Consider the following 72,089-nt stretch of genomic DNA (forward strand, 5'->3'; position numbering starts at 1 on the left):
GCTGGGCTGCAACATCGCCCGGCGCGGTGTGCTCCGCTGCGTAGTTCAGGAGTATTTCGCACCGTGTGCTTAGTTTTTGCGGAACTTTCAACGGTTTTAGCCAATGCTGCGATGCCGTTCAAGGCGCAAACGTCGCTTGGTCAGCACTGCGCTGTGGTGGGTTATTGAACGACCAGAGAAAGCGAGAAACAGTCGCTGACAGCACGCATGTGCACGACACTGCCTGGAGAAAATGCAGTGTGGTTGCGGCGTGTTTTTGCTGCATCGCTTCCCAACGCACACCGAGTTGCGATATCGGTGGATGCCGTTGATAAATCGCAACGACTTTGTACCAATGACCAACTCCAGGGTTTATTGGGTGCGCTTGGCAAGCAGACGGAGCAAAATCCATTTATGACACGCAAAGCTGCGACAGCGAACGGAACCCCCTGAAATGTTAGAAGCAACTTTATCCTTTACAATACAGCATTGATTGATTCGTTGATTTATTATGTGATTCATTATGGTGTTTAACGCTCCGACGCTTCATGGGTGATGAGGCGCGCCGTAGTGGAGGGCTCCGGGTTAATTTTGACCACCTGGGGATCTTTCACGAGCGCTGATACAATACCACGTTACAATAACTTCTGGTTCCTTGTATTCAATTTAAAATACCATATATTGTTTGGTCATTACAGGCGATTGCAATTAAACAATCCCCTTTTCATCTAATCTAACCTTTAAAATCACGGCGTTTTGTTTACTTTTTTTCAGGCCAACGCATTACACTTCCAAACGATATGAAATATTAACTTTCTCCATCGCACACTGCTGGTCGATAGCAGGATAAGCGGGCAGCCCAATGTGGAAACGCAGCTCGAGATACGCGTGAACGCTGCATTTGGAAAATAGCTCAACCTGTTCACAACGCGGTCAAAGGAAAAGCTTCTAATCCTTCTAATCCACGGAATCTAAAGTATTACAATTACAAAACAGTTACTGCTGGTCGCGTAAACCATTTGTGGTGCAAGAAGCGGTTTCACAAAGGTGGGCTCCGAGCGACAGGCCACATGCGCTGCGCAGAGTTAGGTCAATCATGATCACGATCAGATCAACCAATATTAACTCGCCCGAACGTCGACCCTTCTGCTCAACCTTTTTTTTTCTGACTGCTTGTGCGGTTGTGTTATTTTTCCGCCCAGGTAATTTCGTTTCGTCAGTAACCGTCATAAGTATAGTTAAGAAAGATTATATTGCATTGCAATGTCAACAGCGTAGCAATCGCCTCGTCGAAGGTCCATCGTGAGCACAGATCACCGTGACCCACATATGCTGTGCGTGCTCCGCATTCGACGTCCGCGCTTCCGTAAACATGACTAATCGGTGAACATAACAAGCGCGGTGGCATTGAAAACACGTATTTACTCCCCGATATCGATTTCTATGTCAGTCGGTGCCATACCGGTAGCGTTTGCATCGCCGAACTACGGAGCACCACCGGCACCACCACCACACTGCTACTGCTGCTCGCAACAGCCGGGGTCGGCATTTTCCGCTCTGGCAGCAAATTAGGACCTAAAACCCGTACGCAGATGATGAAAACAAAACAGAACACACGCACACAAGCACTGCAACCGCTAACTTAACGCCAAACCACTATGGTTCACTCGGTAATGCACGCGTACTGAGCAGACGCACGGAAAGAACGGAGCAGTTAACAGCCCAGCGCGGAGGTTTCGGCGGTCGCTTCATAGACGGCGCTAGCGTCCGGTCAGAAAAAGCATATGGCGGCGCCCACCTCTAGCAAGGCGCCACTACAGGCGCCACCGCCGCATGAAGGTCATCCAGCCGCCGCGCGTGCGGCGTATTGGCCAGCTCTTGGCGTGCAAACGCTTGCTGTTTTTGGTGTCTGCGCGCTGATTAGGTGTGTTTTTTTTTTCGTAGTAGTTAGCGATGTATAGTCAGTCATTGTGTATATCACCTGCCTTCAACGGGTTTTATTTGTCGAAGTAAATTACCGTAGACTTCGGCCGCGAACGGCAACGGCTTCTGTGTGCTCTGGCACAAGCGCTGCGCCGTTGTGTTTACGGATTTTTAAATCTATATTGCTTCTTTTCTTAAAGCAAAGTTGTGATTACCACGTATACGGTAGCTGTGTAGTCACGGACTGCTGCGGGCCTATCGATAATACAATAAAAAAACTGAAAGAAACCAAGTACGCGTCGTTCAGACTACGCTTAATGAATCCGTTGATTGCTCTAGAATGCCAGAACGCTAAAAGAGATGGATGGGTTTCGATGAGTGGGTACATACTTGAGAACATCTAAAAACGCTGCAGAAACGCGAAGGATCAAAACACGAAGAGATATATGTTGCACCATGCGTCTTTCTGCATCCACGCTTTGCAATACTTCGAAAAAAAAGAAAGCGAAAAAAGGACAATAAAACTGATTTTATCACACGCAACAAAAAATTTCAATGGTGCGAAGGGAGACAAAAGAGCGTGGTCCAGCGTACAAAAATTTATTTTTTCGCGCTGCGATGTGCAGCACACGGAGAAAACAATTCTTCCACGTAGCCAAGAAATAACGAAGCAAAGCTTTTCTGAACGCAGCGAGCTAGCGATCTCCTGCACTACAAAAGACTAGAATGAAACACAAACGTCGAAGAAGCAGTCCGCAGTGTGACGTGCACAGATGAATGTCGATAAAGTGAGTACGGCGTTTGCTATGCATGCATTACTCTCGGAACGTTATTAATTTCACATCCATGGAAATGGGATCGAGGACATTTTCGAAGAAACAAAAAATCAAGTTAGCGACAAGGTGGCACCCTTTCCATATCAAACAGAGCAAATGGGCGCTCCGGTTGAAACGCCAGATAAGAAACCGGAATCGGCCACGCGCGGTTGTAAAACAAACAAAACGAACCCTAAGGGATAATTCGCGTAAATATGAAAAGTAAAAGCACAAGGACGTCCCAAAGCTTTTTTACACGCGAGTCTGAGCGCGCAAGGTAATACAAGTTTGCAAACAGGTAATGAAGCACCGCTACAACCTGACTGATATGGCAAAAATCCGGCTTTAAGTTAGCCTTGTACAATTCTAGGTCCACGATGCTCTCAAAATGGTACATTGCTTTTTCCATTCTCACACACGGTGCATTTCCACATACTGTCGCACACTTATAATCGAACCTGAAATCTCCCGTTGCTTGCCTTGGAATGGCGCGCCTCCAATGTTCACGCAGCTGCCCGTCGCTCGGTCAACAGAAAAGGAAACATTTTCTGTGGTATCGTTGTACAAGGAACGACATCCCGGGACGCAACATATGTTCGGCATCGTCGTTGCACTACTTAAGTCGCATCACAAGAGCGCGATATGCACGTTACATTCTTTTGCCGCACAAAACAAACACAACTCGCCGCGGCTCCGCCGTTCGAGCCAGCGCAACGCCGCCCGAGGAGTGACCTCAGTGAGAGGGTGGCGCCACCGCGCGACGGCCAAACGCAGCATATGAAGCTCTCCCATTGAGTTACGGAGCAGTTTCGTGACCAGTAAAGCATTGAAGGACTCTGCTATAGCCTAGAAAGTTTCGAGAAAGAGTGTACATATATTTCGCCATAAATTTAGCCAAGGTTTTGTTTGCCCTAAACAATACGAACATAAGTGACTGGATCAGCGCAGGACAGAAAAGATTAGAAATCAATGGTAAAAGCCTTCATCTTGCAGAGGACTGAACATGCTGCTGCTGATGATGATGATGACACTTTACACCAGTTGTAGTAGTTGGGTAAGCACTTCTTGTCCATACACACTGCCAGGGTATCAAGGTGTCTTGCAGCGATGCAGTTTGGCTGTGAGTTGAAATTGGCTTAAAGAGGACCCCATAAAATTTACAGGGGTTCATTAAGATACGCTTCGCATAGTAAAACAACGCAACACAGATAGCTCTTAATGGCTGAAAGGAGGTGTGTATCAACCAAAGCAATCGGCAGAGGTGCAGTTGTTAGCGCTGCTGTCTCATCTCCCTAACTAAGGCAGTGTTTCTCAACTTTACGTACTATCAGGCTTACTATAACTCCATAGCAGTATATATGAATGGTATGCCTCACACCGGCAACGCATGGGCATTGAAGTGCCACTCGAGCTGAAGTAACCTTGCGCTGCGTAAAGATAACGCAGTACGTTCGCATCTGCGGCAAAATGACGTGGTGAAGTAGTGTGGCGAAAGCTATCTCATTTGCCCGCCAGTGTTTCCAAAGTGAGAAGATGCTAGCATGAAGCGTTTTCCCTGAAAATAAATGTCACTCTCGACGCTCTCAATACTATTCGACCCTCTTGCTCTCTTTCTCTTACTCTTACTGTGTACTCCTTTGCCTGTTGTACTCCTTTGTCCCGATTTAATGGAGATACTTTCCTGATAACGCAAGTTGCATTTCCAAGCGAAGGCAATCAAGGTTTGGGGTACTGTACTATGTGAACTTCTGGGTTGCTAGTGCTAGCTGTTGACTTAAATGTTCATAAATTAGAAATGTCAACTCTGCACCTCACGTACGCGTTTCCCCAATAAAGAAAGCAATTGATATAGAACGACACGTGTAGGTGTGTCACGATTACGATTTGCGCCCTGTTCTTTCTAGTTTCCGTTCGCTTAGTTTAGTAACGAGAGTCAAATCTTCTATTAATGCGCGTCTGGCTCGTTGTCGATGCTTTGTTGCATTTGTTGGGCGCCGTAGAAGTGGAAGATGGCGGATGAAGCTGCCCGGAGAGTGGCCGATGTGTAACGACTCGAGAGTGAAAGTGTTCGTCTCGAGAAAGGTGCGCCCTGCTGCCTCACAAAGAGAAACACTGCCGGGGGAAAAAGCGTCGGAAATAGTTATTGTTGGCCGGAACGGCCGACATGTCTCCGCAAATTGTCCGCGCGCTTCCGATCTTGCGGCAACACTTAGCGTCAACTCTCTTCGTCGATTGCGCTGATAGCGGGGCGTCGTGGCCAAAACGTTGATCCTTTGTCGAACCAGCTCACCACCGCCGATGGAAACTGAAGGAAATAACCTGAGACACCTTTCAAGTGTAAGAAAGGGAGAAAAAATATCAAAGATACCTTGCTCCATTTCTTCTTTTCAAAGAATCTTCGAAGTGCAGGAAGCCGTAACAGGCCGACACACACAGAGCGAGAGAGAGAAAGAGAGAGAGAGAGAGTGTGTGAGAGAGAGAGGACATGAGAGAGAGGAGAGAGAGAGAGAGGAGATGAGAGAGAGAGGAGAGAGATAAAGAGTAAGTATAAGGCGCAGAGAAAGGATTCACCCCGAGTTGAACAAAAGGAAAGAAAGCTGGGAGCCCCCTCAAGTCAACGCCAGGGTTTTCTTCTAAGCGACTGGCGGGAAGGAGCCCAAGCGAAAGGGGGATGTGATTTGGAAGCGGAGATGAAAGAAGAGAAAAGATGAGTGGAAAGCGAAATGAAATCATTGTCTGGACATTTTCGCTTGGCTTGATGATAAATCGTGTAGCGCGGGCGCGCGGCTTTCCCTTGAAAGCGTGGATTTCGCTGTTTTGTTGGGGCCTCGGATCTATTGCGTTTCTCTCAGGGCGTCATTTAAAGTTATGTCCGTCGTTCCGACGTTTCCTCCTCCGCTTCCTTTTCCTCCCACGCTCTCCTTTTTATCTGCTGGGCCATTTGGAGACGTTTGATGCAGGGGAAGCGAGAACAATGCGGGAGAGACTGGGAGGGAGTAAGAAGAGCAGAGGGAGATCGTCTCAAAGCTGCAGTCTTTGTAGAGTGTACAACTAAATCCCAAAGTTTCTTTGTTCGTCAAGCTGTTGTTCAATCCATTAAGTCAAAAGGTGCCTACAATGTAAATTTCTTTAGCATTCTAGTTTGCGGTGGTTTTCTTACAGGTACTTTTTGTCTATTTACTAGGAGAAATGGAGCTTGACGGTTTGATAATGAATTTCGTCTCGCGGAAGCACTCTGTTTCGTCTTTCAATTCTGCTCCTGCTGTCGACAGCATCCAAAACGAGCTTTGGAGGCACTATTTACTACGTATAGACAAGGGAGAATACATCCCTAAACACGTGCCGTTCGCTTTTAGACCCGACGGTTGAAAACGTTAGAACATTGGCGAGAAGTTGGGACTCTAAAATAGATTACTTTAAGCCGAATATTTTAGTAGGGCGCTGTGAAATCCTGTTCTCGAAATTGATTTTTTTGTTCTGAGCATTGACTATTGTTTAAGACTTATAAATCGACTGTTTCGTTCTTGCTTGTCGGAAGCTGCACTCTGCTGTTCGGCGCGCCGGGACACTTACCTTAATCCACTGCCGTGACCACTCGAAGCGAATTCGCGGGTCTTTTTTGTTCCTAAATTTTAACTTTTGTCACTCTAGGGCAACTCGACGAGCTCATGTGGCCGGCGCAGCAGTAAAGGGGAAAGGAAGGCAAAATTTGTTTGAACGCATAGAACGCATTACGGCGCTCTATTAATACGCGTTTTTAGGATGAAATAGAGAATTTCTTTGTTGTGGATGATATTAATACTGAAACAATCTGTTGGCGCTGTTCTATACGTCTTAATACAAACAAAAAAGAGAAAATTAAAAGCGGCAAATATTTCTTTTCCACCTAGAACATAAAAAAACCTAATCTTGTCATCTGCTCATCCTATCTATTAATTGTCTGTCTTGTGCCTATTTTTTGCGCTCTTTTAAAGAATTATGAACCAACTTGCTAAAAAAGATGTACTATTAAATTTGTCACGAGCGAGGGACCAGCTCTTCACCAAATGCGCCCGCCTGTGTTTGCTGTAAAAGCTGTAACTCCTGATGGAGAACATACAAGTACATCGCGTGGCCCGATAAGAATATTTTAGACATATATATTCTATTGGGCTAGGTAAGTAAAAACAATTTGCCGAGAACAGCTTGAAAACTTTCTTTGTTTCCCACTGCTTCATTGTGTATGATGCGGGGCGTGTGCTAATTAAAATGAGCTGCAAAGCTCGTTCTAACACGCCTACATCGGAACTTGTAGCGTGGGACAGTAATAGCATAGTACCTTTGGCAGCAGTTTATAGCCATGCAGAATTTAAATCAACTCGCTGTTTCTGAAGTTCCTTTAATAGAGGTTTAAAAACAGCTTTGTTTTCGCTATGTTATGAAACCGGAAATGCGTTTTGCCATTGCACAGCTTAATGAGGAAGTTCGTGGCACCCCTCAAAAAAAAAAAAAAAGAGAGAGAGAGAGAGAGAGAGAGAGAGAGAGAGAGAGAGAGAGAGAGAGAGAGAGAGAGAGAGAGAGAGAGAGAGAGAGAGAGAGAGAGAGAGAGAGAGAGAGAGCGTTCTACGACAATTGTTCTTACGCTGAAGCACATTGTGTTTTGTTCGCCGCTCAGAAGTCCCCCAAAACCGTGAAAAAGTGATAACGGCGACAGACTTATTCGCCCCACTCTGAAAAAAAAAAAAACGGCCATTCTTCCAGTAGTACTACTAGTTTTATTGTAGTTGTCCACTCAAGAAAATAGCTGCCGCTCTCAGGAGTAAATAACCATGAACAAAAAATACCAGTCTAATTAAGCTACGTTAATATAACAATCTTGCTAACTCTAACAAAATCTACAAACAATTACACTAGCTAACCAGAAAAAGGGTTTAGAAAAGTGGCGACTTACCAACCAGCCAATTTTCGCGCTTTCCGTCCATGACGTCACAGGGGCCAGTCAGTGCGATTCGCAGCCGCCGAGAAAAAGTGGTGCCAGTAAATATGACTGTGCGTAAGAAAACATGACGGTGCCTTTGGTTCTATTCAGTAACACCGCCTTAAAGTCAGTCTGAAATTAACGTACCGATAGACCTGCTTTTGATATTTCCGGAATGACGCCGCTTGCGATATTGTGTCGCGGGAAAAAAATTTTTGAATAGTAGTCACCTTTTCTTTTGACCGGGAAAACGTCCTTCGAGGTCAAAATGGCGTTGATCGAGTTTTCCAAGGCTAGATGATGATGAACAATTATTTATTATAGAGCTAAGGGGTAAGGGAAGGGGTGTGGTCAGCTTCCTATGTCCAAATGCTACGGGAGGACGCCGCCGTCACCACCATGTCGACTATCATAGCTTGATCTTCACGGTCGGAGCTGGTCAGCAATCTCTCTCAGTGCCCACGGGAAGGGGTTGGGGAAGGAGTCGGAAGGGTCAGTCTCTGAGGCAGGGGAGAAGAATGGGGGCATTCAATGACAAGGTGAAAAGCGTCCAGTGGGGTATTACGTGCTATACAGATTTTCGGGTAGAGCGTAGGAGCAATTAAGCATTTCATTTTCATGATTTATTAAAAACATTTTGCTACCGGTTCAGTTTGTGGGTTTGTGTATCATTGCGTGGTATATTTTTAGTGACGACTACATGTTTGAAGCATGGTGGGTTGTTCAAAACAATAACATAACAGGCGCATCAAAAACTATGAATCTAAGAATTGGTGCTTCATCAAACCTGGTTGGCCAGGTCATTACGTGACGCAATTGCTCAGCTTTGTTACGTCAGTTGTGCCATCAGTTTGGAGCTGGAATTAGTCCGTAGAAAACAATCTCTCTCTAGCTTAGCGCGCGTTAGACAGGTGCATTGCTGGTGAAACGCTTCGTTTTAACCCGAAAGTGTTTTATTTCCGGATATACAAAGATTTCGCTGACGTCATATCGGTCACAGAATTGACGCTATTGCAACGACGGAAGCGGCCTGTAAAGGGTGCACCCTTGCACAAAGCCTCTTCTGCGGGGAAGTAACCTTTAGTATTAAAGAGTACGTTGTACTTCGGGTTGTTCGTTTGCCGGTTTTATATTTGAACACAATAGTGTTTTATTCTGGGATACACCAGCATTTCACTGACTTCATATCCGTTACGGAAATGACGCCAGTACGCCTTTGCCGAAGCGACTCGTCTGCCGGACGTCGCTCGCCAAGCACACCCACAAAACAGCCGCCGACCCGCAAATCATGCTCATTTCGCTGCACATTTCACTTTCATGTTTTACCTATTCCCATGACAGAGGAATCAAGCACAGTTTTTTTATATAAAAATGGTGTGGTGTTGAATGCAAATTTCTTATACTGCACAGTACAATCGATAGCGCATATCAGATGAAATATTTATATGAAAACATGATTGTTTATGACGTTATACCGACAGGGATTGCAAAAAATGGCAGTGAATGTTATGAAAGGCGTGACAATTTCGGGAACATACACGGAAGACCTGGACCAGCTAATAGGTTAGTCAACTATGGCAGCCTTGGGATCAGAGAAATAAGCCCAGCAGCTTATGCAGCAGCCTCTCTAGCCCCTAGGAACGTACTACTTAACGCCCTTTTCCTTGAACGTGTGCTTAATCCAGCGGGAAGGTTTCAAAAAGTCCAAACTCAGCCTATGAACGCCTCCCGTGTCGGTGAAAACATAAACGTGGAAGCGGCAAGGAAGTCATTTTGCCTATCAGGGCAGAAAAAATTCTTTCGTAGAAGCACGTAAGAAGGGCGGGACTAATCCCTCTTTTCGTGCTTATCCCCCGCTCACCTGTCCGCCGGCGCGAAGGCTCTCGGGCGACGAAGGGAGTAAGCTCCCATTTACCGAAAACCTCGACTGCCTCGTCGGGCAACGCTTATCCGGCGAGTATAGCCTAACGAAGGGGACAGAGCGCGCCCAAGTTCGTTCCGGGAATCAGAATGACGACGCCGCTATTGATCAGCGCTTGGGTATATACGCACACAGGGCGGTATGGCGGGGGGAGGGGGGGGGGGGGGGAGGCCTGTCCGCGCTATTCGGTCCATCGCTTTGATCCCGTCTCGATCGCGTCGCCTTGTTTCATCGGCGTGGCGCGCGGCCCCTTTGTGCGCGCATTGGGCGCTCCCGTCCGCTATTGGGTCGCGCGCGGAGCTGCTTATTTCGTGAGGCCGCCGATGAAGACTCGCCGATCTCTTGGAGACTCGTTGCTTCCCCCCGCGCACGCAGCCGTCGCCGCCTTCTGTGCGTGACAGGGCGCATTGTTGGCCGTTGAGCGCGCGAACGCGCCGATCCGGACCCGCATGGACTCGATGAGGAATGATTGCGTTCTGCGGCTCGGCCCGACCCTTTTCTGTGATTTCTCTCTCGGTCGGCAACTGAAGCAGCCGAGGCGCATGAAAAACGAAGAAGTAACGAGTTTTGTTGTTGTGGCGGACATTGCAAGCGCCCTTGCGCGGCGCGGCGTACGTGCCCACCGACCACGTCATTAGAGGGGAGCGCGGGCGTTGAACAAACACCACCGAGGTAAACAAGCCCTTCATCGCGAACAACGTCGACGCCAGCTCCTTAGAAATCAATTATATGTCGCGCCGACATATCTTACTCCGTTTCTTGTTTCGAATGTTAGGAGAAATGAACTGGGCGACGCTAGTTGGAGTGAGAACATAGTGACGAGGCCTTGTTATCAAAGTAGTGTAGGCAACAAAAAAATGGAGAGAGGAGGAACAAGGCGTTCAAGTTGTCGCCGCGGGAACAAAAGGTTCGTAGTGTGGTTATTGATAACTGGCGGGGACCCCGTTGTCACATAGCGACATGAGTTATGCTAATGTGCGCGGTGCGCAATGAGGGCCGGAGTCTGTACTACGAAAACGATCGGCGAGTGTCTCCGTTTCAGTGGTGCTCTACGAGAGACAGGATCTTTTACCTCGTCGAACACAACGGCTTGTAGTTTTCGATAAGAGTAGGAGCCTGGAGAAGAAAAGGTCGATTCGTCCCTTTTTTTCTGCTTGGCTCGGAGCACAAAAAGGCAACGATGGGGGCCTTCCAATAGTTCTCGGCATTGCCCCGATCAAAGAGAAGTAAATTACAAACGCGCGGCTTGCAGGTTTACAAGAGAAGTCGTGTCCTTCCGGCATGCTCAATTTATTGCGGCTATAAAAGGGGTACTTTACCTATTTGAAACAAACAAAAAAAAGCTCTTTGGTATGTTTGTTCGGTTGCCTAGTTCTTCGATTTTGTTTCGTTTTTTTACTCTACTGTACTTTGCCTCAATTTTGTGGTATTTTTTTAAAATCTTTTGGTGATCTCATGAAGAGACGCCATTGAAATGTACGTCAGCACTGTGAAAAAAATATGCTTTAATTTAGAGCTTTCTCAAACACACAAAAAAGCATCCGAGCTTGCAGTGTTCAAATTATGTTAAATAATATTGCAAACCTAATTGACATGTTAGATTACAAAGTAAAGAGGTTCTTAAAGCGTAAAAAGCTGCTTCCTTAATGTAAAACCTCGTGAATAGTAAAGGAACGGGTAGCTTCCAGTAGCCTATCAAATGTGTTAAATCTAAACTCCACCCTGACGTATTCGGCTTAGAAATTTATAATCGACATCTAAATATAAATGCTATATCGTCAATCTTAATCGCGTCGCGAAACCATATTTCTCGAATACATTTCAGGAATTTAAAATATGCCACGGTTTTCAACCCTAGTTGCTAAAGACGCGAATACCGTTTTTTGGTAGTTGTAAAGTTGTGTTCATTACCCGTGCAGCTTGTCTGTTGTCGCGACTGTTACAGACTTCGCGCCCTGTTCAAGCAGTTCTACATCGTGACGGAGGCCAAGTTCTTTGTCCGACCGGCCCGTCAAACCCTTTCTTCTTGAACGGTGCGTTTATTTCAGGCACAAATAGCGCGTTATTGCTTGTAGCGTTTGGAGAAGTTTTGTCTTCGCTTGTTTTACACAGCCTTATATTTTTAAATACTACTTGTTGCGTGCTCTTGACGCGCTGCTTTATAAAGATTCCCTTAAGTACACTATGCAAAAGATCATCATAAATTAAAACTTTCTTTTTGCGGAACCTATAACTCATAACATTTTTTTTTCCATAATTGTTTCGCGGTTTTCTCTGGGTGCTATCAAACGTATGATGTTTCAATCCATTCGGTATAGCAGAGTCCAGAGTGAGGTGCGTGCATTAACAGGGAAAGATGAAGCGGCACATTTCATTCTCAATGGTAGGGTGGAACATCAGTCGATTAATGCAGCGTAGCAAATGCTTCTGGGGTGTGGGAACAAGCACGCTGCTCGGGGCGGGCCTAATGAGTGCCAGGGCGGGGCAGCGCCACGAAATACCAAAACTGAACAGACATGAGCGTTCACAGGGGTACACTTCAGATATTTTCTTAGCTCACCAGCAGCCACCAACGGTGGTGGTAAAAAGGAATTTTCCTAATTATTCAATTGCTTTTATTTCATCTTCACTGCTTGAAAGCCGACAACAGCCCTAATGGAATGGCGGTCACGGGACGGCCGAGTAACGATGTGAGATTTTCTGTGTGGAATGCCTGTGGACGTTGTGGGGAAGTCTAATTAATGAAATACTATTATTTGGAAGCGGTAAGCATTCTGAATATTTTGAAATCGAGCCGCTTATGTGGCCGTTTTTATTGACTGCTTGTTTGCGGCTTTAAGTGACAACGAGAGATAAGGCATGTTTAGCCTCTGAAAAAAAAAAAAAACGTTTTATATTTCGATACGAAGGAAAAGGAATATCAGCCAATCCTCACGAAAATTCCCCGAACTTGGTGTGATGAGTTTCATTGTGAAAAGGGGTGCTGGCGTTGGCGGATAGAAATGTTTCATGCAAGTAAAAGCACCCTGCCTCTTACGATCCGTATCGTTACGATTCAAGCTAGGGCGGGCACCACGAAAATTTTACACTTACGCATTTTATGCTAAAAAAAAAAAGACAATACCAATTTTAGTCCCCACAAGCTCATAATCACATGGCGACAAGGATCACGTCTGTTTCTGAGCGCAAGTTTAATGAAACTTCAGTTGTCTAAGACTCTGCACCACAATTAAGCGGTGAGAAAAAAGTTTGGAAAAGGTCCGCTTGAATCAAATAAAAGTCATTGCAATAAAATTGGCAATCTAATACCTGAACGACCAATTCTACCCGTTCCTGAAAAATTTTCTTGTCTTGTCCCTAGCATAAGTGCTCCGGGATTAATTACAAAAATACCTCATTGGCGATTTTGCTTTAGGAAAGACAAGTCCATGAAGCAGCGCTTTTTACATTATAAGAAAACAGGTTTAGAACATTGACATAAACTTGAGCATTGTTTGGATCTTTACTGACTTAAAGGTCTGGTGAAGAGCTTTTCAAAAAAAATTTGTTGGTGGCATTACATTATGGTTTCCTTGACGCTGAATTCGAAAAACATGTTTATTTTATGTGTAAATACACCCAAACCATCTTTTTTCGTCAAAACAAACGACCCCTGCCCGCTGGCACGGTGAGAGCCCTGGCTGCCTTTCGCGATTGGCTGGCGGCAGATGACGTCTCATTCGGAAGTGCCGGCGCTGCGGTGACCGCTCGGCCTGAAGATCTCATTCTGTTCCCGTTCAGATACGGGCCAGAAGGTTCTCTAGTGAATGGAGGGCTCACACAATCTTTCCTTGGAATAGGAGAGCCTGATGGAAGTATAAACGCAACATGTTCGCTCGCGGAGAGCTTTAGAAAGGGGTTCTCCCCCGGTGACTCATGGCCGACTTGTTTCTCGGGTGCTGGAAAGTTGCGCAGATTTTGGTTCGCCGCTTTCACTACCAGCGCTATTCACAATTCCTAGCACAATTTTTCAACCCACCATCATCCCCATCCGCGGATGTGGAACTTTGTTTTTACATTTCGACAGGTGGCAACAAGCTCTGCGCAGCGGCCTGCGATGCGCATAGCCAGTGCCGCCGCCGCCGGTCGCTGCGTCGCGCAGAGGTGCTGGTGCCAGGTCGCTGCTCGGCCAGTCAGCGGAACGTGGCATTGCTGCACATACGCTTGTTTTAGAATAGGGGAACCGAACCCCCCCCTTCCCCCTTCCCTTTACGAAGGTAGAGGAACCCAAGCGCAGCACGCTGGTCCCCGACGAGCTTTAGAACGCCTTCCCCAACAGCTCCAGCCGGCTCAGGTTGTCGCCGCTTATGTTGGGAACTTTAGGCTTAGCACCAAAGGAGATAGTTGGTCGCCGCTATCTCTACAATTGCGAGTGACTATCCTTAACACAGTTTTTCACCGCACTTTTATCCCCTTTCTCGCATGTGGAACCTTATTCCTACGTTGATAGTCAGTCTAGCGATCGGTGCTGTGCTCATTCTTGCGCGCAGGTAACGCCATCCATCGGCCTGTCGCCGCATCTCGTGCTCGGGCAGGTTCGTTTGCGGCCGTCGACGAGCCTCCGCGACCGGTCGGCGCTCCGCATCGCGATACAAATTCGATCACCTCTTTCTAAATCACCTTGGATGACAATCCCTAGCACAATTTTTCACCACACTATCATCCTCTCTTGCACGTTTACCTTGCTTTTCGCGACGGCCTTGATTATGGACGGCAGCGGAGAGCGGTCGCTGCCGCGGCATGTGTGGTGCGAGCCGTTTCGTGCGCCGTACGGGCATGCACGACCGGCGAGTGTGCGGAGCGCTTCCGCATACAGAAAGCGCTTCATGCTTCCAGCTTGCTTGATTTCTTCTGAAAATCTAGCTATTCAGCTAAGCTGTCGCCACAGCCAACAACGTTGATCGGGAAAACGAGCAAGAAGTTCGGGAAGCGCAGAGCGCTGTGGTCCCAAAAAAAATTTTAATTCCCTTATAATGATGGATCAGGAACTTGGGGTACCTCCGTATTTGTTTGAGCCCAACGCTTCACGTATGAAGCACAGAGCACCCGACGACACGGCCGGCCCCGCGACTACTCGTGAAGGCAATGTAGTAGCCAGGGGCGCTCGGGTAGGAAATCTCTGGTATCTAGGAGTCGCTTTAGGGAATCACACACTAGCATTACGGTTAAAAATCGACGCGGAAGCAACTCTAGACACTGATGATTAATAAAGTGCAGATTACACGCCTACTTAATTCGGAACTTCGCCCGGAAAACTGGGACACGGCGAAGCGGCGGCGCACGTCGCTGGCCGTCTTCCGAATATGACGCTACTTCCGGTGGCTGCCTCTCAGTTTCTGGCTCTTCCGGCGATGCGGCAGTACCCGGAACGTACATTACGGCCGCTCTTATTTAATGCATAAATTAACTACACTGTGAACACATATAGCTCCGGAAAAATTGTTACCTTCGCTGGCGACAGCACTCCGCTGGTTTGTGGAACAGCTGATACTAAAATATATCCAATTAGCCAAACTTCCCCCTAATTATCATTAACCGTGCGAAAGTAAATCTAGTGAAATGAAACGCTAAAAAATAGAACAGCTAAAGTGCAGAGTGTGCTTATGTATAAAGGTTACAGGTCACCAGCTTCAGGCGAGCAAGCGTCCACTTATCCTGGGAATAAAAAAATCAATTCAATTCAAAATACTGCAAAACGTTTACATTGAGGCACAAAACTAGTTCAACTAACCCTTTTTGTGAGCGCTCACATTTCTTTCTGGCTCACAATTCTTGTTCCTTCTGCATTACCACAAGTGGGTTGGGTGCGTATGAACTTAAGGAAACACGCCATCTTCACAAAGAAAAGAAGTATTAGAGGCACCATTGGACGATAAAAATGCAACCAGTCAGTAAAAGTTTCCATGCGCACATAGCTTAAACGGAGACATCAAAGCAGTCTGGTTGGGTTCCACGGTAGCATGGCGCATTTCTCCGTTTCATCAGATAATGAGAAGGGCACACGTGCAAACAAGTTTATCTCATTCAGAACAAATGCGGGTTTCTTTCTCAGCGCATTGTCATGAAGAGGTCGCGCGCTGTTCGTTCCTCGGCCCTGTTTGTTCCCGTTTGAAAGGTATACAGAAAGTGAGTATAAAACAGTGCCTTTCTATTTGCTTGATCTTCATCATGTAATTTATATAAGAAAATCTTAAGCGGTCCCGAAAGAACTCGAAGTTTTTTGGGGCGATAAATATTGCGATGAACTGCTAGCTTTTCTCGGAATTTTCTGTGGTTCGGTGCAAGTTGCGACCTGTCAATACTGGTTGGACGATGAAGTTCCAGAGCAAGCGAAACGGACAACGATTTAAATCTGCCCCTAGAGGCGCAAATATGCAGTTGCTGTTTAGTTTGCTTACGTGTCCGCATTTACCACAGCGCATTTCAGCGAGATGTTTGTGTAAACACTCCGGTACTTTTTCTTTTGGGTTTATAAACAGGCATGGAAGTTTTCATACGTACTCAACCTGTGTCGTCATATTAGTTTTCAGGTAGTCGGTTTCCTCTCTTGAACTTTTTATTTTTGTGCAGACTTTCACACCACTAGTTAGTTCACAGAAGAATGCGCCGGATATTCTCCTGTAATTTTCTGTGGTAGTTGCTCAGTTGGCAGTTGCTTTGGTGATTGTGAACGAATAAGCAGCGAACCACAAGAAAATTTAGCAACCATTGCTACGTATCGTCCCCGCAGGGTGAAAGTACCTGTATGGTTCTCTGCCTCTCGCACGCTTGCCTGCCTGTGCGCGCAAATTTCCGGGAAACCTAGAAACAAACAAAAAAAAGCGACAAAGAGCGAGCGAAGCGATTTGTGCCCTGCTCCGTTTGTATAGTCTAGGATGTACCCCTTTTACATGGGGAGAACTGCATCAACAAAAGTAGAGATGCGTGAACGTTAGGGCGCGTAACCATAACCCTCGCCTTGAACAGTAAGACGCTCGCACATTTACCCCGCATTTAACAGAGCGAAGGCGAGCCTTTCTTTGGGGAGAATAAAATACTTTGCAGAAGCGAAAATACTGTGGCCCGGGAGCTGTTAGAAGTGTTTTCTATGAAGAAAAGAAATTCACGCATCGCCCCGAAGTGAATCGCGACGAGCGGGCGAAGCACTGGGGATCGTTCTTACCGTAAATCACCCGTGAGAGTGCTTACTGCTCAGCACTCGTGTTTGTGTCTTCTCTTACTGTCTTCGTTTAAGCGCTCTTTCACAGTTTAATTACTGTTCCTAAAACTATTTCCAATCCAATCCACTGCAATTCAATTTAATCCAATTCAATCCAATCCATTCCAATCCAATCCAATGCTCCGCGCATGCGCAGCACGGGTCTCCAGGAGCTAGCTCTCTCTCTCTCTCTCTCTCTCTCTCTCTCTCTCTCTCTCTCTCTCTCTCTCTCTCTCTCTCTCTCTCTCTCTCTCTCTCTATCTCTCTCTCTCTCTCTCTCTCTATCTCTATCTCTATCTCTCTCTCTCTCTCTCTCTCTCTCTCTCTCTCTCTCTCTCTCTCTAACCTTTTGCAAACATTTTATTTTGTTCTTGTTTACCTTTTGTGAACCTTTTGTTCACGGATGTTTCGATTAACACGGTGCTGTGCCGTGAGCACGGACGCCGGACAAGCCTCGGCCTTAGGGTGCTTCGCTCCTAAAAGGGAGACGAGTGCATAGGCGACAACGAGATTCAATTGTTTGGAAACTTGGCGTTGATGGCGCCCATTTCCCCCTATTATTATATACACACAGCCAAATCTAAACGTCCAAGTCCGGTGTCAATGTTCATACTTGTGAACATTGTTGAACAAGGACAGGACCTTATGCAAATATGTCAAAATGGATACATAAGTGATATTTGCAGAGTTACTTTAATAAAAAAATTACGGATGTTTGTTTTTTGCGATAGCAAATGAAATACTACATGAACTGCAGAATCCCGTCGCCTGCTGTTGCCCGCGCTCCTGGCGGCATTCAAGAAATCAAACGGCAACGAAGGGTTCCACTAGATAGGTTGGCGTTCCGCTTGATACGCTCATGGAGTCAGGAAACGTGGTTCTATAAACGTTGTAGTAGGGTGCCGTGCCTGGATTGTCGCGCGTCTCCGCCGTACGGCAGCGCTGGCATGAAGGAACCAGACTTGGAGCAGTGGAACACGGTAAATTTAAATTGACTTGAGCAAACCTCTAGCGTGTTATCTTGCGAGGAACGAGGCGGGAGAGGAACAGCATGAGAGGTGAGCGGGAAAGGGAAGGGAGGCATTTACTTGGCAGGGTAGCCAGTCGACTGTTGTCTTTCGTCTACATTTGCAACGAAAGCAGCAGATACGCGGCCATTTTTTAGAAGAGTACGTATCCCGTTTTCAGGTTCCTAAGTGCCGCATTAAAGCAACGTACAAAGCAGTAAGTACAGGTACATCTATTTTTTAAACTGGCACTATCTTAGGGTTACCTGTAGGGTTACCCTACAGGAGTATAACGCTAGTACCTTTCATCACGTCGGCCGACAGCAAAAACAGGATCTCCACGAAGTGAAACAAAATCGCCCCAAATCGCCGCTAACATGTTTTTATAGTGAAATATTTGCATATTTCAGAGCCTTGAGTGACCGGTCTCTTGTATCGTTGAGGTCAACCTATGCTTACATACCTCTGCCTTTAAGGACCATAAGTAGATATCACGCCCATTCCCTGCAGTCAACGTCTAATGTATTGCAACTATGAACAAAAAATGTGACATTGACGCTAGTAAGATGATAGGTTCAGGGGGCTCACCTAAAAGCGGTTCATGGTCCATGTCATGTTGTGGGGCATATAGCACGTAAAAAAAAAAAACACATAAATGCCGCCTTTAGCTCCGACACAGACACGTTTAAAAATATCGGGTAGTTGTTCTAATTGATAAATTGGTAAATATCGCATCTACACTGCGCACCTAAATCAGTTTTAGAGATCTGTAGTAAAGAAACTGAAATAAGTCTCTCAACATGCGAATTATGTTGCGAACACAACTAACCAGATTTGCAAAAAATTACGGAGTATGCTCAGAACATTCCAAGAACGCGAAGACAAGCGAGTTGGACATTCTGTTGACCAGCTGTTGGATTTTCTGATGAACTTTGCGGTCGCGCCCGTCACCACTTGACGAGTCCCCTGGACAGCATCGCCCGAAGCTCGTTCCGCTCACTGGCCATCACCATTAGCCACTTACTTGCCCCTGTCGGTGCCATCGCCTCTCAAGGCACATTCACGGATGGCATTGCCGGTTAGGCAGCGGCCTACCCTCCTCCTGCAATTTCCTGCCCCGGCGCACGCTCTGAATTCTGTTTTCAAAACCCTCCTCTGACCCTCCTCCAACACTGCTATGTCCCTCTCTGACTTAATGCGCGATTCTGCGCACCTCACAACAATTTTCGTACCTCACATGTTCCATGAAACAAGGGATTGAAAGCTTTGGTAAAAAAAACAACAACAACTAATGTCCACTTGATGTTCTTGACACAAACGAGAAAGCTTGTGCCTTCCACATTACCGCTAAGAGTGTATCGTACGGCCTCCCAAATTTTTAATAATATAGCGGGAGTGACGACCGATCGGCATGTCAGCGCCTTATCACGGTGTTCACCGGCAAAATAGGCGAGGGTACGCGCACGCGCCTAAAACTATTTGTTGTAGGAGCGTCGTCTGCTCCGCTTTTCTTCTCAGGGCAACACACCCCCTGGTTTTCTTATTTTGCAAGTCCGTTTCGCTAGCGCCAAAGAAAGCTAAGCAGCATGGGGCAACAAAGTCATTCAGATGCAGTGGCAGGGGGTGTACCACTCTGAAGGAAACAGCGTAGCAGACGACACTCATGCAGAAGATAGCCCTATGCGCGTGCTCGTACTCTCGCCTATTTTGCCGGTGAACACCGTGATAAGGCGCTGACATGTCGGTCGGTCGTCGCTCCCGCTATATTATTAAAAATTTGGGAGGCTGTACGTTCCCATGGGTTTGGCTTTCAGGCTGTAGGTCCCGATAAAAGTGCCATTCAACAAATTAAATTGTACTACACCTTCCCTTCAGTTAGCGCAAGGGCCCAAACTTTCATTCTAAACGACGAAAACGACGAGTACAAACAAAAGAGGGGACATGAAACAAGCTTGCAGCAGTTCCTTGAGATTAAAGTGTGAAGGCTCAGCTAAGGTGACCAGAGGTTGCAACAAGCACGCCCGTTATACTGATGTCATATCATAATGATCTCATAATAATCTGGCCACGCATGTCGCGATAGAGTGGATCCCTTGCGACATGTTACCCATTTTCGGTTATTCTTATAGTAAAAGTGATACTACACCAACCATGGTACGCGCTGAAACCCTTTTATTGTCTTTTCACGCGCAACCCGACACAGGTATATCCGCACAGACATTCACACAGACCCGCACACGGAACCTTGCTGCGTCGACGTCTTTCTTGGGTGCTGCTGATCGCCAGGACATGAGGTCTACGTGACGCTCCTTGGGGTGCGCCAATTGTGCGACGGAACGTGACTCGCCTGCCGTTGGGACTAGCTAGGGGAAGGGGGATGAAGGTGGCGGGGAGCGCAATGCTAGCTTCCCGCTCACTTTCCCGTAAGGATAAAAGAGGGTGAGGATGCCTCCCACGGTGGACCCTATCGCCCGGACGAAACCCGAAAGTAAACAGGGCGGGAGCCCGACTCCCGTTGATTCGATCCGCGCGCGCAGATTACGCCGACATGTTAGCTGAACCCACGAAAGGGATGCTGGATTGTGTAGACACCGCACCTACGCAACCTTTTGCGTCAGCTACTGGCTGTCTGGTCTCCCGTGAACTGTATTCGTCGGAAATGAACACGAAGTGAACTACCAAAAGTGGCTGTGGCGCAACCTCCTTTCCTCACATCATCCCCGCTTGCTGGTAAATAGATTAAAGAGTGATGCAATTCAGTCGCTTTGATCCCACTCGCGAAAACGTTACGGCCTGATTTGTTCGTTATTCAGGAAGAAAATTTAAAGGCTGAAGCGTCAGACAGAGGGACAGCGAGAGAGTTTTTCATTTATTAGTTCCTGAGAGAGAGCATTTATTTAAAGTGTTTAGGTCAGTCTTGAGAGGCGGATAGCTCTCTACGATTTTCGCGATGCTGTTGATGGGGCAAAAGTAGAGAATGCCCCTTATTGCTAACGCACTCCTTGGCAACCCCCTGAACTTTATCCCTCTGTCCGCCCATTGGCTGTCTGTCCCTAGAGGGTAACGCGATTCAGCAATGAATATACCATTGTTTTGTTTCACGTATTGTTTCACCTATACGTTTTTATTTAGTCGCTGTAAAACCATACGGAGAATAAAATCAGCAGTAATAACAAAGTGCTCCAGTAGGAGTGAAAATAACTATCGGAAGAAAGTCAAAACGCCGAAAATATATGGAGTTGCAAATAGGCATAGTTCGTGGTCATGTTGCAAAGTTTTTCGTTTTAATTTTACGGCTTGTATTCGAACCTTTTTTTTGTGTGTGATTTTCGAGCCCGCTGAAGAAGCGTTTCTGTGAGATACCCCGCCAATAATTAGGTAACATCTGATTTGAAAATCTAATTCATACCGGCAACTTCATTCATAATTTGCTGCAGTTATCTGAAAAATTGATTTTCTTTGAGAAGGAGAACTTCGCACCTACTGCACGTAGACAGCTATGCCTTGTTTGCTGTAGTACGCGTGCTTGACTTTCTCTCGACGAAGCCTGGAAGAGTTCGCTTCTTAAGAGAACCCGCATTTTACGAAGCAGATGACTCCCAGCTTTGTGATTCATGATCTGGGCATAGGGAGGCACTTAGTATAGCTTCCAGCGCCTTTCATGCTATTCGATTAAAGAGTGGCTTTGCCAAGCCTCATTCCACGGAGTCGCGTTTTATTGACAGGCGCACGCCGGCGGCGACAAAGAAAAAAAAAACACGCACGTCATTGTCAAACGTTCGGAGGGCGGTATGTTTCCTTACGCAATGACGGTTCAACAACCGCATTTTTCATTCAACCGCAGATCGCCCCGCTAGTCAACGCTGCGCCCAATATATGACGACGGCGCCCGACCAAAAAAAAAATTGATGAGCAAACATAACAGCCAGAAACTGCACGATTGCCACGGCACGCCGGAAAGAAGATACGCGGGAAAGAAGCAAGACGAATTGGTAAGACTAAACCTAGAGTGATTAGCAAAATAAAATTTGAAAAATGGTTGGAAACTAAGGGCTGGCTCCTTAAAACTATTCAATGTTCAGCGTGCCTCTGCGGTTGACGACAGCAGACTGTACTTATCTCACATCGATAACCAATGTCGCAGACATTGCGGTATTTCGCAAAGCGCAGACGGGGGCAGGCAGACGTACGCTGCTTCGGTGTTAAAAGTAAGACCAATGCTAGCGTAGCTTTATTTAGCAATACATGCGAAGTGTTGCGCAAAACTTTCCCGAAAGGAGGATATAATTCTAGAAGATAAACGTCTTTCGTCTGGATGACGCATGCGCTTTGGCGCTCTCTTCTCTCAGTCTGTGCACCGCAGTATGCGTAGTTTAGAGCCTTGCCACATGTTCTCAGTCGTAGTTTTACGGCAGAAGTTTCCATAAACAGACGCAGATGAAAGGCGCTGAAATAGGATGATTGCGCTTCTCTGCGAAACCAGGAGACAGAAAACATACAAGAGAAACAATTTCAAATTTGGAAAGCAGATAACAGGGCGTGCTGTGGGCGATTCGGCAAAGATTTCAAAGGTCGCGAAATGCCGCTGACTGCAAAAAACCCGTCTTTGCTCAAAACGTGATTAACCCTTAGGCAAAGGGTGCCGAACTCACTGCCGTACTTAATTTTACTGTGTGAAGATTAAGCATCTGCTTTACGATTGGTGTGTAAAGGGGAGCCTACGAGCGCGTGACTTGGACATTCGTCTGACGACCTTTAGGCCATGTAAGTTCCCGTCTGCACACTTAGAGAGCTTTGCATCAGGTCACATGCGACGTGGTAATAACGAAACACACACAAAAGTAAACGAACCACCGACAAAACGACAAGAAACAGGCCCGAACTTCCGACTACCTTCCAAAAAAAAAACAAAGAAAAAAACACATTTAGGTATACATCCAAACAAACACGTCATGGAAGGGGATGATACCTTCAAAGCAACAACACGGCAAGAAATTTACCTTTCTGGTGGAGCCTATTGAAATAGGCGGTTTCACGTATTGATAATATACTGGAGAGGGTCTTGTGATGTGACAGCTTACAACCAGATCTAGAAGCTCTAGAGAGGAGTTGAATGCACATATACTTTTCGTAAGTGAGAGTAATAAAGGTTTATTCAGCTCGAATATTTGTTACTCTCGCTTACGTTTCTAAATTACGGGAGGCGGAGGGCAGGAGGAGGAGAAAACTTTATTAAGGAAAGCCTTAGCTGATGATGTCTGGGCACCCGCCTGGTGGGGGGTCTCCGAGTCCGAGATACCCTGGCCTGCGCTGGCCACCCGGGCCCTCTCCACCAGGTTACGCTGGGAAGGAGAGGTCGGAGCTGGTCAGCCGTGCCACTGCTCGTATGTGGGTTGGGGATTTGGAGTAAGGTACGGGGTTTGTTGACACCCCTATACCAGATGGTATAGGGTGCCAGGGTGGGGGCAGTATTTGCAAGATGCTGGGTAGAGGGTGGGGTACATTGCCTGCAACAGAGTATTGTGGGGGTAAGAGTAAATTTTCAATGTTGGGAATATGGTAGCTTCGATTCTGCATAGGTGTGCGTGAGGTGCCGGGTGTGGTTGGCTCCCGTGCTCGTAGTGGGCAAGTATGTCGACGTGTTTTCGCAGGGGCATGGGCTTTAGGAAGTCTAGCTTGTAGGTTATATCTTTCTTGGGAAACGGCGCCGCGTGCATGGGCGTAGGCAGCGGAGTGAGCCACCCCATTTCCTTTGAGGGATTCGCGGCCACATGACCAGATAATCTGTAGTTCTGGAAGTTGTTTAATATGTTTTAGAATAGGCGAGGCCGGTAAAGTTATTCGTCTGATCAGGAAATGACGGCATGCAGCTTGGGAGTCGGTCAGTATAACTGTATATTCTTCGCAATCGGTGGCGGCTGTGGCGATAGCAACTGCTTCGGCTTTTTCTATAGACTTTGCAAATGTCGTGACTGGTGCTAATTCTTTTCCGTTGGCAGGGGTCACACTGGCAGCGTGGGCAGATTTGTTGGGGTATGAAGATGCGTGTACATAGCGCGTGAGGGGTAGGTTATCATACCGCGCATGGACTGCTCGGGCCCTTACTGCTCGCTGTGCCGTTTTATAGGTCGTATGCCCATTACGTGAGATTGACGCCCCGCTGATGTATTGTCGAATGTCTACGGGAATGCGTGCAATCTGATCTTGCTGCTGTGGGGTCAAATATTCTAGCCGGCGGAGGGTAGCTCTTACCGTGGTAGAGCGTTGGAGAGGTTCAAGTTGTGAAATTCGATGCCCTTCTGGAATTTTTGCGACATATTGTGAAAAAGGAAACAGCAAAACGAAAGGATAAAAATAAATGGGCATGCTAACATAGATCCACGCTTAGGATGTTTTCGATCTCAGTTTACCGAGTAAGTACACCTCTTGGAAATGACTGCGTGTTTACAGCAAATGGAAGAGGGGACAGACGATTTAGGCTAGGTTTTAGACCAACGTGGTCATCTACTTATGCTAGGCTGTATGCGGGACGTTCCAATACATTAACAAGAAGTTTTCCTCTTATGCTGTGCCCCGAAACTCCCCAAATGGTATGTAGGCATATTCCGCGAAAATTCAGCTGGCTGGCCAATCGCTGCGATCAACAGGGCTAAGTATGGACCAACTGAGATGCCCAGCGTGCAATTATGAGTCGATAAGGGATGTCGGGCTTGGGATATTACGTAACGCAAGAATGATTTTTTCAGTTGCCTAAATTGCGAGGCATCACAACTCAGGTCTCAGTTTCCATTCTCGTCATATGATTCGCCTAGTTATTGAACCCACTTGCCTTCTTGGAGTCCGTGGTTGGTTTTTCTGGCGCATTGTGTGTACTCAGGCCAATAAATTCTTTTGAACGTGTAGTTACTGGATCGTACTCATAGACAGCCTTGTCGATTCGGAACAAAACAACAATGCGAAACGAAGAGACATTCACTCAAGGTCCAACTCTGAACCATCAGCAAATGCCAGGCATCGGGGAAATCAAAGCGTACGCAAACCTTCAATGCCCCATCGATTTATGGCCCAAGTGGAATTGGGAGCAGCAAATAAATTAAAATCATTAAGCTGGCGAAATGAAAGGTATTAAAGCCGTAAGAGCGCCCGAGGGTGCCAGAGGGCTAAAAGTGGTTACGAAACCAGAAATTCCAGCAGCGGATATTGGGATCAGTGGGAGAGCTGTGGGAGACCAAAGAACGCAGGAGAAGGAAACGACACTTCGCAAATAGCAAAACCAGAAAAATTAGAAGAGAAGTTTGTCTGTAGATTCTGAAGGTACGCAAGGTTTACAGAGGCGCCCAGGGGAAACTTTGAAAAATATAAATAAAAGCTAGGAACACGAATTACGTTATGAAATTATTTCCAGTGTGGCGATTAAAACTGAGACGTGTTTGCCATAAAATTGAAATGTTTGCCATAAAATTGAAGATTCCTGCAGAAAGAATAGCTCTTTAAAGGAGCCATGAAGAGAAAACGAAAGTTTGTTTTATTCGAAAGATTAGGTGTTTCATAGTACCCTAAGCGCTTTCCCGGAAGCAAATGATGCTTTATTAACTGAGAAATAAGGCAATTTAAGCCAAAATTTTAAATCTCCCGCTAAATTGCACATTTCGTGACGTGAACAATGGTGTCATACGAGCCGGTCCATGAAACAGATACTTAGTATGTCGACTCCATATAGCACCCACACGCGGGAATCAAACAGGAACCGGAACTCATGTCGAAACCGAGACGGCGGCCATTTTAAAAATACTAGTAAAACCTAGTGTACCCGCAGCCCTAGTCATGGAATCGCCTGATCCGGAGAACAAAACTCTCGCCGAGAAGCTCGGGCTTGCATTTAACAACCTCACACCACTTGAACGCTCAATGCTTCTAAGTGCACGAGCGGCAGGAGTTGTGGGATACGCGGATGGACCGGAAAGCGACCATTCCGCGATAGCCACAACAGACGAACGCCCAGCCGTCGGCACCGCTGCCTCGTCAACCCCGTCGCGACGGACGAATACAGACTGGTACGTATGTGCCGTATTTTTATTACGGTTAATAATAGTTCAATTTCAGTAGCAGTATCACTTATGCCAGTTGGCCGGTGTCGTGTATGGAAAGCCGTTCGCGCGAGCTCTCTGCTCCGACCAGAAAGATACGTGCGTCAATGCGCGGTGTGTGCGGCATTTTTTCCCCCAAGGTCAGAGCGCTTTGACGGCGATTTGACGAAGTCGGCTACGAGCGCCAGCATGTCCCAGGAGTGAGCTAACGTAAGGGGTCCCTACCGTAATCACTTCCTCGGAAATGAAGCGAGCACACTCGTACTTCCTTTAGCTCTCTTTCTCCTCCGTTTGCAAAGTTCACAAAACGTAGCCACTTGCTTCGCCGAGGTTCGTCGTTGGGCAGCACATGAAAGGAGATCTCCTCACCGGCAGGGATGTCGCACTCCCTCGACGATTTGCCCGTACTTCATGGGCATTTCAAAACGCAGCAACGAAATTTCATTGTAAAGTACTCGAACAAACTGAAGTTTTCAGTGGTTGTAAACTGGAAACGAGCTCCTAACAACAGCGGCAAGCCAACACCATTCCGAAACTTCTGCGACGACTGTCACTATCTCGTCACCGCTTGCTGTTCCTTACTCCCCTCGTTTCTATTTTTACCTTTGCTGGTTGGAGATATGACGGCCAACCCCCTGTGAAGGGATTACGATACCCAGCAAGGTCGCGGCTGTGCGTGCTGGGACGGTTCGTTGGCCCCGAAGAGCCTCGAACCCAAAAATTAGTCTGCGCGACGGTGGCGACGGCGAGATGTCGGGTTCGGCTGGCGGTAGTTTCGTACGCATTGGCATACACGCTTGCGTTTTTATTCGGAACTTCAACCGTTTACTCCACCGTTCTTAGTGTCATAAAAGGAATGTGCAATATGTTTAACGGGCATATAGCTCACTATGCAAACTGGTAAGCCCTGCCTAACTTGCGTTTGTTTTTGCCGGCCTCCTCCAATCGCAAAGCATTCTCGTGTGACATCATAGGTTCTGTTGCGGGAAATGAGCTGGTGGGTCGCATGGTCATTCCCTTTTTTCCTAATTATGTAGCTTATTTGAGCGAAGTTTGTGTTAAAAGTGGTGTCAGTATGGTTCTAACGAGGCAATCTTTCGAATGTACCAAACTTGTGTTTTCTCTTCATGGCTCCTTTAATATGAAAAAAAAATGGAGGAGAAAATGATTAATTATGTGGTAGCCAGCTTCACCTATTCCCAATGAACATATAAAAAAGAAATTCATCACTAAGTTGCTAATACCGTTGCTAGAACTAAGATTGTAACAAAATATAAAATTGGCCAATACCGATAAATAGCCTGCCGTTTATATCAATGGATTATAAGGGTATAATAGAAGGGATAAGTTTGATACGGTGAACAAAAAAGAACAGCGATGGCCATTGAGATTTGGTATTGCGACATCATTCCTTTCAATTTCAGTTGACTGCAGCTTAAGCGTGTAGTGAATAATACTAAAGAGGTGCCGCAGTATGCAGCTGCGGTAGGACATTGAGGTAATGGACGGTGGAATAAATATATAGCGGCAGTTGCAACAGAAGAAACTTACAGAATACGCAAGATTGAAATTATTTAGGTAAAAACAGTAACAGTCCAGAGGAAATCTCATCAACAGCTTATCAGTCGCACAAAGACTGGAGAAAGTTGAGTTCCTTTTGCTCTCGCCAGCATCAATCCTACATTCCAACCTCTTGTTATCGGCCTACGTGAATAACTTTAAACACTACACAAGCAAGTATCCTCGTTCTTCAAATCAGCACCAAAATTAGATTAGTAGATTATCTTGATTTGATTATTAGTATAATCAGAGTTGCAATTCTGCGTGTCGGGTAATAAACGTAACTTGATTTAACTTCACTCTTTTTGTATCCTATGCTATCTCTACAGGTTCAAGATTGTGAGTTTACCTGCCACAAACTCAGCTGCGTGTCGAGAGTTGCGAAACTCCTCGCAGCGTTCAAAAGGCAAGGACGACCCTACTCAAGCTACCCATACTGCATTAGCAGCTCTTTTTTATCGCTCCCTGTGTTCGCACTCTTCACGGCTTGTCTTGCACGTGCCAGGAGTTATCTTCAAACATCCACAACGCCTTCCCTGTAATCAAATTAAGTTTCAGACGACGATGTGCTCGGTGCATCATGGCTTACGCCTGCTGCCCGGGTTTTAACTTCCGCCCTGGTCAAACAGGTTTGCTTACTTCGTGTGTCTTCAGGAGAATGCCTTGGTCGTGTACGAGACATTAGAAAGCCCGTGCTCTGGTTAGCAAAACTGGTGAGTATTCCTCGCACGTCGTTCGCGAAGAAGCCTAAGACAACAGGCGGCTGTTTTGAAGTTCCGGACGACCTGTGAGCACAATAATTGAGTGAACAAGAGCTCTTGTCCTGTTGCTTTACCTAGAGCAGGTTAAGGAATCACGCAAACACCGGTTGCGCTTTTCACTGTCGGTAAGCGCGTCGGGATGAGAGAAGCTGAGGGTGAGGAGGAATAAAAATGGCGAAAGTCAAGCTGCCTCGCAAGACCCGGAAAACGCCCGAAACGATAGCGGCCGAGAGAGCTTACTTTTTTACTGGCTGGGAATTTATTCAACTTCTTGCACAGTGTTTTTTGTCTTCTTGTCTATACACGATTTCCTCTACGTAGTTTAGTACGGTGAGATTACTCCTTGGACAGAAACACAATTAATATCTTCCCAAGCACTGACTAACCGAGAATTTCGATCCTAGGAACAAAAACAATTCCTTGGGAACTTATGTCTGCTTACGTGATGTAGCGGTGAAAGCCACCGATTATCAGACTTCTCCACCACAGCATGGTTTTTAGGACTATTTCTTTGTTATCGTTTCTTCGCGTCTGAGACGAATTACTCCCACAGGTAGGCTCTCCACACTTTCCTACAGATCGAACGCTCCTCCATGTGCACATCTTCCACTCACGCGGCATTCTGTTCACTTGTAACGGGGCACGCATCATGCAAAGTCTCGTTCCATGCTGGCGTGGAGCAGGGTTAGATCAGTGATGGCACAATTAGCAGTGAAAAAGTAGATATTGAACGTGCTTTTTTTGAACACTATAGGACCTTGTTTTCTCGAAGCCCTATTGAACTGGCAAAGTTTGAAAGTGAATTTGTGTCACTCCTGCCAAAAATTGATGATGAAGCAAAGTCATTTATGGAATCCCCTATCACCATCGAGGAGGTTAAGGAAGCTATTGAAAACTTAAACCTGGGAAAGTCACCAGGCCCAGATGGCCTGAGTGCTGCTTTTTATAAGGCCTTTAAACATAACATATCTCCTGTATTAACTGCTGTGTTTGAAGAAGCGTATATGTTAGAAACGCTTCCACCATCGTTTTCGGCTTCCCACACGATCTTAATTCCCAAAACAGAGGATATGGTCAAACTCCGCCAAGTCACATCGTACCGGCCCATAAGCTTAACAAACGTTGATTATAAAATACTAATGAAAATATTGGCTAGAAGGTTGCAGACCGTAATTAGCATCTTAGTGGGGCCGCATCAAACATGTGGTATTAAAGGCAGGTCAATTTTTTTTTACGAATATACACAAGGCATGGAGTGTGCTTGAGATTTGCGACGTGACGCATACATGCGTCGCAATGCTACAGGTAGACCTAGAAAAGGCGTTTGATCGTGTGCCCCACGATGGACTTATGGCGGTTTTGGAACATAGTAACATCGGATCAGTTATTCTAGAGGGTGTGCGCATGGCTTATAACAACTGTACAACTAGACTTATCGTTAACAAAGCGGTTGGAAGGCGTATAGAAGTGCAGAGGTCCGTGAGGCAGGGGTGTCCTCTTTCCCCCCTTCTCTTTTGCATATATATTGAATCATTATGTTTAAGCATAATAAAAACGACACTGTCAAGGGATTTCAACTTCATGCAGCTGAAATCAAAGTTTTAGCATACGCGGACGATATCGCTGTATTTTGCGTAGATCAACAAAGCATTGCTAGGGTCATTAATACAGTTAAATGGTTTTGTTATGCTAGTGGATGTGCTGTAAACTTGGACAAGTGCCTGGGCATCTGGCACGGAGAGTGGAGTTCAACACCGGTGGTATTTCAAAATGTAAAGCGGGTGACGACACCGGTGCAGTACCTTGGTGTTCCCCTAGAGTATTATTCTGACAGTGACCCTTACTGGAGGAGACAAGCCGTAGAGCTTAAGGAAAAGGCAGAGAAGTGGGAGGGCGCGAATTTATCCACTTTCGCTCGCACAACGATTTGCAACCTTTTTATGGCGAGCAAACTTTGGTATGTGTTACAGGTACTCCACTGTTCACGGGCAAACGTCCATAGTTACATCGTGTTTTCGCAGTTTTTGTTTGGGGATCAACCTGGGAGAGGACGAGTCGTACAAATCTCTTTCGACGTGTACGGGAAGGGGGGTTAGGTTTAACGCATCTCTTTTTACGTCAGTTGGCAAACCGCTTTCTGTTTTGGAGGGATGTAAAGGATCCCTTTTTGCGCACCGTTTGCCAAGTGAGATTAGGCAGGGTTTTGCCTGAGTTGTCCGTTACGACATTGTGTATGCCAGGTGGTATCCGTGGCTATCTAAAAGAAGTTGTGGACTCGTTACGTTTTCTATGCGCACGGTTTTCGTTAGAGTATTTGAGCGCAGTGACTAGGAAGAGACTGTATAACGATCTCTGCGACACTGTTTTTCCCGTTCCTATGTACAGAATTGCTCACTCGGCTGGCACGGGTCGAGATGTGTTAAAACGGGTTAAAACAATGCCAGTTGCACCGGGATGTAAAACATTTTTCTTTCAACTACACACCGGGACACTCCTTGTGAAAACATGGATGCAAGAAAAAGGCCTTTTTATGCCGTGGGGTGAACAGTGTTGGTTATGCAAAAAACTGGGAACCATTGAACATGTTTTCATTGACTGTTGGGACGGGGTCTTCTTCTGGGATGTGCTGCAACGTACGCTGAAAAAAGATCTGCCAATCGATGCCCGTGGTATTCGATATTTGTCCGTTGAACCTGATGATGATGGCGTCCCTCTAGATGTAGTAATGTTACTAGGTCTGCACAGTATATGGAGATGCCGAATGGCAGTCCGCCACTCGGACATTGATGCGCGGCCAGTAAATGAGTATTTCCGAGAGGCCATATTCTATTTTCTTGAAGTTCAAAAGGCACGCCAACGTGCTCCCGACTGGTTGTCACAAATGGAGGAGTTAACAAAAATGAAAATATTTTAGTAGTCAGCACTGTACCCTATAGTGGAACAGTGATTTTATGTCTTAGTGTAATGGGTTTATTTTGTTGTTGTGTATTATGTTTGTAACAGCGGTGTTTGTCTGGAAATAAAGAAAAAAAAAGGGTTAGATCAGTGATTAGAGCATTCGGCGGCTACTGTGGCGACCCGGGTTCAAATCCCCCATGAACTCACAAGTGTTTTTTTTTTTGTTTATTTACTACCCCTCTACATCGGTGACTGCCCAGTCTAAAATCGAAAGAGGAATACCGTTGAAACCTAACAAGAATTCCTGTCGTACGACAAAAATCTTCGAAGTGACAACAGAAGTCCTGTTGTTACGACAAAGCCATCTGCTGTTACGACTCAGATCTCTGTCGTAACGACAAAGTTAATTTTCTCAATGACGAACATTACTCTAGTCACAACAGAACTTCCATTTACGTCGCTCATCCAATGGGCAATAACAATCAAAGACAGGAATTGGGCACGACGGAACATCAAAATCAGAACAGGAATACCCCACAGGAGAAAGCATCAGAATCATGACATGGAGAGAATGCGACAAGAAGACAGTACGACACGCGAACATATGACAAACTACGGTAATGTATGTTGTGGTCTTTTTAGACTGGGTGTTTTCGAGCCATTAGAGTTGACTCCGACGAAGACTACGTTCACTTTTCGCGCCCAATGAAACACCTATGGCTTTCGCTCTAAAGAATAACGTTGTATAAAAAGAACTGAGTTACTCAAAAACGCCAGAATAGAAGATGCCCGTAACACCAATCTCATAAAAGATACTGACAAGACCCAAGCTATGATCCTCAGCCAACTACATAAAAAAGCACCGTACATGGCATAATACGTGCACGGCAAAGATGAGGGGGCAGAAAAAAACGGGCGTAATGAGGTTCATATTTCAACAAAAAACACGTACGATGAAATTGCTATGTAATGAGCGAAGCAGAAAATTACCACAAGAAAATGCTTCACTCAGCTTATGACAAAAACGCTAGTAGCGGGCCGCGCACAACAAGGTCAAGTTTGTGAGCACGGCACTGCCTCTTCCAGGAAGCCCCGTTCAATTGGCTCACCTTGCCTGACGGGAGTTCGCCCATGCGGAAAAAACGTTTCGCAGTCGATAACCTAAAAGCCTGCTGTATTAAGGCGAGTTAGCAGTCTTAGCGAGTTAGCAGCAGCGAGTTAGGTTAATGCAAGAAGCAGTCTTAGGCTACTTTACACAGTTTGTTTTTGTTCTGTATCTGCCTAACCTTTTTCCCCAGTTAAGCAGTCACCCTGCATCATCTGGGGCTCAGGAGGAGTGAGGGGAAATTTGACATTTTAATCGGAGATTCTGGAGGAACGGAGGGGAAAGTGAATTCATTTTGTTAACGGAAAAATGTCAGACAATCAGCATACTGCTAATCACATAATTTCTACAGTCCTAGGAGTTGGGTATGGTATTTTTGTTTCGTTCTTTGCGTATCTATTATTCGAGAACCCTACCCCTGTTTTCTATTTTACTTGTGTGAGGTGTTCCATCAACTGTTTACTTGCTATGCATTAAGCGAAACGTCGGGATTGGCAGTTTTGTGATTCAGAGATTTCCTTGCTTTAGTGCGGAGTACGTTTATTCGACTCACAACGCTAGGAAGCGGGCATTGGAACGATGGCTTTTGTGTGAAGAGCAATACTTGACAGTGTTCGTACCTCGAATGAACGACCACCACACGTCAGAAATATCGCAGACGTCCGTCTCGTTTACTGCCGTATCCTAAAATGTCGGAAAATAAGCCCAAGGAGGAAACGGAGAGCAAAGTAACATAACCAGAAGGTTCAAGTTGGATCTTTTCATGAGAATAATTATGTCGTAAAATAAAACTGGATTAACCTGGCTTTGCTTCCGTGACACTCAGCCTGCGCGAGAGTATGTACAAGGCAGTGCAGCTTTTAGGCGGAAATATTGGCCTGTCGAAAGTTTCTCACTCTGAAATAAACGTTGTAAATTCATTTTTTTTTTGGTTGAAACGTTATCAACTTCATGCAGGTTCCGCTGTTTTTCATAGATAACCTCTCATTTTATGTGCTATATTTTATTTATTCCAAGTGAAGGAAGCTTCCGACGGGTCTGGCAGGTTAATTTCCCGGATATAAAACCTGTCATAGCCACGGTGAAACATTTGCTTTCTGCGTCCTATATGCCCATTTATAAAGGTTTTTACTTTTATCAGGTTAGCGTGCCTAGTGATTGCTGCTTTTAGTGACTTTTATCGTTGTTCTAACTACCATCCAGACCGTAACTGATTATTAATATGAATCATCATCTTCTTTATTCATATCTTCTTCTGCTATGTCACCATCTATTGGTCAAATTTATCTGGTAATTTTCTGAAAACAACTTCTCTTTCGTTATTTTCCCTCCGTTTTCATGTTAACATAAAAAAATGTTGGTAAATTGTTGGTTAAAACCTTTTGCCCCAGGTAAGGAAGGTTGTGATGTTGTTGCGATGCAATATTTGTTATTCAAAAGTTGGGATAATCTCAATTTGACGAACGTAGCGGCAACGATGCTGGCATTTAAAATTTACCTTGTTAAAATTGTGGTGAAATAGGATTCATACCTCACGGTGTTGCAACATTTCCTTGCCGTGTTGTGTGTCCGAATCTTCTCTGACGTGTCTCGAATATTCTGCGCACAGAGATATTCAAAGAAGAGTTTAAGTCATTTACCTGGCTCAGGCGGCTGGCAGTTTTCTTTTCCGTAAGCCATTAGCACAGACAACCTCAGCCCATCAAGTTTTTACGACTTGGAAAAGCAAAAAAAAAAAAAACTGCAGTTCCTCTGCTGCAAAAATGGAAGATGTTATTTTATTACCGCATGTAAAAGCTGACTTGAGCCCATTTATGAAGCAAAATTCAGAGAATGGGGAATAGGGGAGGAATAGAAGAAACCGAAAGCCCGATTTTTTATAAACGCCCAACAACGCACGAGGGAAAGCTTCCAGAAACCAAGTTATTGTTGAAATTTTAAATGTGTGCAGGTCTTGAAAGCAAAAAGAATTGCAGTAGGCTCCTCGCTACATGCTCCGCAAGTATTTATTTCTTTTTCTCCGCGCTTTTTTCGTCTCCTCGCATGCTTCAGCTTCGTCCTTAACTTGATTTGGCTAAAGCTCCGAGGACAATTTGTGCTTTTTCTTGCTTATATTTGGACTGTTTTGCTGTTACAGTGTTTCTATACGTTAAAGTTTTTATTTGATTACTTTGTAGTTGTAAAACTGCCTGCACTGTGGGTGGTGGCCGCGTTGTAGGTGGTCACTGGGAAATTACGGCTGGCTTTTGTAATCACTCTTGTAATGTCTTTGCGTGTTCACTTCTGTCTACAAATATAAATACCAATAAGGTAAACTTTCGAGTCATTGAGAATTAAAAAAACATATTAATGACCAAAATACTCTTTCAATAAAATGGTCAACAAAAATTGTGCCTAATGTCGAGGAATCGACTACAAAATCAGCGAAGTCAATCTCTAGCAAACTCCCGTTTTTATTGGGGGCAGCTAAGTTTTGCAGCGATGAATACCGGCCTTATCTAGGAACTACAGGCTGCCAGTTCGAACTTGTCTCTCCAGACGTGACGAAAATAGAGCAGGCCGGCAAATGTACCACACCTACTTTGAACCTGGTGAACTTTTCGTAGAAGTCACCACTTCTTGCATGCGCGCTTACAAATGGTCGGGGTAGACTCTCACCACATATTTCTTCAGTGACGAGTACTCACAGTGACTCTTGAGCTTTCAACATTTGCGCCATTATTCGGCGTTGGAAATAGAAACACAGGCTGGTTCGTTGATAATAGTGTCGTCGATCTGGCGAATTTTTACCCGCCTCAGAAGCCCGTTTATTCCACCTAGCAACAGTGTCGACTGTTCCCGAACGTTATTCTAAAAAGATCAGCCACGCACGTGGTATGATATTTTATTAATAATTAGCCACTCGCGTGACCCGCTGGCATTCATGGGTCAGTGCAATACAAAAGGCACACACTTCCCTATAACGGCTGGTATCACGAAACTCGTTTGGGGGCAACAGAGCGTAGTTTTCAGCACATCGCGTGCTAAAGAGACGAGAGTCTCGTCATAGCTCCATTTCTAGCGATATGCATCGTGTTTCGCTAAGCGAGATGCCGGACCGAAACTTTAATAGCCAAGTTCATGATGACTGTCAAAGTAATCTTCTGAGCATTATATGTACAGCGAACAGTGAATTAATTTAACCTAATGTCCCTCAATTTACACAAGAGACAAATACAGACACACACACACACAGAGACACAAACACACACGCATATACGCATATATATATATATATATATATATATATATATATATATATATATATATATATATATATATATATATATATATATATCTATATATATATATATAGACAGAGAGAGAGAGAGAGAGAGAGGGAGGGAGGGAGGGAGGGTTGCATTAATAACGTCACGCGCCAAATGTTTCTGGCTAAGCGCGCCTGCGTACCTGAATCGCATGCTTTCTGGTTTGCGCTGGCTTTCATAATGATCGCATTAATTTTAGCGGCTATCTCGTCCCGCCTCCTCCCCGGTACCACCCCTAGAAAGCAAGAAAATACAACCGCCGAAGCGAAAAATTATAAACCGCCTGATATCTCAACAACGAGCGAGAAATAATCGTCGTTTTGCGCGCAGCGCCCGAAGCAAGGGCCGACCCGGCGTCGGGTGCAAAGTGCGCCTAATTTTGCCACATCGTTCCTGTATCATGCTCCTATCAGCACGCAGGAAGGAACCGGAACGGGACAAAGGGAAAATGAATAGAAGGAGGCGAAAGAAAAAAAAAAAAAGAAACAAAAGAGCGCGCGTGCAAAACCGAAGTTGGAAAGACTGGAAGCGGGATGGTTCGCAGTGGCGATGTGCGAAGTGCGTCCCTACGGGAATTCAGCGCCCGCAACAAAGCCCCGCGGCTGAGAGGGGGGGCCCGTAATGACTCTGACCCAAATAGCTTTGTTCTTGATGCGAATTGTCGCATTCGATACCATCGGAGTCGCGTATGCAAAGCGCCGCCCTGGAAGCGGCCTCGGCTCATGCCGCCTTCAAAGCTCGCCTCCGACTAACAGGCACCCTAGGGCAAGAAATATTCCATCCGTAAAAATAAACCCAACAACTTCATTCGTGCCAGAGGCTGAACTAAGCTGAGAAGCAATTTTTAAGAACTGTACCAGTTAATTCCTGGAGTGTGAAAGGGGAGTGCGTACCTCAGGGTCTTGTTGCTCCTAGTTCACATCTCCCGTACCCGCGGTGGGCGAGACAAAACACGTGGAAGGAGGAGAGCAGCGGCAAATTAAATGCGGCTGCTCGAATACGCCGGCGCCGACTCTATGTAAATGATGTGAAAAGGAGGTGGCGCGTAAACGCCAGCGAAGTGGGCGTCGGGCGCCTCGGAGGCGCCTGACGGCGACGCTTGACGGCGACGCGACGATGCATACGCTTGACCGCATGTTCAATCCTTCGTTGACTGGGAACCCATCCGGGTGGTGCTTTTGAGGTACGTGTTAAGGGCTTAGCACCAGAGACCGAAGCGATAATTGCGTGTGATCTCTCAAGTACAAGCTGCTCGTTCGAAGCGAGGAAATTTCGAGAGGGAAAACGCTCTGTGTTAGAGCATCCATTACCGATTTCTATATCGATTTTTTTTAGCCAGGCCTTGAGAGTTCCGAACCATTTAGGCAGGCATGACATCGGTGACGGCTGCTATATAAAGGACAGTTGAGTACATGGCATACCCATTATGTAACGTGATTTAATTCAGATGAATTCTGCGACTGCTTCACTGTCTGTTAAAGGCCCATGTTTGTCTGTTCAGCTGTCTAGCTTCGTATCGCCTTTTTTACGAATCCACAAAGATTTTTGGAAGTGGCACAGGTATCGGCACATGGCTACGATTAAACTTTTGGCAAGTGCGCGACTGTCTGTCTTGCCGGTTTCTGTTAGCTAAACAATTTAGGAAGGTAGAAAGACTTAAAGGTAGCGAAGCTGAACGCAACCTTTACGACCATTATGAAGGTTTAAGTCCACGATTGCAACTGATTTGCTTCTTCTTCGCTGCCGCAAAGACCTTTACTCCATCATTGTTGCTATAGGTGTGAGCTCCTTTCATTTTTTTGGAAGTGATAATCATTGGACTTGCAGGAAGGTATGCTATGACGTGCCTTTCTCGTACCGAGCAAGTGGTCCCGCGATTACGGCGACCGCCAGAGTTTTTTACTTTCGCCATGCTTGGTTAATCTCCCTAAGTGAGTGTGCTGGATTGAGAGACGTGCGGAGTGGACACTGGGCGGTTGTCGCGAGGCACCCACACACAAGCGCTAGGCATTTTCTTGGTTTTGTTAACTGCCGGGCGGTCGCCGAACTTGAGCGCGCTTACGTGTACACGCTCGGCAATTTCGGGGTATTTGTAACTGGACACAAAAAAATTACGATTTTATAAGCAGCTTCGCTGTTAAAAATGAAATGTTGCCTCATTTCCTTGCATGCTTTGTCTCGACTGATTTTACTCTGCTGGCGTATGCTGAAGCGAATGAAGGGACTCCGTCAAAACCTAGCGGTGCTCTGCGTCACCCATTTGAAGGCCCTGGCATTCCTTATTTCCTGTTGTGACAATTGACAATGACAATTGCCTATCCAGCGGTTGGCTCTGGAATTAGAATGATGGAATCTATGGGCTTAATAAGTATCACAATTTTTTTGTTTTCACCACTACTGCGTGTCACGTAAATCAACTTTGGTGCCATCTGCAACCAGCCCCTGGTCGAAACCTTGACACATGGCTGACGTTGCGTCGGGTTTCAAGTTTTATTTTATATTGGCCAATCACATTCTTCAAAGCCAAGGCAGTAACAGCGAAGGCGAAAGCACCTGCCCTTTCCTTTCTTTGAATTCCGGGTGTTTCCTCGTTTATATATATGTATATATATGTATATATATATATATATATATATATATATATATATATATATATATATATATATATATATATATATATATATATATATATATATATATATATTATATATATAGAGTTCTTACATACATACATACATACATACATATTGAATAGCTTGTGAAATACCTGACCCTGTAATTCGTTATTTAGAGAGTCTACGAAATGTTCTTTCTCATACAACACCTTTACGGTCTGCATCAATTTCGGAGTTGTCTCTGTGTTCCAGGTGCATCCACCTGGAAGCTTCGTATGATAAATCTTTACTCTGCTTGTTGGTGTCAGGGAACCTACAAGGCGAGCTCTTTCTCCTGAATAAATTGGCACTGTCACTACAAGAGCGCGTCCACACGTGTCGTCACTTTGTGAGAACGGTGCTGCAGAAGAGCCGGTGGTGCCGGGCGATGGACGTAAGTGACCTGGACGTTCCTCTTGTGCCGTGGGCGCGCTATTCGCGAAACTTCTCCTCCTGGCTCATTCTTCTGCGCAGCGTTCTTTTTTCCCCCTCCATTTCGTCGTATACACTGCTGCTAGAGCCTGGAAGGCAGTAAGGAATGCACCACACTTATACACTTATCTCCTCAGCTGGCCAGTCGGAAGACGACGAAAAAGAAATACCGGAAGTGTAGACGTACCTTCCTATAGACGGACGAATGGTCGCTGTGATAGACGGGAAAAACAGACTTAGAAGGGAAAGAAAATGGCTCAGTGCGTTTAAGAGAGCGCAAACAAAGAAAATAGAGAGTGAGGAATACGGATAGACGGAGAGAGATAAATACGGGGATCACTACAAAGGCGACGCAAAGAAAAGCGAGCAAGACGAACAGCGAAGCCACTGTACTGTCGCTCACTACCGGCACTCCGAAAGTGTCGCTCCGTGTTTTGCTTTGGGAGAGCTGTGATAAATCGTAGCGTATACCCGTCGCGACGGCAGAGCCTTTGTTTCAGCTCCACTTTTTTCCACGCACTGGAGGCAGCCTTTCGGTGGTCGCGTTGTCTTTCGCGTCACTGCGTTCGTCGTGTCTCTCGTCGTTGGCCGACTTTTCCCGGATCTCGTCGACACGCGGTTTCACGTCGTAGTCGTCGTCGCTATTGTCGCCACCGAGCGCCGTCGTGCATGCCAGGCCGCCTCGAGGGACGCCCCAAATGCGTGCCGCTGTCTTCGAGCGGCGTGCGCTCTCATTGCTTCCTTCCTTCCGCTGACAATGAAAATTTTATAACGATGGAAACGATCTGGGGAGGAAAGTCTTATATAAAATATCTTTAAAGGAGGCGTCCGAAGCGTTGAAAGACCTTCATTCAACGCCTCGGGACTCGCCCGTGGGCGAACGTAACCTCCCTCGGAACCTATTGTTCGCTCTCCCAAGGGCATTAGAGGACGGAGGTAAATGTGTTCGTGTCCTTGTAGCCCGTTCTCTTGTTAATCCCCTTTTTTGAATTTTTGTATTCGAAGATTTAAGCAATAAAGATGTATTTGGTGTTAACATTTTCCTGACAACTGCGGCTAGCAATGTTGTTTGTATATCTGGAAACATTTTCTCATTCGCGGAAGATTCCTATAAAAGTGGCTACGTCATTTATAAATGTGAAACCGAATTGAGCAATTAACAAAAGCCAACTCAGGAAGCTAGTAAGCAAAATTCTACAGCTGTATCGACAACTTGCGTGTTGAAATGTGCGAAAATGTTTGAAGGCGTGCGCAAAAGTCCTTCGTTAAAACATAAAAATAAACGCTGTGTCTAAAGGTACGTCGGACGTACCCGCAAAATTCCTTAAAGATACGTCGGACGTACCCGCAAGATTTCTTAACGATACGTCGGACGTACCCGCAAGAGATACTTCGGACGTATCCGCGAAACTTTTTTTCAGTACGTCGGTGTATTCGGTTTCACTCGGGCCAAACATGCAGCGTACGTTCAGCGTTTTCTCCCCTCGACGTCGCGTCGCCAGAAATGCATGGCGACGCGAGCTGAAACTCGAGCGACGCCGATGTCTACGCTCACCAGATATCGGCGTCGACGCAGCGCGAGAGAGCATCGGAAAGCGAGCGGCAGCGTCCGTCTTCGCGTGGTTTGGGGTCGTTCCTTTCAGCAGAAAACAATCAATTTCTTTTTAACTTACGGTAATCGGTTGCCTTGAGACAAATTGCAAGCTATTTCTGTTCGCAAGCGCTTATCCATTTGTGGCTTGTTCGGCTTTCATCGGGGAGATCGGGGATCTGAGATAGCTTTGTGTGAGTTAAATGAGGGAGCTCTGGTTACATCGCATCCAGTATTAGCATAATGTGGCTTGTCAGCAAGATCGGTGCGTGACGAGCAAGCGTTATCAACGCCAGAATTCTGGCGCATTCCATTCCATTCGTAGCTCCCGTGGCTTGCGCAGGGGAGACCGGGGATGTGCGATAGCTTTTTTTGACTAAAATAAGGGAGCTGTGGTTACATCGCTTGTAGCACTAGCATTATTGTCCTCGGCACCAAGATCGGTGCGCAAGAAGCAAGCGTTACTACTGCTCAAATCTCTCAATCTCTCAAATATGACTGAAAGAAAGCAAACCCGACACTATTCGTGGGCAGCCTCAGTTGGTACACCAAATTCTTCAAACCTCTTCGTCTCCTCGCGTGGTCGAGCGGTTGAGAGCCGGGCTTCTGTTTAAAAAGTCCGTGGTTCGAATCCCAGCGAAGACGGCATTATTATTATTTTTTTTTTTGCGGCGAGGGTTTGATCAGTTGTTTTTTACAGGGTACAGACAGGGTGCCAGAGTACCATGCCTTTCAACCTACAAATGACGTTCGACCGTAACCTCAGTATCAAGGAAGCGCTGAAATTTGTTTTGCTCACAATTGGAATTCATGAATGTGCAGTCGGTACGCAACATAAAGGTTAAATCAAGTAGCAACTAAAGCAGTTGTGCGAGGTGCGTCTTCGTTTATCTTTCTATCTTATTTTGTTCTGATTTGGTCGTGATGGCTCGAGATACATTTCGTAGCATTTCAATATTTGCCCGCCAACATACTTAGCAATAAATAAAGACGCCAAGTGATTTTTTTTTTTTGCTAAAGCTAAAATCTTGATAATTGCAGTTCAAGAAGCGACAGTAACTGCTCATAAACGGCTTCAACAGGATGGCGTACGTGTCCAGCAACGCCCGCCGACGCAGCGACTGGCGTGCGACTTCACCGGTCTCCTGCGGGCCCGAGCGTTGACGCCGAGCGACGCCGACGCTCGCGCGACGCGTGATTTCGCGTCCATGTGGTTAGGGCTTTAAACAGAAACATATGAGGGAGAAAAAAAAGAATGATACTCGCGTCGCACATGATTTTGTTTCCCTCTTGCGAGAACCTATAGTGGTCCGCATTCGATCTCTGACCTCAGCGATGGCTCTAACCGCCCCTTCAAATAATGTCCAACTAGAGAACACGAGGAAAAAAAAATATTCTGCGTCAGGTTAGGCATCGTTAGATTCTTGGCTTATATACAGCAAACGCGTGATGGTTTTGCCGTCGATGGTTCAAGATAACCACGCTAGTTTCGAGCAACGCCGCTTTCGAGCCACTCTGGGCCCTGTACGTCCGACGTATCTTTAAGAAATCTTGCGGGTACGTCCGACGTATCTTTAAGAAATTTTGCGGGTACGTCCGACGTACCTTTAGACACAGCGAAAAATAAAAGCACCTGTACGTCATTAAGTTGTAGAAATTGAAATTAAATCATCTGTGACAATTTGCGATTAGAGCTTATTTTTCCAAATGTAGGAGTACATAGGATCGACATTTAGCACATAATAACATTTCACAAGAATGGCGTAACTTCACCAAATCCTGCTCCAAGGTTTCCTGCGCCACCATAATTATGTATTCACTTGGTGCCATTATATCCCTCCTTCATCCGCAATTTACCTTATAGAAAATAACCAGCAGACATGCAGTGTAAATTGCTTCGTGACCTAATCCACAAATGAAGCAAGTGTTCCTACCCGGTTTTTTCATGTTCATATTAAGTCATATAAATAACCTAATACGTAGTTTCGAAGTTAAACATAATTCTAATGGAAATACAAAGCCGGGTAAGAGAACTTCAATTTATTTAGAAGGGGAAATAATCATAATTCACGCACATCTGCTAGCCGTAATCCCCTGATTGTGAGATTATGAAGCTCTATATTTCGCATCACAGTGCTGCACGTGTTAACCCAACTCTTTCCCCCTTTTTCTCAATAAACTTTTCAACAGCAACATTATTCAACCTTTTTGGGACGAAACCTCCAAATTTGTTTCGTCAAACCAAAGACTTGGGCTGACGTTTCACTTTTTGGTGGGTCTGCTCAAAAAAAAAAAAGGAGGTAGCAATATAAACAAAGTCATGAAGGCACCGCGATCTGTGCATGAGACTATTTAATTCCAGAAAAGAATTAAATGGGGCCCACCCAAGCTAATAATACGGTACACTCCCGTTAGGACGAACTCGAAGGGACCGTGAAAATTTGTTCGTATTATAAAAATTCGCCTTAAGCCCAGGGTTTTTGCATTGTGGACGTTACAAGAAAGCAGAAGTGTCGTTTGTCTTAACGATGGAGCTTGCCTACGGAGCCTACTCTAGTTGGAACAACATCTGTGGACGCATCGGAATCATTTGCACGTTATTAGATGCGACGCATCTCTTGCTCTGAGGCATGTCCCTCCTGCGTCGGTGTCGGCGGCGTCCGCACGCCACCTGCGCATGCGCGACTCTCCTCCGCTCTTCTCTTCGACAGCTGTGCGCAACACTCTCACTCCGTCTCATTATCATAAACAACAGCTGCGTGCGCGCGCTTCGCTCGCTTCGCTCCACTCCCGTCGCGCAAGTGCGCGCATGCGCGACTCTCCTCCGCTGTCTCCTCTCCTTCAGGCGCTGTGAATATAAAGCGGGTAGCGCGCTGCGGCGGTTCAGTCAGCGCTCGCTCTCGTTCGACTCCGCGTGACTTGCTTGACGGCTAACTGGTGCCTGATGGGCTGCTGAGTGAGGCCAGCACAGTGCGTGTTTGATGCACCGTGCGCTTTTCGCGTGACTCGGCGCACGCGCAGGCATGGCCGTGCAGCAAGGACCTTTTTCTTGTGTTTATCATGCCCATTGAATGACTCGTAGTCACGTGGATATGGAGTGGTATCGCTGCTTTCGACGCCAACGCCGTCTTCTTTTCTAAATGTCCATTTAATATCTTCGCAATAAAATGTCCCTAGCGGGGTCACGTGTCACGTGTGCAAATGCGGGCATTGGCGTCGGGCAGGTGACTCTACAGACATAAAATTTAAATAGTAGTGTGCTAAGTTTTGGTGGATCTACCATGTGGATATGGCGCACACGTGTCTGGTGAGCGTGGATGTTAGTCTGGGTGGTAACGGCATGTCTACTGTTGTTATTTTGGTGTCACTCTTTCACGAGGCAGCGAAATATAGAAGCGACGGCGAATTCTTCTTCGGTATTCTGTAGTTTAAAACAGGCCACAACCCGACGCGGTGGCTCGGTGGCTAAGGCGTTGCGCTGCTGAGCACGAGGTCGCGGGTTCAATTCCCGGCCGCGGCGGCCGCTTTTCTGACAGAGGCGAAAAGCAAAAAAGCCCGCGTGTACGAGATTTCGGTGCACGTTAAAGATCCCCAGGTGGTCAAAATTAATCCGGAGGCCTCGACTACCGCACGCCTCATCGCCTACGTTGCGTCGGCGCGTTAAACCCTACAATCAATCAAGACAGGCCACAAAGCTAGAATACAAAACCCGCATTGTAATGCGTAATTAGCGACAACTCATGGTAAAGTACATGGCCGCGCGTTGTCACTTCTGATAAGTGTTATTGCACACGGCGTGCGATAATAAAGCTTTCAGGTATGTTTTTCATGAACTACGGCACAAGCAACCTCGACGAAAAATAAGCATTTCTTAGAAGTTGCCAGTGTGAAAGCATTACTGTCCAGTTGAACGTCGTTGGGCGCCCAATTGGACGTCGCAGGGCGTCCTACGCCGCGCAGGGCACTCTAGCTCAGCGGTGACTACTGAGCCGCTGGGCGCGGTCAGCAGACGGCCGGTGCACAAAGCACGGCATGACGAGAGGGGCAGTGGAGAAGCTACCGCCACTCGTCTGTTCGCATTTTCCACACTGCTCTACGCATGTCTACGGGTTGCCTAATAGCACACGCATCTTTTTTTTTTTTTGTATTATATTTCAGAGGCGAGCACTATGGAACACGCCGACGGCAACGATAAGTATTAAGCAGGGTTTCTGCAACCGGTGCTTTTTTTAGCTCGATCAGTCACATGGTGGTTTCCCATTAAAAAAAAAAAAAAAAAATCTCGGGACCGGGTGCTTAGGATTCCCGCTTCAGATGCATAGGAACCAACACTTGATGCTCGGAGCTTCCAAAGTGGCAAAGAGTGTTTTTTTTTCTTCGATATCAGCTGCACTGAGCATGCGCCGTGATGCCGGCGAGGGACATATGGCGATGGACACATGGCGACGGCCACTCGGTGACAGACACATTTCAAGAAAAAGTAGCTTTTATAATGCACGTATGACGGCTGTGTAGGCAAAAATATGGACACGGGTCGATAAGACACTCTTCGTGATTTCATAAACTCAGTAGGCAGACAGTTTAATTGCTATACGTTCATCCCGGTGACTGCATAAACACCTTCCATCATGCAGCCCCACAACGAAGCCATTTTGCACAGGCTGCCATGCGCTTACAACGGAAGTCTTAGCGAACTACAGCAATACCATAGCAGGTGAAAGTGCACGTACTGCGGCCACCTCCTGCGTGCTTACTCGCACATCGTCGTGTTTCCCAGCCCAAACAATCCAGTGATCCCGGAACTCGAACTGTTTATCAGTCGAGAAAAGCGCTGCGTAGAAGCGGAGCGCACGTCGAAGGCCAGCCAGCCCTTTTCCGAGCCGGAAGGGGAGCTTTGCAGCACCGCCGTAATAGAAACGGAAACAGGCGATCTCATTCCCGACTGGCTGTTCCGGTGGAAGAAAGGCTCGCTCTGTGGGGCAACGTTACACGTTGTTTACGACGCGCTGCCAGGGCAGCGGAATGTGAACGCTCGAGCCGAATCCGCCATTCGGGTCACGTCAAGCCGCGCCGCCGGTGCAGAGGCACTCATGAGCTCCGCCCTTTGTTTGAGCGCCCAGTCTCTCCCGCTAATTCCTGCGCTCTCTCAAGGAGCGATGACGTTATTTCGCAAAGAGATTGCATCCCTGAGTGGGTCCGCGTGGCGATGGCCATGGAAAACGGGACCAAGAAGGAAGCGTTCCTTTGTTTTTTTCGTTGTCTGTAATGAAATAGAAAATTAAGCGGGAATTGCCGCTCGGAAATGGCGTTGCATGCGTGCAACACGGACCAGTCACGATACCAGCTGTGCCTGTTGATAACTTGAAGCCTCCCCGACACATCATGCCACCTGTTATTCTAATCTAATTCAGTTTCATGCAATAAAAGTACGGGATCAACATAAGGCAGGCACTCGCAGGTATGGCCTAGCAACGAAGGGGTGGACAGCCCAGCCCTCGCCAATTTATTGAGCGATTTTAAATTGCGTGCTCTTTCCCCAGTATTCAGTGCCCCGTAGCAACCATGGCGTGCGCGGCTACGCGCGACCTTCAACGATGTTCCAGGCGTTAGCGGTAGTAAGTGACGTTGAACCAAATGCACGTCTCCTCGCTTCCTCCTCTCTATTGTGATTCCCCTCGTAACTTTACTACCCGTTCAACCCTTGTTGTGAGGAAAGCCTGCCGCTTAAACCTGAACGGCTGGGCGAGAAGCCAATGACCATTTTAAGCTAAAAAATTGTGGTAAGGGATGTGAATGTACTGTAGTGAGCACTGCAACATCCAAGTCGCACAGAACAAGAACGGAGAGCTGCATTGTGGCTGCTGATAAACTTCATAGGCTGAAGATGACGTGGTAGAAAATGGCAAAATGATAACTCCTCTTATTCAAACCGAAACGCCCTGCTGTGAAGCCAAGGGGAGAAGCAATGCAACGATGAATCTTTTGAAGCTGCAATTACGGTAGGCAATAAATGGGTGCGCGACACAAATAACGAGAAAAGTTTATGACGCTTTATTCAAACCCCCGCGATCCATTCCTGCTTTGTTTCTAACACAGCGATTAGAAGAAAAAAAATCACATCGCTTCACTTGCAGTGCGCCGGTAGACGCGTCTGAACAGGCTTGTGCGTTCGTTTTTCTATTACTGGGACACTTCCAGCAAAGAAGTTCGGCTGCAGCTTCAAAAGCCAAGATAGCACAAAAAAGATCGATAAACCTATTGCACAAATGCTTCGCGCAGAGTAGAACGCCCGGTTACTTTTTAGTTTGATGAGACGCAGATGACTGGCATGATGCGCGTCTGCGAACATAGCTGCATCTCACTAAACAACAGTCAGTGAAAAAACTGGCCGTGTATTTGCTCGTTTCGTTGTAAATGTCGACAAAAGACGATAGTCGTTGTCGACATTTGCCAAGTAAATGCCTCCATTCGCTTCCCGCTCATCTCTCATGGTGTTCCTCTTGCGTCGCGCTCCTGCCAAGGTAAACAGGCTAAAGGTTTGCTCAAAAGAATTTAAATTTACAGCGTTCGACTGCTCCAGGCCGGGTACCTCGATGCCAGCGCTGCCGTACGGTGGAGACGCGCGTGAATGGAGGCGCTCTACTTCAACGTTTATAGAACCGCGTTGCCCTAGTCCACGTGCGTTCCAAGCAGAACATGGCACCTACCTAGTGGAACCTTTCGTAACCGTTGCCGCTTGATTTCTTAAAATTCCGCCAGAAGCTATAGTAGCGCGGGCGACAGCAGGCGACAGTGTTTAGTTTTTTTCTGAAGTGGATTTAGAATTTTATTTCACTAAAATCAAGCATCTATATTTTTTTTTACAAAAGAACACTGTAAATATCCCTTCTGCATTAATTTTCTGTCTTATATTTGGGTAATGTCTTGTCCTTATTGAACAGTATGGACAAGTATAAACATATAAGCCGGACATAGACGCTTCGATTTGGCTGTTAATATATAAGACAATTGCGCAGACTTCGTTTAACATTGGCCGGGTGGCTGAATCGAGTCACAGACAGGCAGAAAAACAGACATACAGACAGACCAAAATTTCTGGGTTTAAGTAGCCCGAGAAAGGCTACCGTCTTTAAGAAATTGGCGCAGCTTGCTTACTGGTACACGGCTGGAGAAGCGGCAAGGCTGGGGGTCTACGTCGCTTCTCCCCACAGTGACAGCGCATCCCAGGAGACAGGGAGCAACCACACCCAAGCAGTGCAAAGCCATTTTGGACGACACTGTAAAGCAAATACCGTTAACATATGTACAGGGGGGAATAAAAAAAATACGAACAGCGGAGCCCACAGCCTCCGACGCATGCCGCGCCGTCTGGCTGCACTGTCAGTAAACTGCGCGCATGCGTAGTTCTTTCAGAGTGTTTGAGAGTGTGGCCTACTGTTAGGGAAAATACTTGATAAAGAAGCGACGTCGGTCATTTATTTTTAGGCGCCTTTTTATGCTCTGTCGCCTCTGAGCATCCTTTTATCTACTACATTGGGGAGCCAAGGGCGCAGCAGGCTGATTGCAGCTGACACGATGCCCTTCAACGGTGATCCTGCTCAGTGGCGACGCAGCGTGAAAAGGCGCCTCAAAAGAAACGACCGGAGTCGCTTCTTGATCAAGCATTTTTCATAAGTGTGGGCCACACTCTCAAACGCTCTCGAAGAAGTGCGCATACGCGCAGTTTACCGAATTTTCAGGCAGATGCGTCGGAGGCTGTGCGCTCCGTTGTTCGCATTTCTTTTAATTCCCCCTGTACAGTGCTTTATTCAGTAGCAATCGTCGGCACCCATTTCGTCATTGTCTTCAAATGGCGCAGCCGGGTAAGGCAAATCCTCGAGTCGGTAGACCTCCACGTCGTCAGCTATAGTCCGGTGGCCGTCTCCACGTGTGGATTGTGGAGGGATAGCTTGACAGATTCGTCGTCATCGTCTTCGGTGAGGCGGACCCGTGGCGCACCGGTCGCTACACGATGACGACGGTGAAGCGGGAGCTCCTCATGTGGCGTAAGCCCACACGCCAGCCTGGACGACGCCGGGCGCTCCTCACGAGACGCACGCTCACGTGCGCTCGGTACTTATTTTGCTAAAGCCACTGCGCGAAGGTCGTGCCCGGCGCCTCGCACAGGAGATGCCGGAAGGTGCCGCGAGCACACGCCCACGTGCGCTCGCGCCCACGTACCAGCTCGGGGTTTTCTCTCTACGCCGGGCGGATTCGTGTCGGCCGAAACAGCTCTGCTGTTAGAAATTTACTTGGGACGTCGGTACAAGCTCGTTACTCGGCTTTAGTAACACAAACCGGTTCCTTAAGCATCAGACACGATCAGGCCTAACTGAGAAGTGAGGTTAAGAAGCTCGTTGAAAGAGTCCAATCATCGCTCGCAAAAAAAAAAAAAAAAAAGAAAAAAAAAAACAGAGCAGAGCGAGCGAGCGAGCGAGCGAGAGAGAGAGAGAGAGAGAGAGAGAGAGAGAGAGGGGGAGACTTTATTGATTGTTGTGTGGTCTAAGGGGCTGTAGTGGTATTTAGCTTGACCCGGGTGGTGACTTCGGTAGCTGTACTGACCAGGGCCATGTGCACCTCTAGGTCTGAGCTCCCAGGCACCCACTGCCCTTCAGAGGACATTTGAGGGAAGGGGTCTTTATCGCACCTTCAAAGGATGTAAGGAAGGGTGGCGGGGGCACCGCATGTAGGGAATTGCGCGGAGGGATATAGTGAAGGGTGGATAAGGTAGAGTTTTCCGGGATTGGGAAAGGTTTTTGTCTGGAGTATACGCCATGGAGGTTCTGGGGAAAGGGTGAGTTGGATATCGGCGGGAGGGTATCTGCGACGGGAGAGGCGGTAATAGGTGGTAATTTTATTGTACGTGACTAGTCAGTCCCTGGCAGGTCTGGCCGCGGGGCAGGGAACGTGACTGGCCCCACTTCGGATTGTAAGCCCTCGAGCCTCGCTGTGGGCGTCCACATTTCCCGCGAGAGCAGCGTGTGCCTGAGTACTGATAAGTTCTTCTGGGGATTAGGGTAGATTTTGTTGCAGAATTTGGTAGGCCTGCGTCGAGATTAGGCCGCTAGCGATATGTGGAATTGCTGTTTTTGAATCAGAGATTCTGATTAGTGGGGTTGGCCTCGTCGACAGTGCTCACGCGATGGCAGCGGCCTCCACCGTGGCTGGCTGGAGAGTGTTAACTGTCAGGGAGGCGAGTGGAGGGTTATCAAGGTAATTAATTGCAACGGTGGCGTAGGCATTGTGGTGCCTATATTCGGCAGCATCCACATATTCCACATAGAGTCTGACCGGGAGGCGTTTGTGTAGAGCTTGTACCTTTTGTTCTCTACGTCCCACGTTATGAGTAGGATACCTCTCGCAAGTGATTGGTATGATGATAAGATTAGAGTGAATGTCGCTAAAGTGGGGAAACTTCGCTGAACCCGCCGCGGTGGCTCAGTGGCTAAGGCGTTGCGCTGCTGAGCACGAGGTCGCGGGTTCGATTCCCGGCCGCGGCGGCCGCTTTTCTGATGGAGGCGAAAAGCAAAAACGCCCGTGTGTACGAGATTTCGGCGCACGTTAAAGATCCCCAGGTGGTCAAAATTAATCCGGAGCCCTCCACTACGGCGCGCCTCATCGCCTGCGTTGCGTCGGCGCGTTAAACCCTACAATCAATCAATCAATCAATCAATCAATCAATCAATCAATCGAAACTTCGCTGAAACGTCGTCGAGAATGCTAATCCCTGATTGACTGAGAATGTGATTCCCTGTGGGAGTATTCTAAAAGCGGAACGCCTGATTGGATAAATGTGCTTCGATGAGCTCCTCTGGCGTGTTACGTGTCCAAGGTCCTTCGAATATGACAGAAGATGCATTGAAAGGGAAATGAAGGGTGGCTTTGTATGCCCGTCGGAAAGGCGATTGACTTTTTGTAATTCACTTTTAGTAGCGTTAAAGTAAGTAGACAAATGAGTAAGTGATCCTGCTGATAACAAATGCGTGGACCAGTCGGATCCCCTCTAACTCCGAGTTCCTTGCAACGGTCAGAGATTCACCTAATGAGTCCAATGGTTTTGTTTACATGCTGCGCTAATGTATGGGTTAATTGCGTGCTCGCTTGATTTCAGTGAATTAGCATCATCAGTATTTAGGGCACAGGGACCTCTGAGATGGGATTATTGGCGATTGGCGATCTGATTTTTAATGCCTCGAGAAATTATAGAATTTCGTGTTTGGGTGTACTTGCTCAGGTCGTATTGGAAGATGCTGAACGTACAGGGCTTTCCAACCCCGCTAACAAATTCTGTTACCCCCAAAACATAGCAGATTAGTCCATATGCACAACTGTTCTTTCAGTGCTGCTAACTTAGGGCAAGTTAAAGACGTTCCAGGTAAAGGATTAAAAACAAGGGGCCTGTTTCCTCGTGCGGTACAGAATACATATATGTCAACCCAGGCGAGAAATTTCTCGGGGAAGTTTTGTCGAGAGCCTTCTTCGTTCTCGAACAAGCATAAACTTAGCGCAATAGAAAAATTCAGTTCTAGAGCTCTCTTTATTAACCAGAGGTGACCTGGCTACCTTGAGCGGTGACTTCGCTTTTACAAAAATAATTAGAGCACCGATCGTCAAACTGAACAGATTGGCACTCTATATTGCATGCAAACGGCCATAAACTTCAAATTTACAACTGAATGGGCTTGGATATATTTGAGCAGAGATACAATTATATGCATTCCAGAAACTTAGCTCTCTCGAGCTGCTATCACTCCGGTGGGAAGGGTGGCGGAGCTTTACGTAAGGGCGATTTCGCCCCCACTTGACTGAGTCTCCAACATGCACGAACTGGCACACAGACTTTACCCTAAGAGCAAATAGGCCAAGATGCGTACTGAAAACAATTTTTTGAAAGCGCAGATATATGGCAAACCCCCTCTATTTGGATACATTTTTTTTCTGTTGATAATTCACGCGCTGATGATATTGTGTTACCATTGATCAAGTTCAGCTTGCTTCAGTGAATGGGTTCGGTAGATGTACTTGTTCGTGTTCCCAACTGGACGGTATAAACCTGTACAAGAGTGGAAGCCTATACCGCAAAGCACACTAAACTGTGGCAACCAGATTAAGAAATAGGTCGCCGTTTTTATGCTCGGAACGTCGAATAAAAGTTTTTTTATTGTGATGTAAAGGCCATAAAAATGAGAAAGAAAGAAACCACGCATTAAGTTTGATGTCACCTGCAAAAGTTACAATTTCCTATAGGGAGAGGAAAGATACGATAGCCGCTTGGCGAGTTCTTTCCCACTTTGAGAACACTACTGTAAACGAATACTGCGCCCATAAAGATCCCAAGCATCGGATAATGTTATCGAATCAGAACAATAACATTTTAAACCATGAATTAGGTCTAAATAACGCTTTTAAGAGGTTCTCGCAAAACCTTAGCTGCCTCGCTCACAAACTGCGCGTAGTCCCGAGGACACAGCACATGCAAGAAAGGCCGGCCAAAAAGTTAAACTTTGTAGGTGACACCAAAAACGGTGCCTAAACATTTGTCCAGTGGAGATTATTCTAAGCAGCAACAGCGATGCCTAGCAGTTGCACCAAACGCCACAAAGGGAGGCCACCGCTTTGTACATTCCACCGGTGTTATCTCGGCGCAGGCCTTGGTCCCGGCTGACCACTGGGGGCTGTCCCGGCTGTGCAAATGAACAGACCCGAAGGTCCTGCCTAGAAAGAGCGGAAGATTGGATGGGGAGATACAAGCGGCGTCTTTGTGAACCGGTATCGATCGTGCCGGGGTGCTCAATTTAATTGCCGGCGCCTTCCTTAATTATTTGCGCGAGGATAGCCAGCCAACGAGACCACAGGCGGCTCGGATTTCTTTCTCCCCTTTTCCGCTTTTTCTTCCAAGTTAGCGCCTTACGTGACCATTACAAGGCAGGGATCATTAGAGTGCGCCGATTGCGCGACTGGCTTTCGGGTAAAATCTTTGTTTTCTGGTTAATATTCCGATTGGTCAAGCCCTTGCACACACGAGTGAACACGATGTAATCCTCTATACAAAGCAATCTCGCGTGTCTTATCGGAGATTAAACTCCGCAATGGCATGCAGGCCAGGTTTTCAAACTAAGTGCAAAAAAAGTCGTAACATTCCGTTGGATTGAATGGCAGCGCCCACACCATGCTCAACGTAGGAAACGCCTAGCAGAGTGTAGTTTAGCATTGTTTTTGAGTATACAGTTGAACCTCGTTATAACGAACACTGATATACCGAATTATCGGCTGTAGCGAACTAAACACAGACGTCGGTTGGTCATGCTTTATTTACATGACACTTATTCTTTTATAACGGAAGTGAAATCGTGAGAGCTGCGCGATATCGGATATAACGAAGAAATATTTGACCAGGAGGCTCAGAAGCTAATTGGAAAAACACCCCGTAGTCGAAAACTGTAGAAGTATAAAAAGGCCCTTTTGTTCGTGGACACTGTGGAAAACTAATCCTGCTCAGTGCTGTGAGTATGCACCGGACGAAGATCACATCCTTCATCAAATAAATAAGGAGACAGTCCTATTTTGTCAAATGAACTCTGTTCTGTTTCAATTTCACGTACTCAATTTCCAGTTCATTGAGCTCGAAATGCAATAAGGAGAAAGATAAGGATTACCTTGTGCATAGTGGGTTTGAAGCCTCAAGAAATACATTTTTCTATCAAGTATTTTTGCGCGAGCCAGATTGTCGATTAGTTGTAACCGATTTTAGATGCGACTGCATCTCATTCACTCGCCTTGTCCCTCCATACGGCGTTGTTGTCCATCCACACTCCTCCCCCATTCTCCTCGCCGCGCGAGCTGCGCTCTCCGCCGCTCACCCCCTCTCCTCTCCGATAGCGAACACTCTCTCACGAGGGGCATTGGATTGGATTCGATTGGCTTGGCTTGGCTTGGCTTGGCTTGGCTTGGATTGGATTGGATTGCATTGGATTGGATTAAAGTGGATTGTGTTGGATTGTGTTGCGTCGTAGCCGCGCCACGTTGCGTCATAGCCGGGGCAGGGGGTTCACGGCACGTTTCACGCGATGGGAGAATCAACCTAACGGAAACAACAACGGAACCCCCTATGCGTCGCATCTACACAGGGGTTCCCGCGAGGGGAGGTGGGAGTAATTTTTACCTCTACTTTTAGAACGAATATCGGTTATAACGAACTAATTTGCTGTCCCGACACTTCTTCGTTACAAGGAGGTTCGACTGTAATAACGCAAAACAATGCAGAAAATTGCGTTGATTTTATAGTACCTGACGTTGGCCGTTTATTTAGGGTTTCCTTCATCATCATCATCATCATCATCATCACCAGCCTGTCTACGCCCACTGCAGGGCAAAGGCCTCTCCCATTATTCTCCAATTACCTCGGTCCTGTGCCAACTGTGACCAATTTATCCCCGCAAACTTCTTGGTCTCATCTGCCCATCTAACTTTCTGCCGCCCCCTGCAGCGCTTGCCTTCTCTAGGGATCCACTCTGTTACCCTTAATGACCAGCGGTTATCTTGCCTTCGCATTACATGCCCTGCCCAAGTCCATTTCTTCTTCTTAATTTCTACTAATATGTCTTTAACACCAGTTTGCTCCCTGACCCACTCCGCTCTCTTCTTGTCCCTTAATGTTACACCTATCATTTTCCGCTCCATTGCCCGCTGAGTCGTTCTCAATTTAAGTTGAACCCTCTTGGTGAGCCTCCAAGTTTCTGCCCCGTAGGTGAGTACCGGTAAGATGCAGCTGTCATACACTTTCTTCTTCAACGACAATGGTAGGCTGCTATTCATTATCTGATAATGTCTGCCATATGCACCCCACCCCATTCTGATCCTTCTAATTATCTCTGCCTCATGGTTGGGATCTGGGGTCACAACTTGGCCTAAGTATATATATTCGCTTACCACTTCCACTGCCTCGCCATCTATCTCAAACTGCTGTGCTGTCCCGAGGTTATTGATCATTACTTTAGTTTTCTGCATATTAATTTTCAGGCCCACGGTTCTACTCTGTTCGCCCAGTGCGGAAAGCATGCTTTGCAATTCGTCCCCCGAGTTACTTAGCAAGGCAACGTCATCAGCAAATCTGAGGTTACTGAGGTATTCTCCATTAACCCTTACTCCCACCTGTTCCCAATCCAACGTTCTGAATACTTCTTGTAAGCATGCTGTGAATAACATTGGAGAGATTGTGTCTCCTTGTCTGACACCCTTCCTTATAGGTATTTTACTGCTCTCCTTATGGAGGATGATAGTAGCTGTAGACCCATTATAGATATCCTCTAGTATTCTTACATAATGATCATCTACCCCCTGGTTCCATAATGCCTGAATGACTGCTAGGGTTTCGACCGAGTCAAATGCTTTCTCATAATCTATGAAGGCTATATATAGGGGTTGAGTATACTCAGCGCACTTCTCTATCACCTGATTGATCGTATGAATATGGTCCATTGTTGAATAACCTTTACGGAACCCTGCTTGTTCTTTAGGTTGACTGAAATCTAAGGTTGCAGAGATTCGGTTAGCGATTACCTTGGTGAATACCTTGTAGACGACTGACAGTAAGCTGATCGGCCTGTAGTTTTTCAAGTCCTTCATGTCGCCTTTCTTATGGATTAGGATGATGTTCGCGTTCTTCCAAGATTCCGGTACCATTGCGGTCATTAGGCATTGCGTATACAGGTTTGCCAGTTTTTCAAGTACAATTTCTCCGCCATCCTTCAAGAGGTCTGCTGTTATCTGATCCTCACCAGGTGCTTTGCCCCCTTTCATTTCTTTCAAAGCCTTCCTTACTTCTTCGGTCGTTACTGGTGGGATGTCTATCTCCTCTGAACTACTGTCTCGTTCGGCATTATCCTGTATGTCCCGGCTACTGTACAGATCCCTATAGAACTCCTCGGCCACTGTGACTATTTTATCCCTATTTGTGATGACATTGCCTTGCTTATCCTTAAGTGCATACATCTGATTTTTCCCCACGCCAAGACCTTCCTTAAGACCAAGACCAAGACCAAGACCAAGACCAAGACCAAGATCAAGACCAAGACCTTCCACGCCAAAACCCCACGCCAAGGGTTTCCTTAATGAAGGACAATCCAGTTACGGCATTATGGAAATACAAACGTTGCTTTCATCGTGAACGCCACTGAGTGTCCAATTTAATGTCGCAGACGTTCTGCGTAGCACAGAGCACCCTAGCGTGGTCGTGACTCCGGCTCCGTTGGTTGATGCTTTGCGCGGGAAGAGCGGATGTAAACAGCTTACGTCGCCGCCTCGGCAGTCGAAGCATTGCCTGATGATGATGATGATGGTTGGTGTTTTATGGCGCAAGGCCAACGAGGGCAAAGAGCGCCAAAGAAGAAGTTATTGAGTTTTCATCACACCGTAAGTACTAAAACATGTAACTAAAAGTAAAGGTGATGCAAAACAAAAGACAATGGAGATGGCTGGTGTATAGGGCCAGGGTGATTACACATGATATGACAAGAGCTGCAGAAAGTTTACCTCAGCTAAAAACTTAAAAACACGTTGACGAGAGAACATTGGTGCGTCGGCTAAAAAGTATGATGGGTGCAAAGGAATGTGTTGTCTGTATAATTCAGGGAAATGTTTGTGTCGTGTTGTGTCAAGTGCCTTGCATGTGATTAGTATGTGGACTACGGATAGGCCCTTTCCACACCTGCTACACGTGGGTCCTGAAGTTCCAGTGAGCAGGTGGGAGTGCGTCGCATGTGTGTGGCCGATCCGCAGCCTAGCCAGGGCGACTTCAGTGTATCTGTTGTGTGAGTCAGTTATGTAGCGTCCAAGTTGTGGTTTTATTATGTGTAGTTTGTTGTCTGTTTGTTGACTCCAGTGTAATTGCCATGTGCTACGAAGCTGTCGTCTGATGTGTGTCTTTAGGTCGGTGTAAGGTACTGTTGTAACGTCAACTGTAGTCATGAGAGCAGCATCACCAGCCATTTGGTCGGCGGCCTCATTGCCAGGGATTCCACAATGCCCTGGTACCCAGCATATAGTTATTTCAAGATTTGAGGCATATGCAGACATTAGTACCTTGAAAAGAGCATTTATGACATAGTTTTTAGATGACCTTCCTAATGACAGTGCCTGTACAACGCTTTGAGAGTCTGTGTACACAATGGACTTGGAAATTTTATGTTTGATGATGTGGTTTGTAACGAGTAAAATGCCATATGCTTCTGCCGTGTAAATACTGTTATGAAAATTCATTGTTTTGCTTACTCTAAAATTTGGTCCGTGCGCTGCACAAGATACCGTAGAACCAGTTTTCGACGCGTCGCTATAGAATTCTGCGCACCTGTACTTGTCCTGCAGGAACAGGAAGTGCTGCAGAATTGCATTCTTGGGTACCCTATTTTTTTCTACAAGAGTGAATGACAGGTCGCATGATACAGGACGGAGATGCCATGGTGCGATGAAATTTTGAATGGGTGTCTTGTGCGTGTCTGAAAGAGGGACCGTGAGTGCAGAAGCCTCCTCCCTAACTCTGAGAGAGAAAGGTAAGGAAACGGATGGCCTGTTTAAAAAGAGTTGCAAGTTTGATGTATTGTTCATGATGGGATTAAAAGGATGGTTGGTAAGGGACACAATCTTAGATGCATACAGCAGGTCAACATACTCCCGCTGATGCCCTAGACACCACTTGTCGCACTCGACATAAAGGCTTTCGACAGGACTAGTGCGGAAAGCGCCGCATGAGAGGCGAAGGCCAAGATGCAGCACTGGGTCGAGCATTCTCAGTGCGGTCTTTGTCGCCGACCCATACACGACACTGCCGTAGTCGAGCCGGGACCCCACCAACGCTGTGTACAGGCGCAGCAGGAGTTGTTTGTCGGCCCCATAAGATTGATGTGAGAGAACCTTAAGAATATTCATTGCCTTTAGGCATTTACATTTGAGCTGTTTGACATGAGGAATGAATGTAAGTTTTTCATCGAATAAAATGCCTAAAAACTTGTGCTCCTTGTTCACAGGAATTGGCACATTCGCAAGAGTGATGTCTGGGTCCGGGTGGACCCCACGCTTCCTGGAGAATACAACACAAGAGCTCTTTCCGGGATTAATTTTAAAACCATTCTTGTCTGCCCACCCGGCAAGCTTCTTGACGCCGAGCTGGAATTGACGTTCGCAGATGGACATATTACATGATTTAAAAGATATCTGCACGTCATCTACATACATGGAGTAAGAAATTGTAGGCGGCAGTGCCTTCCCAAGGGAGTTCATTTTTACTATGAAGAGAGTGCAGCTTAGAACTCCGCCTTGCGGCACGCCATTTTCTTGCACGTGTACCTTTGACTGTGCAGAACCAACTCTGACGCGAAAGGTTCTTTCCGACAAATAGCTAGCAAGGGTGTTAAACATATTACCAGAAACACCGAATGACTTCAGGTCAGTAAGGATCCCATAACGCCAAGCGGTGTCATAGGCCTTTTCTAGGTCGAAAAACACAGTTAAACAGAACTGTTTATGCACGAAGGCATCCTTAATGTACGACTCTAGTGCCACAAGTTGATCATTCGTGGATCGCCCCGCCCTGAAGCCTGCCTGGCAGCTCTCGAGAAGGCCGTTATACTCCAAAAAGTACACGAGCCTCCGGTTTATCATCTTCTCGAGAAGCTTGCACAGGCAGCTGGTCAGGGCAATGGGTCGATAGCTAGCGGGAGAAGAAGGGTCCTTCCCTTCTTTCAGGAATGCTACAACTATGGCATCCCTCCAAGACTTTGGAATGGGCCCCGAAAGCCATATCTTGTTGAAAAGGTGAAGAAGTGTTACAAGAGTGTCTGTGTGTAAGTTCTGTATCATTGTATATGTAATGTTGTCTGGGCCTGGAGCTGAGGGTTTACACGTGCTCAGAGCAGCCCTCAGCTCATGTAGTGAAAACAGGGAGTTGTACGAAGTCTGTGATTTGTTGTTGTCGTGTAGGGACTTCTTTTCACAAGAGGCTTTATGTTTCAGGAAAGTGTTCGTGTAGTGTGCTGAACTGGACACGTGTTGGAAGTGTTGTGCGAGTGTGTCAGCCTGGTCTTCCAGAGTGTCCCCTGTTGTACTGACCAGGGGTAGGCTGTGTGTCTGTTGTCCTTTGAGTTTGCGTATACGTGTCCATACTTTCCGTGTGTCTGTGTAGGAGTTTATTGATGTTATGAATGTACGCCAACTCTCTCGTTTTGCCTCACGGCGCACACGTTTTCCTAATGCCTTGGCCCGTTTGAACAAGAGGAGGTTTCCCGACGTGGGGTACCGACGGAGGATACCCCACGCCTTGTTCTGGGCCTCTCGCGCCCGCCTACAGTCCTCATTCCACCACGGCCTCCGCTGGTTGCGCGGGGCACCAGAGACGTGGGGAATGGACTTTTCGGCGGCGTCGAGGATGTGCGCCGTGAGGAGTTGGGTAGCTTCTTCAACGTGTAGGTTTCCTATGGATGTGTGGTGTAGTTTGGATGTCTCTGTAAATGTATTCCAGTTAGCTCGTGCTTCATTGAACCTATTATGGGAAGATGAACTGCTTGGGCATTTATCTATATATGTAAGTGAGGTGGGGAAGTGGTCACTGCCATATGGGTCAGTTCCCACACCCCACTCGAGAAGAGGAAAGAGAACTGCGGAGCCAATCGCCAAGTCAAGACATGAGTATGTGTTGTGTCCTATGTTATGGTATGTAGGCTGTTTACTGTTGAAAAGGCATGCTCCTGAAGATGTAAGGAATTTCTCTATGAGGCGACCTCGGGCATCCGTGCGAGAAGAGCCCCAAAGAGTGCTGTGAGCATTAAGGTCGCCTGTCAGGATGTATGGTTCGGGCAGCTGGTCAACCAGCGCCTCGAAGTCAGAGCTTAAAAGTGAAACATCAGGAGGAATGTATATGGAGCATACCGTTATCAACCTATTAAATATTATCGTTCGAATTGCCACAGCCTCCAGGATAGTGTTCAAGGTGACAGGGTGGCATGCTAAGGATTTGCGGGCGATTATGGCCACACCGCCAGAAGAGTGTGTGCAGCCAACCCTGTCCTTTCTGTATACCAGGTAACTATTCAAGAAATTTGTGTTCTTGGAATTCAGATGTGTTTCCTGGACACACATTAAACTTGGCTGATTGGCATGCAGAATCTCATACACGTCGTCAAGATTATTTAGAAGGCCTCTGCAGTTCCATTGAACGACATTTTCTCTTCCCATTATGATGTATTAGAGCTACTGGGGTGTGACTGTTTATGTAGGGTCTTTCGGGGCTTGGACTCTTGGACGGGTTTTCTTTACCTCATCTGGAGGTTTAGATGGAGGGACCCGCTCCTTCCGCTGCGAAGCAGACAGGAAGGGTCCCACATCCAAGTCATCATCTGATTTGGAAGGGGTACCCGGCGTACCGGACCCCCCAGACCTGGCACCCTTTGCGGTGCCCTTCGTTTTGGCCGCGACTGTCGAGGGCGTCAGGAGCGCCCCGGGTGGCACAGGTGGTGCGGAGGAGGTGGGAAACGCTGCGGTTTCCTCCAGCTCCATATCCTCCGGGCCCTCGCATGTGCTTTGGGCCGGTGGAGAGGAGGAAACAGAGGGTGCAGCAGCATCCCCAACGGACGTGGATGCCACCACAGCCGCTGCTGACTTAGCAGGCGGTGCGGTGGCGGGTTGGGCCACCAGAGGCAACCCAGGGGGGGGCGGGGGCGGGACCAAGTCCGACTCGCGGTACTGGGTCCCCGCCGAAACCAGACGCCGCTCCGCCCCCCGGCGAGCTGCGTCGGCGTACCTCCCCAGAGGGAAAGAGGCGAACCTCTTCCGCGCCTCTGGGAAGGTGATGTTTTCGTTGACTTTCAAGGCAATTATCTGTTTTTCCTGTTTGAACTTTTCACAGCTCCTAGAATAGGCAGCGTGTGGTCCCTGGCAGTTGGCACAGGTGAAGTTCTCGGATTTACAATTGTCAGTTTGATGATCATGTGCTGCACATTTTGCGCACGTCAATTTACCACGACAAGACGTTGTGCCGTGCCCAAACCGCTGACACTTGAAACAGCGGCGTGGGTTCGGCACGTAGGGTCGGATTGGACATCTCAAGAAACCTGCGTTGACCGACTCAGGAAGGTTAGAGCGGTCAAGTGTCAAGATTATGTGCTTGGTTGGAATTATTTCATCATTTCGACGTATGGTGATTCGCCTCACCGCTGTCACGCCCTGATCTCGGAGGCCCTCGAGCAGATCTGCTTCAGTCTCATTCATTAGATCCCGATCAGAGATCACGCCCTGGCAGCTATTGAGGCTGCGATGGGGCGTGATCTTGATGTCAACATCTACCATGCGCGTTTGCTTGAGGAGGTTGGAGGATTGTTGTTTGTTCTCTACTTCTATCAAAACTTCTCCCGTTGTGAGTTTCTTAGCCTTGTACGACTTTCCGATAAGGCTTTCAAGAAACTTGGATATTAGAAACACAGACTGGGAAGTGATGGGCTTTGCCTTGTCAACAGATTCCATGATCAAAAACCGCGAGAAATTATCAGGCTTTGGGAGAGAGATCGACTGCAAAGGAGGAAAAGAAACTTCGGTGCGGCCCCTTTTCGGGGGCCGATCACGTTTTGGGGGGGGTTTGGAAAATGCCATGTGATACATTGGAAAGCAGGGAGACGGGGGTACTTTCTCCTTTGACCTTACCCTGGTAGTCAAAGAGGTCCCGGAGCTCCCTGCCTGGTAGACAGGCAGGGAGCCCATCGGCCGGAGCTTGACCAAGGCTCCGACGGCCACCGTTTACGGCTTCTACCCTTCACCTTTAAACACCTCGCCACGGTTGGACACGGCTTATGTTGGGAGCTCGGGGTCCGCGGTGTCGCCAGTACCGTCACCAAGATTGCTCAAGGTGCCCCGTGCGGGGGAAGCATTGCCTGGCAGCACGCGCTGATTGCCTGGCAAGCATTGCCTGGCCGGTACGTGCTATGAAACTTCCACTACCAAAGGGTATTTCACGTGCCGTTTCGATGTTTGAAACAGCGCAGACGTCGATGCTAACTCTCTAGCTCAAGGGATAATTTATTGCTCCGCCAATAAAACGACGTCGGTGTTCTTCAGGAAAAAATAAAGACTAAAACATTCCCCAATGGCTGCGACGCTCCATGTGGCTTCACCCGTGCGCCACACGTCGGAAATAGAATAAAACACAAATAAAACGCACACGTCAACGTTGTTAAGGAGGCAGCTGTGCTGCTGGGGCACTGTGGTGGGGTGAGAGGGGGGGTATGCGCCGACGTGAAGTTACAGCCCCTTAAAGGGACCCCGCAGCACTTTCAAAAGACGCTTTCACTTTTTCGTTCGTGTCTGGAAGCACTGCGAAAGCTACAGTTATCGCCAGCACGGAGTGGCACTGCGTGATTTGCACTGCGTCATTTATGCTTTGTTTTCGTGGCTTTATTTTAAACATTGCTATCGAAAAGCGTTCATTGCTTGAACTGAAGCAAAACAAGCCAACAGCCGCTACGTGGCCTCAGTGGCGTAATTCGAACCGTCGAAGTATGTCAAGACCGGGAAACAGAAAAAATTTTTGAGTGAGTTTACAAGTTATTTGATGAGCATAGAGCAGTAATTTTTGGCTGAGGTACTTTGCGGCCCCCTAATCCAAGTACCGGGTGGGTTGGGTGACTACGTTCTGCAAGCATTTAAGATTTCAAAAAAAAGTTGAAGAACGTGTTGCAGGGTCCCTTTAACAGACAGAGGGTTCGCTATCTGTATACTGCAAAAGTTCGCTCGTACGCGAGCATGGCATTTAGGCAGCGTACAAAGTTATAGCGACGTTTCACTTTACGCGTGTTACGGGTAAGCCTTTAGGGCACGCATAGCCCGCATCTTTTGCCACGTTCCCAGCGCTTGCGGGGGTGTGCACTCTCCTGGCGGTGTTCACGTGTCCACGACGTGGCTTCGAAGATTCAGGGCCGCACTGTCTTCAGTAATTCTGGTAGACTTTACCCGGGAGGGTTTGAGGGAGGCGCTTTGCTGCCCTTTTGGGTCATTCTTTTTAAGCCCGTCCGCTTTACCATTGACCGGTATGTGTAGTGGTATTTTTTCCTCTCCGCTGCTCCTTCGCCAGCGCCTGTACACGTTTCCTGGCGCGCTCTACTTCCCTATGTATTTTAAAAGCTGCTTGCAGGTGTTATCTTATTGAAAAAAAAGCACAGAAATATTGAAATGTTATTCCATTTCATTTTATACTATCCGCATTGTTTTATTATTACAGTACGATTGTAGCTGCGAAGTCCTATTGACAACATTTCCAGTGAGCATGACGTAAGTGCTTTTCAAACTAATATTAACACTAGGCAAGGTCGTTAATGTGTAAAAGTCTGAATTTGCTCGATTCTGTTTAGATTCTAAAGGCACGGGGACTTGGCGAGGTAGTAGAAACGATGCAAATTTAAAATCCGTGTTCCTGTACCACTTCCGCATTCGCTTCCGTTAGAGCGCTTGGGCATATTAAAGTAACACTGCAACACCTTCGATAAGCGCTTTCACTCTTTCCTTCGCGTCTGGAACCACTGCGAAAGCTATAGTTATCACCACCACGGAGCGGCACTGCGTGCTTTGCTCGTCGCACCAGATACGCCTTCCGTTCCGGCTTTGGTATTGTGGTTTTATTTTTAAAGTTGCTATCGGCAAGCGTTCATTGCTTCAACTGAAGGAAAACCGGCCAACCCAACAGCCGCTACATGGCTCCAGTGACGTAATTAGGGCCGTCGAAGATCTTCAAGACAGGGAAAGAGAAAAAAAAATCTTTTGAGCGAGTTTTCAAGTTATCTGATGGGCATAGATCAGTAATTTTTGGCTGAGGTACTTTGCGACCCGCTAATCTAAGTACTGGGTGTGTTGGGGGGACTACGTTCTGCAAGCATTTCAGATTTCAAGAAAGTTGAGAAAAGTGTTGCAGTGTCCCTTTAACGTCACGTTTTCTTGGAGAGATGACACGTGGCGTGAGCATGCGCTCTGGAGACGTTTGCACTCCGCCCACGTCTGTTCCTCTCCGCCTCGACATCGGCTGCTTCAACGTCTACGGCTCCTTCACCGCCGCGATTGCTGTAGCGGCGGGTCCTGCCGAACAGCATGTGAGTGGTCAAATTCGCCAACGAATCTCACAAAAGCTGCTCTGCAACTTGCATCCTTTCAGATGCATACCCTTAGGTGTCCTCCACATTTTCTAGGCTTTAAAGGAAAGTTTGGCAGTTATCAGAAAGCCAAGATATGGAAACGCCGGCTAAAAGCTCCAAGTCGTAGGCTCGATTCACTCGATTATTTTTTTGTGCTGAAACTCTACCAGCAGCTAGCCTAAAGAAAGCTTCTTCCCAACAAGTGTTATAACTAATCTGCTGCTTACCAGCTGTAGTATTGTTCATTTACCGGTCAAGAGGTTTATTTCAGGCAATGTTTTATGCACACACATTTTGCTCTGCAAAACGTTTAGCTGTTTATTTACCTTCCATTCTTCTTCTTACGTTACCAAACATCGCTGAAGTCGGCTGCTCCCTTTAAAGTCCCTTTTCTAACTACCTCTCACTGCTCACAAAAACCTGAAGTTTTTTACACACATACACAAACAAAAAACAGGAAGCGAATGTAAAACTACAGCGGAATCGTCTAGCTCTCTGCTGCGCGCACGTCTTTTTTTTTTTTTTACTTTTACTCATGTTACTTAGGAAGTGTAAAAACTGTGCAAAAAGGACGGATAAACTTTCGTACCTCTCAGTGCAAACATCGCCCCAATTTCTGCACTTGAATCCAGGATCATCATTTGCAAAGGCTGTTGCTAAAATGTTATCGGTAAAATTAATCAGTTCGTAAGGTTCATCTGCAAAAACAGAACTTCTAATGGCTTATAGCTAGCGTTGACCGTGTACCGTTTTAGTTCAATGCATCTCTTTCACCCGCCTTGTCCCTCCGGCGTAGTCCGGCGGCGTCCGCATCCCTCTCTCATTGTCCTCGCCGCGCCAGCTGCGCGCTAGCGCCGCTCTCACCGCAGCGCCATCTGCGTGTTAGCGCTCGCCGGCGCTCGTTCCGTCGCCGTGCCAGCTGGGCGTGGGTGCGGGTTAGCGCGCAGCTTGCGCGCAGCTTGCGCTCGGTGAACACATGCGCATGCGCTGCTATGCGCTGCTCTCTCTCATTCCGCTGCATATAAACTCGGTAACTGCACCGCTCCGCTCAGTCGTTCCGCCGCCGCTCCGCCGATGACATCCTCCGATGACCACCGATGATTTGAATGGAGACTAACAGGCCTGCTATCGCGATGGTCGGCGCAACCGTAACAGCACCGGCCACCCCAATAAATATGGACACACAACAACAATGGACACGCTAACATAACGGAAACGCAACGGAAACCCCCGATGCGTCGCATCTACCCCATGGTTCCCGTCGCGGGAAGATGGTGTAACTTTTTGCCTTGAGCCATGACCTGGAATTTCTGGCGTGCCCCATAAAATAACTTTTTCGTTAGGGCTCCCACAACGGGGTGTTTGAGTGCCTTATAAGAGCGTTGCTCATGTATGCGTGAAAAAGAGATCGTTCACTTTTTGGATGGGCTATTTTTCGTAGCTTCTTGCTTTGTTTCCCCGTGTTTGCAGCCTTACGCCATCTCAGCTCTCAACAATGAAAGCACGGGGGCTTTTCGGAGTTCATAAAGTTTCCTTCTTCCGGTTTATGTCTCGGCGCGAGAAAATATTTTCTAGTCTGAAAATTAATGAGGTCCTTGTCATTCTAGCGGTCGATATCACTGTTGCTTTATTAATCTGATTTATACCCTGACTAAAGTCATGCATTCCGGTTGCACAAAAGTATAAATAAACCTCGAGAGAACTAACATGTTGCTGGAAGGCATCACTTTTAAATTGAGAAACTGGAAGTGGCCTATGCTCCAACAAAAAATAAAATAAGAGAAAGTCCCTTTTCCTCTTATGCTATAAATATATAAATCCTGTTTTTGCCATGATTAAACCTAATTCTCATTGTATTGTGAAATTGTTTGTAAGCCTTGTAATTAGGCTGTACAGACATAAAAAAGATGCCCAAGTAGTGACACTCTACCGTTGATTTTTGAAAATTATTCCCCCAGGTAGGCAGATAGAGAGAAAAAGAGATAAAACGTTTATTTGAACTGAAAGGCCTTGATCGGACTAGGGTAGGTTCCCTCCTTCCAGGGCCCCTCTTCCCCAGTCTTGGCCCTAAAGATCAGATACTTCTGCACACCAGGGTCAGAGGTGGCCAGAGCTGCCTCCCATAGCTCATATAATTCGGTGTTGGTGTTAACTGAGAGCCATATAATACGACAACCCCAGGATGCATAGAATTGAGTTGATATTTCACCGCACCTATTACATGCGTTTGATAATTTCTCGGGGAACCTCTTTGATAGTCTGAGGATGTTGGGGTAGGTGTTAGTCGGTATTTGGCTGGGAGACTGATGCTCTGCAGCTGTTAAGCTTTTATCTGGTGCCGAATCGATATCAATCAAGCCGCACCGTAACGCAGCCAAATTTCCTGCGCAAGTTTCGGCGGACTCCTCGTTTGCATTCCACGCAATCTTTCGCTGCACGGGGGCAAGGCTAATCAAGGCTTTCATGTACTCCGAGGTACGGACGGAAAAGCCATCGGCCACTGGCATTGCGCCGCAAATGGGAGCTTGAATGGCACCCGGCTTCTTTGGAATAGGAAGCGACGCGCCTTTCGAATCTACGTAAATGTAAACGAAGACCGTTTCCTGGCAGGGAGGTTTGGGTTCGAATTTAATGGCGACAGGCACCGATTACCGATGAGTGCCTTTTCTCACTGAGTGGGTATTGTCATTTGCACTGCCACATTGAGTGTGTGCAACCACATTGTGCCTGAATTCTTAAAAGAAAATTTGTAATGCGTAGCATTTCTGGCTAGTGACCTGGAGTTTTTTTCTTTCTGAGGAGGAGGGGAACGGTGGTTCAGACCAAATTTTTATCCGCTCTAGTTGTGCAGCACGGCTTTTGAAAACAGACAAACCACTGCGGTCATCTATGTGGCTTTCGAAATACTAAGCCTGCGCAACCTTTATAAACTACACTGAAAGCTCGTTAATTGAAACTTCATTGACTCTAAGTTATGTATAATTCTAACAGTACGGTTTCGGGCGGCATATACATAGAAACCTATGTATAAAAACCCGTTTACTCGAACGCGAGTTGGTTCTGCCATGGTTAGTTCGAACTATGCAACACCGCACCGGTTCCCTGGTGCTTAGTAAACGGCCAGAGAAACGCGCCCATTGCTTACACACGAAGCTGCGTCGCCTGCAAAACAGTGGGGAAAATAAAATACTGTAAAACTAATCTAAAACACCTTAGGTGGATGTTTTGGGAAGTGTATTTTTGACGGAATACGTCTAGCTGGGCACGAGTGGAGTGGGGTGAGGTGCGCTTACACATGAGGACATCACTTTTCAGGTCAGAAATGCAAAACCTGTCGCTTCCGGTGACGACGAATAGGAACAAAACAAAACCATGCTCTCTTTGCAACTATTTATTTGGTGTTTATTCGGATTGTAAACTATGCACCGCCTTTTGCTTGCTGGGTATGATGTAGGTATTAGTGTAATCCTGCTATTTTTCGTGTCAAATGTTGGCTATTGTATAAATCTGCGTTGCTATCTGATTGTCCCGTTTTTTTTCCCTTTATTTTCTTTCCTTTTCCTTTCTCTTTCTTTTTGTTTATGTGAAACATTTTCAAGCTTAAAACAATGTCTGCGCTTCGAGTGTTACCGGGAGCCAGAGGTCAAGTCAGGCGACATGTACGTCGCCTTTAGCCTCGGCACCATGTAGCCCATTCTGCCAAAAATAAAACTTCAAACTTCAAACTTCATACCACCAGTACGGTCGCCGCTCAGATGTCATGGCCGGATTGAATGCCGGTCAACCCCTGGTTTAGTTTTCAAGAAGGCGAAGAGGAATCCTTCTGCAACTTTCGTTAGTTAAAGTAAAAAGTGCTAGCTGTCGCATTCAAGGAAAAAAAAAAAACGGAAGACTGCAATCACGAACTTTTTCAAGGACCATATTGCTAGCATTGCCTACAGCTTTGCCATCACTGTGTAATGCTATTTTTCCCATCCATTAATTGGAACTTTCATTCATTAGAACAGTGGTGGTGTTCCCTTGCGGTTCAAATTTACGATCTTTTAATGTACCGCCACTGGTGTCATGTTTTTCTCATGTCAGCTTTGCATAGCACACAGGTGGACACGGGCATATTTAGGGCAGATCGCAAGCCCATGAACGAAACTTACAGCGCAAAAAGCTCGAGTCGTATTGCTTTAACAAGAACGAATATACAACGGCTTAGGAGAGAAGCAACAAACAAGCAGCACAAACCAAAAATACGAAGAAAAAGATTCTTCCTCACGCTGCTGCGGTCGGCGACAAATCCAACAGAAACAATACACAACGAAAATGGTATTGGCTGGGCTAATAAACGGCGTTGAAGGGCGGTAAGGTATAAGCGGACTAAACTCACGAAAGAATCTGCCTAGAGATGTCGCGAGTGGCGCTAAACACAAGAAAACGGAAACATTAAAATACGCTGTCTGGTGCTATCGCGGGAGTGGTTCCCGATTGCGGCTGCGGCAGCTAACCGCATGGGTGATACTACTGATGGGACGTAGTTTACGTGACCCAAAACGCTAGTGCTAGTAAGTTCACAGGGGTAATGCACAAGAAATAGTTTGCATTTTCTTGTTGCTAGTTTAGAAGGGTCACTGCGATGCATTAGAGAAAAACAACCTGAACAAGAACGAATATACAACGAATACGATCGTGACGAATACGATCTAGCTATGCTTTGTACGCACTATATGTATGACGATTCGCAAAGTGGAGTTTCCCTAAGGTGTACAGTAAATAAAAGTTTCCTTTTATTCTCATGCAAAAGATTGATCTCCATCAAATAATTAATGCAAACCGCCTTTACCAGTACCGTTTTACCGTCTTGCTGCTTGGCTAATAGAAACAACGGCGTGTTTTATATCGAGTGGTGTATTTTACAGAATAAAAGGAAACCTATTCCCATTTTACACGTTTTTCGTGACATGGTTTGTTCCTACACCGTGAAAGAAGTATTTTTTTTTCTGACGATAACATATAAATTCCCGCATTGTTAAATAATCTTGTAGATAACAGTACAGACTTTAGTGGCTTGCACAAAATAGTTCGCAAAATATTTTTCTTTCGTCAGTTTGTGTCCTTTATGACTGTTTATGAATTTCTGTGTTCGAAAGGTAGCCTGCCCGAGGAATATATTCTTCACGCTACACCATAGCCCAAAACAACGAGCCCACACGCAAACGTGAGACTGTTATACGTAAAATTATATTGCCTTTTTTTCGTTCGTGAAGACGCTTTCACAGCACTTACTAGTGTTCCTTGGCGTATTTTCCGCTGCTGTTAATACCGGTCCAACAAACTGGTCAAGCTACTTCTCACAATAGTTTTCTGTGGCTGCTCCCTCCAATTGTTACAAGCGAAAATAAACTCATTATTTTATTTCATTTGATTTTATTACCTCTAAACGACGGGCCTGTGTAAATAATGTTCGTGTGTTGTTAGGCCACACTTCGTTATGCGCTCCTACTATCAAATATGAGCCAGGGGATCGTAATTTGTTGTCTCCGTTGATACAACGTATTACCCGTGCTCAGTTGACACAACTGCGTTGTTTGCGCAGCACTAGGCACGCCTAGCAACCGTTAGACATACTGGGGACGACTTCCCTAGGCCTGTTAATTCATTGTTTTCGTTGCTCGCCGAACTGCGAGCTCGAAAACGACCGCTTGGTGCGCGCCACACCGGAAATAGCGAGTCGTTGCTTACGCGGCGGCAGCTCGGGGCAAAACGCGGACGCTGTCAGATGACCCGATCGGCGGGAGGACGGGGCGTAATGATGCCCTGGAGTGCAATATCGCCTGCGAAGGCCGCCGCGTTATCCGCTCGCCGCATGGCCCGCTCTTTTCCCTTCAGCCACTGTGGCATGCGGCAACCATGCGTGGCTGCGCACAAAACAACGAGGCACGCTTGTGTGCCACGCGCGCTTCCTAACAGGATTTTCCAGCGTTATACCCAGCCGCGCGCCACATTTGAACGTGGCTGGCATCACTGCCGGTGGGGGGATCAGGGAAAGCAAGAGATGGCGCTCGGCTGCAAAGTGAGATAGGGCAGCGCCGCGGCAGTTTCGCTGACAGACCTACCTGCCTGCCGCCAACTATATGACTGACGTGCGCATTGCAGTGTCGTTGTTGTTTGCTTATTTCGCCCTGGCTTCTCTCCTTGTTTATTTCTTTTGCGCTGGCAGGAGCAAATACGTGGGGTTCCAATTTGCCAGAGAGTGCTCGAACATGCTTATCCGCTTCACTATTTGCCAGTATAACAGCGTGCCCAAAGATCGCGCCCCAGCGGTGAACCGGCACACCTTGCCAGCGGGACGGGGTCTTGTAAACGTTTTTAAGTGGTCGCAATGATCAACATAGGTTTAAAATATTTCGATACCTAACACACTGCGGCAACACAATGTGTCGCCTGCCCCTCTTTCTTATCTTCAGAAAGTATCTAAGACACCTAACCCTACCTTATGATATAGTGAATGCAAAAGCATCAGTGTTTAATGGTTGAATGGATATACGGGTATTGTGTGCGTGCCCTGCCGTCTTTTACAGCTTATGTTGATGTAAACAGTTTTCTATCGACGCCATACACTGAAACAATAAAATTTGAAGAACTAGTGTGACGAGGAAGGCAAGGCGTCCATTTTGTGCACGGTATGGAGGTTGTGCCCGCAGTGGTATGGGCTGAGAGGCATGAGCCTCTCATTGTAATCGTAACCCTATCCTTCTTGGAATGTTTTTTTCCCCTCTCGGCTACCATGATGGTGAAGCTTGGAGAATCTCCCATTGTAGCCTTACATACACACTATTAGTGCAACGTCCTCAGCTACTCACTCAACCGATACTCGCCTTTTTACCATTCCCAAATCCTTTCTGGGATACTGAGAACATCTCTTTTAACACATGTGTTTAAGTCGACGACTACAATCATTTTATTAGGTTCACCTTTAGTAAACCAGAAACATCGAGCTCTGAGAAACCGGTGGTTCTATGCTCGTTTTGCAATCCTAAAAAAATGTTCCAGTCCCAGCAAACAAAAAGTTTACGCAATTTTCCTCACAACTGCGAACACGGAGGCAGTGACGCTAGAGATAAACACATTTGCCCCCGCCCGAACCTTGCCCACGGCAGCGTAGTTCAGTATAAAAGCCAAATAATGCATCTGAAGGAATTGTGAATACTCGCGCACACGCCGGTTGCGATACGGCAGCAACGTAGCAGTGCACGCTAAAGTTGGTGCACGCGTTCGTAGCCGGGAGACTGGTGACATCTATCGACAAGTGAAAAAAAAGAGACAGCGGTCGCCGACAGGTGAGAAATCAACCGTGGCTGATACCAAAACACGGCACCTGGCAATCAGCTGACCTGTGCTGATGACTTTACTCATGCCTTGCGACAGGTAGGGTGTAGGACGCTTCGCGAAACAGTAGTTAACGGTGAGGTAATGCTTTTGAGCTCGCTGGGACGCCTTATACGTGCGCCGCCATGACCAAGCCCATGCGTCCTCGTTGCTAGGGCGACACGCATGGAGGCCGGCATGCATGCCGCGCCAGTGAATACAACCTCTAGGAGCTTCCCTGATAAATGTGGCGTCGTTCCGAGGGTTTATTGACCTGTTTTTATATCGTTTGAGCAGTGATTCGTTTTGTAGGCCTTATATTCGACATTTTCTTTGGGATGGAAGTTGTATTTTCCACCACCATAAGTACCTTGTGCTTGCCCACTGAAAAGAAATTCCCGATGGGAGATGGGACACCTTTAAGGCGTCATTGAACATATTTTGAATGTGGTTGAAAAGTTCACAAAACGAAATGAAGAGCAAATACGCGTTGCACGAATGGTTGAAGGGGCGTTCTTGAAATAATTTCCCTCGTGTGCCGTCACACTGCCACTTTCGACACTGCACCTAATCACAGAAATTGGGCAGGAACCTTACCCCCAAGTGCTCGCTATCGTGTTGGAGGGGTGTGAAACATGTAAGAGTATGGTAGTGAAGAATTAACCTAACAAAGAAATGAGAAACGCGTGCAGGTTACTCCTGTAGCGATGGTTTCGGCAGGGATCGCTCTAATTGTTTTGTTTGTTTGCTTGTGCGTTTCACCCTGAACGCGATTTCCCCGTCTAATTTCTCGAGTTGCTACCCCGAAACGTGCTTCACCGCAGCAATAGTGTCAGTGAGGTGGTGCACCCTTTACAGGGGAACTCGCAGCCGGGTCTAACTATTGAAAAAGCATATTTGCCGAGTCACGACAGCAGGCATTATTTGACTCAAAAGGACGATCTGCGCTGTGTAATCAGGCAATGTAAAACATTATACCCGCATTGCGCGATAATACAGCGCTTATCATAATTTTTGAATCATTTGTTTGCGTACCTTGCTTTTTTGATCGCTATCGTTGGCCACTATGACGAATTGTGGGTAAACCGGCTCATAGTGATTTCGAGATGGTCTGCCGAAGGATTTAAACAAGTCCATGATACTTGTCGGTCTAAAAACGCGACCCCGTATTAAAAAAATCAGCGATGCTTGCACTCACGCGCAAGACTTAAATGGCAAAGCTGTTGTAGGCAAGCATTCCCGAACACATAGTAAAGTTTTAGTATCATTATTTATTAGCATAGTTACTGTGCTAGCAATT

At 46.7% G+C, this 72,089-nt stretch overlaps 1 long non-coding RNA gene across 1 annotated transcript; it reads right to left on the reverse strand.

Annotated features, from left to right (window-relative positions):
- Window positions 1–8,012: 8,012 nt before the first annotated feature.
- On the reverse strand, window positions 8,013–47,527 carry LOC144180309 (uncharacterized). Its single transcript, XR_013324370.1, has 3 exons — window positions 47,391–47,527; window positions 33,782–33,849; window positions 8,013–8,174 (listed from the first exon to the last, which is right to left on the reverse strand). It is a non-coding gene; the product is annotated as an uncharacterized LOC144180309 (long non-coding RNA).
- Window positions 47,528–72,089: the final 24,562 nt, after the last annotated feature.

The sequence above is a fragment of the Haemaphysalis longicornis genome, unplaced genomic scaffold (genome assembly GCF_048455015.1).
Source record: "Haemaphysalis longicornis isolate Haplotype H1 unplaced genomic scaffold, Haemaphysalis longicornis Haplotype H1 scaffold_4, whole genome shotgun sequence".
NCBI classification, from domain to species: domain Eukaryota; kingdom Metazoa; phylum Arthropoda; class Arachnida; order Ixodida; family Ixodidae; genus Haemaphysalis; species Haemaphysalis longicornis.